General features: G+C 32.8%; 1 protein-coding gene across 1 annotated transcript; it reads left to right on the forward strand.

Annotated features, from left to right (window-relative positions):
* Window positions 1–910: 910 nt before the first annotated feature.
* Window positions 911–24,545, forward strand: LOC132728580 (uncharacterized). The gene is made up of 12 exons (XM_060714239.1): window positions 911–1,112; window positions 4,839–4,904; window positions 5,395–5,611; window positions 6,265–6,377; window positions 8,207–8,338; window positions 9,476–9,667; window positions 10,952–11,022; window positions 11,792–11,890; window positions 12,539–12,612; window positions 13,643–13,797; window positions 14,681–14,773; window positions 15,720–24,545. The coding sequence occupies exons 1-12, from the start codon at window positions 978–980 to the stop codon at window positions 15,819–15,821; spliced, it is 1,449 nt and encodes a 482-aa protein (XP_060570222.1). The 5' UTR covers window positions 911–977; the 3' UTR covers window positions 15,822–24,545.
* The last annotated feature ends 26,670 nt before the right edge of the window (window positions 24,546–51,215 follow it).

The raw sequence follows: 51,215 nt of genomic DNA on the forward strand, positions 1-51,215 counted from the left end.
CTGTTTTTTTTTTGTTATATCATAATATATATAACATTGATGAAATAATGTACGTTTTGGAAACGAAAATGATATTGGTTGATTTGGTTCCGATGGAATTGTGTCACACATCATGATAGTTTGCTATCTTAAGCTATTCATATTTAGATACTTGTATGTGAACAGAAGTAAATTTTTAAGGATTGTGATGTTATATTTTAAATAAACATATAATATATATATACTGTGATCTGTCTGAAGCCACGTCGATGTTAATTAATGCCAATTAAGATAACTTCACACTTGACTTAGTAGGACCCCTACATATACCTGGTCAATTAACAGTGTCCAGTTGTTTCTTCACGTCATGTTTGTATATTAACGCGCATATTGCATAAGAGGCCAGTCAAGTGTCAAATTGATTATCAGCGATGTGTGTTTTTTTGTTGTTGTTTTTTTTTACTCATTTTTTGGCCAAAATATTGGTCCGGCCTCGGATATATTAATTGTGCGTGACAGACAGGAGGCAGTGTCAGACCTGCGATACCTGTGATAGATGGCAGCATCTCTATAATTAATCTTACTTAAAAACTGTTCATGGAAACACTTTAGTGTGCTTTTGGTCATTTCTTTTTGATTACATACAATAAATTAAACATAGTAATGATTTGAACACATTAAGGCTTTTTTCCATGATATGTCAATAAAAAAGTTTAGTTTTTTCTTAATACTTCTATCGTATTTCTATCATTTCTTTTTAAGTGTTTATATTTTAAAGAAAATAAATAATAAAAAAAAATGGGGCCGGGTTGACCAGACATAACATTGGTTTGGGGCCGGGTTGACCAATTTGGGACCGGGCTGACTTGCGGCCGGGTTGATTTGGGACCGGGTTGACTTGTACCGGTTTCAAAGCTAATTGGTCATTAATTTGACCTTACCGGAAGTAACATGACAAACAATAACAACAACAACAATCTCATTCTCGACAAAAGTTTATGAAAATGGGACAACATCATTCGCACAGCTCTAATTCAAGTCCTGAAAACATTCCTGATATAGCTACACGTAGGAAATCATCCACAAAGATTCAAACATCAGCTTATGTTCCAGCTCTTGAGAAATTATTTCAGGTAGATCTAAGAAATGGTAGACAGACGTTTTACTCAAAATTTTATTACTGCCAAGACAGTTCACCGTCTTACACTTAACACCAAGACGTTGTTCTCCCTTTTTTATACAAATTTGATACTTTTGATTTAATAATATTTCTAAGAATAAAATTTTGATTGAAAAATTGCCATAATTTTTTCCAAGGAAGTGGCCAGCCAGGACACACTGTAGGCTTACAAGGATTTTAACCAAAAATTTGTCCTCCCATGTTTACTTTAATAAAGATTCTACGCCATTTTGTAAAAATAATTAATACAGAGGAAGTGATAGAAATGTCATTGTGATCATGACTCATTATGGTGCCTCATAGTCATATTTCCGTGGTACTTAACTGTTTAACACAGACAACATAATTTAAAAGAATAAAATTCTGGAAAACACATTGAATATTGTAGGATAGACATGTCAATTCCATCATAGTTTATTCCATTTAATGTTTGCATGTAAGCAATTATGTATACAACATTGTAATTAACACCCATCTGCTGCCTAGTGAGTAAAATTGTGTTCTCATATTTCCAAGGCAATTACATTTTAACAGTTTCAAAAGCAAAATAAATAGTAATTTTTATTTTTTTAGTACACCTATACCTAGACTCATCTGAAAGTGGGGATTTTCTCTTTGGCATTTATCAAATATGTCAATGGTTGTTTAACAAAGAAGATTTTCTTAAAAGGTATGAAATCTAAAAGTAAAATAAATTACTTTGCTCCTAATTTCAATAAAATTATTATTTTTGTTCAGTCGTATACATCACATTTCAATGAAAATACAATAAAATAGTTAAAGTTAAACTAATGGCAGGTTAAAGAAGTCTATGAGGCACTTTAGACTGTTTATACCTATTACCTTGGAAATATGGGTACCACGGAAATACGAGGCACCAGTATACATTGTTTATCACATGCCCGTGCCGCTTTTGCGACTCTGTAAACACGGTTTTTCAATGTGACGTCATATTTGTGTTATATAAACAAAGCTTTAAGACATGCTATTTAGTTTGCATTATACACTAGGTTTAAATCCTCGTCTAAAGACATAAAATAACATAATAAAATTGCATTTTTGACTTTCTTATAATTTTGAAAATTGCCGTATGGCTTGAAAATACATGTAGTACTGTGTCCTGGCTTGCTGCATGTGACTCACGTAGGGCTAGAACTTTTGGCTAGCCACTTTCTTTCATTAAATTGATTTTCAAAAGGGCATTTCAGGGGTATGACTAAGTACCGAATATGAATTTGCAAATATGAAGAGAATGTGGAATATGAATATCATTTCCATAAAATTTTGGCATAGAGTCAAAAAATCACACTATAATTAATATATTATATCATAGTGAGTATTGCTTTGTTAAAAAATAAAATATTATTTGATAAGTGCTGTTTAAAAAAAAACTGTCACATATATTAAAACAAGTCTGTATTTCCGACTTTTATTAGTGACCAAAATATCAGCAATAAGGCTATATTTCATGAAAACTCTCATGTTCATATTATGATTTTCAATTTAATTTTAAATTGTTATGGTTAATATTTATAAAGATACTGCTCAGTTTACCTGTCATAAAATCAGCTTTTGAGTAATTTTTGAGTGGGTAAATATTCTGCAGGAGCATGAATTGTTACTGACAAGAGTCAAGAATTAGGGCCGGGGGCATACAGTTTAGTCCTGGCTTTCAAATCTTTATAAGCTGCTTTTTAACATTTTTTTTTCATGTGATGCTGTATTAAAGTTTTGGATCAGACCCATTGATAGATCCCTACTCTGACCTTTTATTTGAATAATAATAGATTTAACCAGTGCTCTTTTGTTAACAAATATGTTGTGCTGAAGTTCTAATTGTATCCACTAATCTTAATATGAAATTAGGCAAAGCCTATGAACGGGGAAGTCGTTAAAAAATCCTTTCATTCTTTCCGTTGTAAAGGTGTCATTCGGTATTACATGCACCGCTTCCGTTTTCACTCGGAACACTCGACGATTATTATTAATCCAAAAAGTTGAGATTTGTTCCGTTATCGGAATACCCCGCCTATTGTCATTGAGTTACATTGTAAATGGCGACGCCCGACTAGAACTGACACTGAAAATTTCTTTGATAGGTATAGCATTCTATATATCTTTTAATTGTTTTTTATTTGATTTTCTTTTAAATATACACGTGTAGTCTATAGCCGGGCAAGCCAAAGCTTTGACTTCCCCGTAATATAATTGGAATCGGACAGGTCACGGATCTATGCATTACAAAACCTCACCAAAATAACATATGCTGATTTAACATAATTTTTTCTTTGCAAATTTGAACTCTTTTTAGTCCCCTACCGGTTTAACCGGAGGGGACTTTAGGTTTACCCTCCGTCCGTCTGTCCGTCTGTCTGTCTGTCTGTCTGTCCGTCTGTCAGTCCGTCAGTCCGTCCGTCCACCAAACTGGATCCCGCGATAACGCAAAAAGTACTGAAAATATTTTTATGAAACTTGATATATGGATAGATGGCAGTATGGAGATTATGCACGTCTTTTTTTTTTTCTTCCTATGTTGAAAATTCTGGTTGCTATGGCAACAAATAGTCTGAAAATATGGCAAATTTAACACATAAACTGGATCCAGTGATAACTCAAAAAGTACTGAAAATATTTTTATGAAACTTGAAATATGGGTAGATGGCAGTCTGGAGATTATGCACATCTTTTTCTTTTCTTCCTATGTTGAAAATTCTGGTTGCTATGGCAACAAATAGCCTGAATTTCAAGATTTCTGATTTAAATTTTTCAGCTTTTTCACTATAATTATGTTCTTTATTTCTTAAGGTGTTTACTTCAAACTTTAAATATAAGTTTCTGGTCATCAACCACATCATATGTGGCAAGGTTTATAACTCTAGCACAAAAAAAATCAGTATTACCTCCCTTGAACTTAGATTTTTTAGGGGAAAAAATGTTGTCTTTTTTAAATAACTTCTTTATTTCCTAATGTATCTACTTAAAACTTCATATATATGTTTCTTATTATCACTCGACATTTTTGAGAAGGTTAAATACTCTAGCAAGACTATTTCCAGAATTATGTCCCCCTTGAACTTAGATTTTTTTTGAGAAACTGGTATTTTCACTCCAACTTCTTCATTCCTTATAGGATTTACTTTAAAATCCCACATCGTAATAATATGACAAGGTTGTATAAACATAATTTCCTTACTAAGCATGGAAACTTAACACATTACTGTGATATAGACAAACTTATTTTATTATGTTTTGTGGTTGATAATTTCAAATACAGACTTCATCCTCAAATTCATTATAAATGGCAATACACAGGAGTGTATGACAATTAAAGAACTTTTTGAGGGACCGGTAGGGGACTACTGTATTGCCCGCAATACTATCAAATGCTTGTTCATATTAATTCATGTGCATTATTCGATATAACAATTATTTTGAAATTGTTCTAAAAGTATCAAAATATTAGTATTGTCAATAAAATTGCCTGTTTAACTGTCAAATGTCACACCTATTTGAGAAGGCCATGATACTAAGGAACTAAGCAAGATCTTGTATGACATAGTTTGCGGGAACCAGTTAGAGTTTCATATACTTCAATTTATAGTGTTCATTTTCAGATTAATGATTATATTAATTAATGTACATGTATTATATAAATGTATGTATTAACTTTGTTTTTCAGAAACTTGAATTGACTGCAGAGAGCGACAATGGACATCCAGGAGAACTGACAAGAGCAACATTTGAGGTAGGGTGTATAGTGTTCTTGCACAACAGGAAGTGACATCATACAGTTGTAAATGATGTTGTGAAATCAACTGTTTTTAGTGTTTTTACCCTTGTTAAAGATAGTATAATACTGTATTTTATCTATTATATAATAAACAAAGATATATATTTATTTTTTATATGTAAAATAATAACGCTGATTTATCCTATAAGAACAGATATTGTGAAACTCTCTGTAGTAATCTTTCAGAACATTATTAAAATCAATTACCATCCTGAAGAGATCATGATTTGAATTTAAGTGTTGTAAGACTGAACATTAAAGTGAACAGGTTGATAATTGGATGAATAGGGATAGCTATAATTGTACTCATGCAGGTATCTGCGTCACGCTTTGGTTAAATTTCTGCATTCAAGTTGGTATTTCCAAAACTGGGAATGGGAATAGTCAAGCGCACTGTCCCACCAACAGCTCTTCTAAACCAGTCTACTTTAATTCTGTATTGTAGAATGTGTTCCATGGTCCATTACAACTGTTTGGTAAGTTATTGTACAGACAGATGGTAACTGTTGGTCACCATAGCACTGACAAGATTAAAGAACGTATCACGTGTGAACAGTTTGTGAAGGCTGGGCGTGAAATACTGAAAATGTTTGATGAAACTGACCAGCATAAATACTACTTCAAATTGTTTGCCGAAGGAAAAGATCACCTCACTCAAGCAGGTATTCAATTGCTGTCTTTCATTTTTATACCTAAGTAGTATTTTGCAGGTAGTACATATGACATAGTTTCAAATAAAACATGTTTTGATACTTCTAGTTTTTAAAATATTATTTCAGTTGACAATTTGAAGTCACAGTATAAAGTAATGAAGGATGAAAAATACAGACTAAAACATTTTTGATATATACATTCTTTAATCTTATTTAATTTTTTAAAGCTATATATCTGCTGCAAAAAACTTTTTTTTAATGTTGGAAAGAATACAGTCATGTTCTTCTAAAATACCTGTAGGAAAGAAGTGCGTTTGAATTTTTCTTTTTGAGTGAACGGCACATGCACAAAATCATTACCAAACAGTTTAAACCCTACTTAAAATAGCAGTACATTCTATAATATTTTGTCCTTGAGCATTTTAGTGTTTTGTTTACATGATAATACAATATTCATGTTTGTTAAAGAACAGAGACATTTTTTGTTATTAATCTTTCGAGAATCAACCATAAATTGTGGGAACAACATGATTTTTTCTGTTTATAAAGTTTATAAAAATGTTCCATAAGATATAGCTTTATACAACCTTTAAAATAGTTAACTACATTTAACTAGAATATATTTTACTGCATTTCACTGTTGTTGTTTTTTGTCACTATAGATGCTTTGACAATGGTTAATATATCATATGCGTTAACACTTTCCTCGTCGATGATTCCCTACGTGAAAGGTGCTAAAGATGATAAAGTGTTTGAATCAGTTGTACAGAGTATGGTAGGTCATTAGTTTATCTACATGTTACGATCCTACAATGATTATAAATTCTGGAAATTTGATCATGTTGTTGTTATTTTGAACTTTTTTTACTCCATCAGTGATCACTTAATTGAGTTGTTTCTGTCTTACGACACAGTAACAATTGTATTATACTTACTAATATTACATACTCAATTTTTCCACTTTAACAAAAGGTCAGTAATATTGTGTGAGATAGTTTAAATAGTTTATAATATGTGTATATAATATGTGTTTATAATATATGTATTTAAGCCATACCCTGCTAGCAGCAACTGTTTCTACACATGTGACCAGTGCAGACTGAGATCTGCTGGCATATCTGTCATCTTATCGTGGTCTGCACTGTTCGCTGTTCAATCTATTCAAATGACAAAGTTGTTGCTAAGAAGGATGAATGGTTGTGTCCAAATTAAAAAGGTCAACAAATCTGCTTTTAGATATTTACCTTGGTTTTAGGTTAATATCTAAGTAGTAAAGCAATTTTGCAAAGTCTTTCATTATATTTGGAGTCTTTTTGATATTTATAATATTTGTAATATTTGTATACCTGTAGTATTATTGCCTTTTAGACAGGGTTTACATGTTATTAATAGATATTTTTCATGTTTAACATTTTGACTACTATATTTGTGTAATGAATTGGTCCTGCCTAGAATAAGGAGCTTACAATAATTTAGGGATTTCAATGTAAAAGTTGAGAGGACAGCAGACATTTTCACAAAAAATCTTACGACAATTTTTTGTCGTAAGAGAAATCTTACGATAAATCTCCTTTTCACAATAAATCTTAAGAAAATCTTAAGTGCAAAATCTGTCGTAACTTTACGATAGGTCTTCCCCGTTCGTAAGTGTAATTTTTTCTCTCTTAAGGGTAAAATATCATGTATCTCTTACCTAAACTGAATAAAAACAAACAAAAAGTTGGAGGAAAAATAAATATAAGCAAACAGTATGCTATGAATAACACAAATTGAGGTATAATTATTTTTCAACATAAACATTTGTGACGTCATGACTTGATGACGTCACGATGGAGAGGGTTATGAATAGTTTAAATGTGAACTATACTGTAGTATTATTGAAAACTTATAATTTGTACAATGGGTGAGTTCGCTTTCATTGCCAGCATGTACTAGTGGTACCTTTTTATTTATTAATAACATAGTATTCCTTCTTTCTGAATCTTTTAGATATATATAATTATCTTCAATCAAGATATAAATTATATCAGTTTGAATCATTTTTGTGTTCTTATTGAAATTTGATTGTGTTCAATAGATATTTCAAGCTCTTGATTACTTGATTTTAAAACCGGAATCAAATATAGAGCATGCACATCACTATCAAATGAACGTTGCTAAGGATGTTTTTGTCGTAAGATTTATCGTAAGTGAATTATTTATCTTAAGATAAAATTTTAACTTACGAGTGGCTTTGTGAAAATGACTTAAGATTTAACTTACCATTATCGTAAGTGAAAAACTTAAGATAAATCTTAAGATTTTTTGTGAAAATGTCTGCAGGTCTCTAAAGGCTTGTCAAACTGCACAAATGTGAAAACAGGTCAGTATAACTTGACCCTTGTCCCATTGCTTGATTTAAGTGTTCTGACATTTGAATCTCTTAAATTTAATGATAGTCTGTTCCAATATCAAGACATGACAAGTTTATTATACAAATTCAGTATATTTTATTGAAATCACTCAAATTTAATATTAAACAGCTCGAAAGTCGAGACTGGACATGTTCATCGCACAAATTCAGGACAGTACAGTCAATAATTTATAAATATTGGATTATTTCAGTTTGGAATGAAGACAGAGATAAACTTTCATGATATGGAGAAATGGATGGATCAACATTGTTCTAATATGTTCTGTGGTGTCCACAATTGGGTCCATACTATCCTGACTGGCTCAAAGATGCCGACAGAACTGGTATATCTTACTGTTATATATTGTACTTTCATGGTACACCAGTACAATACAGAACTGGTATAACATACTGATTTATATTGAACTTTCATTGTGTGCCTGTACTGTACAAAACTGGTATAACTCAATGTTATATATTGAACTTTCATGGTACACAAGTACGATACAGAACTGGGATAACTCAATGTTATATATTGCACTTTCATGGTACTCAAGTACGATACAGAACTGGTATAACTCATTGTTATATATTGAACTTTCATGTTACACCAGTACAATACAGAACTGGTATAACTTACTGATTTATATTGAACTTTCATTGTGTGCCTGAACTGTACAGAACTGGTATAACTCAATGTTATATATTGAATTTTCATGGTACACAAGTACTACATAGAACTGGTATAACTCAATGTTATATATTGAATTTTGATGGTACACAAGTACAATACAGAACTGGTATAACTCAATGTTATATATTGAACTTTCATGGTACACAAGTACAATACAGAACTAGTATAACTCAATGTTATATATTGAACTTTCATGGTACACAAGTATGATACAGAACTGGTATAACTCAATGATATATATTGAACTTTTATGGTACACAAGTACCATACAAAACTGGTATAACTCAATGTTATATATTGAACTTTTATGGTACTCAAGTACGATACAGAACTGGTATAACTCATTGTTATATATTGAACTTTCATGGTACACCAGTACAATACAGAACTGGTATTACTTACTGATTTATATTGAATTTTAATTGTGTGCCTGAACTGTACAGAACTGGTATAACTCACTGTTAAATATATATTGAACTTCCATTGTATAGAACTAGTATATCTTAATGGCTTGTATTGAACTTCATTGTATGGTACAGAGCTTGATAAGATATTTAATTTTGGTTATATGGTCTTTGTCATTGTAGAGAACAATTATATCAATTAAAAGTATAGGAATGTCATGGTATATTTCACTGTAGCAAATATAAATAATTTCTGTTTATAGTAAAAGATATATCAGTTGATGAAAAATGTTAGGGGATCATTCAATAAGAAAATAATATATCTGTCTATCAACATGTTACTTTTAAACAAATATTTCAAAATCTGTGTTTTTATTACGTAGGAAGCAGCTCCGGTACCAATGTTAGATAAATTCACAGAAGGAAAACACTGTATGACCATGGGTATGTTATGGTTACTAACGGCAACCCTACCGTACCGGTACACACACACCGAGAAAGATACAGATCCAAGTCTCCATGCTTCAACTACAAAAAATCCACTTCTCACATCATATCAATTCCTTATGAAACTTGTAAGTAAACATGAACAGTTTAATTTGATAATAAAAGAGTTAATTTATGTTAACTTATGTTTTATCAGTTATTTAGATATAGGCTATATCAGGTTTACTTTAATAATGCTCGAGCTACATGTATATTCATGTCAATGTTAATCAATATAACATCATGACTTTAACCTTAACCATTAACTTAGTGGAACTGAAAGTGTCTAGCCATTGCTGTAAGTACAAAGTCACACCAGCCTGCACATCCATACAATCTGGCTGAACTATAACAGTTGGTAGGTCAATTTAAGTATTTTAACATGGACATTCCTTGATCTTTGAATGGATTGTTTCAGATTCAAAGCAAAGATAAATCTGTTATACAAAGTCTATTTCACATACAAAATTACTACATTGTAGGTAAATTTAGATGGGAGTAAATTGTACCAACTATATATTCAGACATTCCGAAAAGTATTTTGACATTACTGGACATTTGTTCCAGCAATCTTGAAAGAATCACTGGACGGAATCAGTTTTCCCTGGACAGAATGGAAATCAGAATAAAGACACTTTAAATATTTTAAATTTCTATTTAGTTAGCACCTTCAAAATAGCGTAAAACACTCATTTCTTGTAATTGCGAAGAACTAATAATTTTCCAACTGGAAGTAAGTATTTGTTCAAGTGCCATACCGTAATAGGCCTATTACAACTAAATTACTTTGTAATGGCAAATTTATTTATGAAAATAATTGATTTGGAATACGTAATACTGATAATAACTGTGTTTATTTTAATTCTAAATATTATCTTGGAGATCGTGTATGTGAAATCTTGAGACAAAATTTTTCCCGGTCTGATCATAATTTTATGGGTCAGGTCCGTCGAACCGACACTTTTCGGAAAGTCTTTATATTGATGATAATAATTAGGTTAGGTTAATTTACAATGTTTTAAAATAAATATTGTTAAGGTCTTCATGGTTGTGTGATGAAGGTCTTTAAATCCAGTAAAATACTCACTTGTGGATAGTGTTTGCATGCTCATTTTTAAAAATTCTAACTATAAATAGACTGTTGTTTTTTAGTAAAATAAGTGACAGTGTACTTCATAATTATACAGTATGAAAAAGCATTATGGCAATATCATAAGGAACATTTGGCAGTTAAACTCGCATGTCTGGTTGTCACATCAAATGATGTAAAGATGATATTTAGAGGTCTTAGTCAGCGTGAAAGTTGATCATTTGCAGTATCATTGTGTTCTTGTTGCAGAACCTTCATAACAACATAACTTGTGTAATTTCAGGCTAGATTAAGTCGATGTCAGAGTTGGACCACACTGTATGACAGTGATGATCATGGTCTGTCTATGAACAGGTGAGTTAATATTATTGTTTCAAGTATTTTTGAGCATTATTTGCAAATTTATTATTATGAGATTATTATTACTAATGTGGACATCATAGTTTCTTTCAAATAATAAATCTGACTTTAGTTTAAGGGTGGATATCTTTTTTTTCTGACATTTTTGTGAGATATTGTAAAATATCTTTATGATGTGATATATAAAATACCAGTTTGATGTGATATATAATATCAGTGATATATACTGTGTCAGTGTGATTTAAGTGATATATAATGGATCAGCATAATGTATGATATATCAGCGTGGTGTATGATATATAAGTGTGGTGTAACTGATAAATAAAATATGAACATGATGTAAGTGACATTTAATATATCAGCCTGGTGTAAGTGATATATATAAGTGTGAGGAAAGTGATATATGATACTACACTCTTTGAAACTGGGTGAGATATAAAATTTTAGTTCCTGTCATATACAGTCAGTGATAATAAAGGATAAAGGTTTTCATGATAAAATTAGCAAGGCTATATGAATAAGTTTTATTTGTAGTGGCAAATTCTCTTATTGATGTGTTCCCATATGCTCCTACATATATTTTAAAGGAATCTGTTCTTGGTGAAATATAGTCCACATTCACTTCCAACAAATATTCTCTACATTTTTCAGGGAAGAGGTTGCCATTAAATTAATTCTTTTTATTTAGTGAAATTAGGACTCAAAACATAATGCTTTAATAAAGGCATGACTTGTTACACCATTTTGTTTCTGATTGTTACAGATTTACACACCACATATCATCATATAAAGATCCTACTATAACACTGTTGTCATTTGAAGGTAGAAATATATACTGTGTAGCTGAGGATGTTCCATGGAGGTATGTACATCATTCCAGTAGTTAACTATGTTTCTACACTTTCTAGTTAAATACATGATAAGTTTAAGTGTGTATTATTTAGCAATGTATACTTTATTTAAGAATAAACACTTACCCTACTGGTGAAAACTGTTTCTAGTCATGTGACCATTGAAGACCAAGATCCAACGGCACATTTGTTGTCATTTGATCATCAGCGTTTGCTATTCAGTCACTACATATTTTATCATTTTTCTAAAAATGATAAATGAGCCGCGTCATGACAAAACCAACATAGTGCGTTTGCGACCAGCATGGATCCAGACCAGCCTGCGCATCCGCAACATTATACCTCCTAATCACTCAGGCTCACAGTGCACGTGAATTTCAAAATAAGCTTTGACCCATTTGTGTAAATCATTTAAAATATTTCCAACATGTGTAATGTAAAATTGTACACAGAGAGAGTTTTTGACAATTAGATAATAAAAACAATGTTAAATGAATTTAATTCAAAGTGATATTTTGTATTTATTTATAATCATGCCTTTGTTCATATGTTGTTGTCTGTGTTTTCTTCTCAGAATTATATTTAATGTTGTAATGTATTTATTTATGATATGACAAAGTGTTTCTCTTGAATAAAAATGTTTGATGTATGTGTTTCAGGGAAGGCTCACAGAAGTTTGGTGGTGATGATACGCAGTTAATACAGATATCACCTGTATACAGGGTAGTTAAAGGTAATTGTTAGGTCTACCTGCTGGCAATTAGCTTATATTGAGTGTGTAAAGTCATAAAACACTGGTTATTCACCAGTTACAAGTATCTGTTGCTCAAAATGTTTATTGAGATTCATATCAAAGGCAATATCTTTGCGAAAGTGTCTACAAAAAAAAAATCTGACAGATTTTTAAATTAATTTACAGGTCACTCAAGATTTAATAGCAATTTATGAAATACTCTGTATTCAGGTTATCATATCTGTCTACCAGAGGATAACATTTGAGATACCTATTGATGACTTGCATAGAAGTTTAATTCATAACATAGCATGTTTTAGAAAACCAATTTTATATGCTTGATTATCTTTAAACATGGCTGCAGTTGTAAACTTATGAATATATTTTCATGTTTTAAGAAACTATACAGTATGGTAATATGAATTTGTTGTTAAGATTTTTGACAAAAGAAATTGATTGTTTTTTAAAGATTTTTGACAGATTATATGGCTGTGAAAATATGGTTGTTTGCCATATATCCCTTACATAGTAGTTTTGGTTATATAAGTTTTCATCCATTTATTCTGGGTAAAAAACCTTTCATGAAGGTTTATAAGAAATGATATGTTTTTGCCAAAACTGTGAACATTTTACCTAGTGAAATTATATTCTTAACTCAGAAAACCATCATGAAATATTAATATGTTAAAAAAAACTGCAAAAGTTTATTTTAAATACAAAAATGATCTTGTATTTTTTAGACACAACACACGTCTAGGCTAGAGCCTCACCTTAACATATTGAAATCAGAATGCCACCAATGTTGAATTTTCAGATTTTTCTCTTTGTTATGTATTATAAACAAGCTTGAACAGGTACATTAGACATATTGTTTTACCTTCTTGTAGTTATAAACTAAAGGAAAATGTTTCAAAATGCAAATTTGAAAAACATTGGTAGTTACAAGCAAAAAAGAAAATTTTTAAAATGCAAATTTGAAAAACTTTAGACTTTGCAATGATATGTGATTGTATTGTTGATATTTTTACAGCTAAGGGACCGATGGTGTTATGGAATATGTCAGACCGTAATTTACCTCAGGGTATTTATATAGGTCACACTGGAAAGAGTAATGTGATAGGTATACCTGCTGACTTTAGTACATTACAACATTATGGCGTTGACTGTGAACTACATAGAATAGAGGTTAGTTAGCATTTTGGTAATCTTTGATATATATTTATATATCACATACCCGTGCTGCTTTTAAAACCTGGTAAAAACAGTGTTGCACAGCTTATACATGTTTTGACATGACGTCATTTGCATTATATAAGTATTGCGTAAAGGCGCGCTAAATGTAAGTGTTATGCTATTAGCCCAACAATGTAAAAAGCCCTTAATTTGGATATGTGATTAATAGAATATTATGTTTGTGTAGCCTCATTACTTAATTTATTGAACTTGTTGTATATTTCAAAGTACTGAAATAGACTGATTTGTAATTTCAGTAACTTGTTACCATAGAAACAGAAACAATTAATAGCATTTTAATTGTAAACTAGTATCTTTGATTATTAGTAATGCAAATCTCTCATGTTAAGTGTAAACTGGGGTAATTTCCAGTATAATTGTAACTAAAAATAGCCTCTACTGGAAAAGAAAGGTGATTATTCCATGTAATGACGGCCATTTTAAAAAATGGCTGCCATGACAACCATCTTGGCATATAAAATGGGTCCCATGCCCAAAATGTTTCTTTTGCATTGATTAACATCTGTGCCAAGTTTCATGCTTTTCCCATTTTCTGAAGTATTTTAGCATATTTTGTTACAAATTGACTGGACTAATTATGCTTGCCACAGGCCCATTGAACATGCACTCATTTCAATATACTCTATAATTTCTTATTTGGACTTGTGCTTTAATATCAGGCAAAACTAAACTCTTATATATCATAAACTAAAGTCAGAAAAGAACTAAAGTGTCAACTCATCACTACCTAATACATGTAGGTAAAAATGATTTATTAATGTCCACTGGTTTTATATAACATGTATACAATATGATATTTTTTCACGATATGTAGATGTGGGGATGTGGGGGAGTAGAGTCATATCAGGCACAACAAAAACAGAAACACTGGGAGAGAAAAGAAGTGGAAAAACACCAGACAAGAAAGGTGAAGAGTTAATTATATAATATATAATACAATACCACTCCAATTCATATTTTGATAATCATATATGGAAAGCTTTTAGTACAAATACTGTTCATCAATGACTATATATGAGCCGCGTCATGACAAAACCAACATAGTGTGTTTGCGACCAGCATGGATCCAGACCAGCCTGCGCATCGGCGCAGTCTGATCAGGATCCATGCTGTTCGATTACCAACTCTATTACAAGTAGAGAAACTGATAGCTACCAGAATGGATCCTGATCAGACTGCGCAGGTGCGCAGGCTGGTCTGGATCCATGCTGGCGCAAACCCACTATGTTGGTTTTGTCGTGACACAGCTCAATTATATATAAAGAAACCCCCATCATAACTGTATAAATATTTAAGGGAAGCAGTTGCTCCTTGGTTCAGGTGTCAGACTCTCAGCCCAGGTCTCTGTGGGTACGAGCCCAACTGGGGTCACAACCATGTTTCCTTATATGATACAAGTGCTGGTTAATAATGAGAGTTCATATAAGCTTCAAGCTTTTATCATCATCAAACTAGAATAAATGAGCCGCGTCATGACAAAACCAACATGGCGCGGCTCAAATGTAGTTAAATACTGTAAAATCAGTATTATTCATGTGGAACTAATTTTCATGGTTTTCGTGGATAGGTCAATATCCAGGAAAATTTCATTTCATCTGCTGTAAGATTATTTTGCATCAAGCATTATCTACATTTTACCTTTTGGAAAAATATGCAGTCCCAGAATTTAAGAACCCACGAAATTTAAGAACCCACGAAGACCTCAGATGCCCTTCTTTTTGACAACACTACAAAATTTTAACGCCCACAAATTTAAGTGAATTCACTGTAAAACTAAATCTGAATGATTTATAATATTATATATTATAATTGTTAAACAACATATTTTTGTTATTTTATTTGTTTTATTTTAGTTGCATCTTGACACAAACTGGGATGAGAATCCTGACAAACAGCTATTATCTTGGGGAGGTATAGAGGTGAATCATCAATACAGTAGGAATGGTGGCATGTAAACACTACCACCCCCTGGTGGTATATCATCTGTCTTTTGTGAAACAAGGGGAGAGAAATTTATCTTTTCTTAAAAAAAAAGGGAGCCAACCTTCTGTCTGAAGTGAACAAAGGGAGTAAACTTATGTCTGAATCTTCAAAATATATATCAAGCTGTGATTTAGTTTCTTTACATGTCTTCCAAACTACACAAACATTGGAACTACAAAATGTGTGCTATAGATGGAAACATAAAATCAGGAATAATGGATGACTTGAAAGTTAAGTTTTAGAACAGAGAAGTTATAATTGAGCCGCGTCACAACAAAACCAACATAATGGGTTTGCGACCAGCATGAATCCAGACCAGCGAACAGCATGGCTCCTGATCAGACTGCGCAGATGCGCAGGCTGGTCTTGATCCATGCTGGTCGCAAACCCATTATGTTGGTTTTGTCATGGTGTGGCTCATATTATCTTCTTTAAATTTTGACATGGTTATATCATCACATTATTTATAAGTGTATTCAACTTTAATCCCATTCCTAGTATGATTGTCTTGTAAGATATAGGAAATGTCCATGGTCTTACCAAACAAGGTTAATATTAGACAATATATGAAATTAACCAATCAACAATACTAAATCTTATTAAAATACACAGATATGCCAGCTGGCCTGGCCCTCTTGTTTTACTATTCAGTCCCAATGTTACTGAAATGAAGATGGTTATTTACAACAGTTTACGATTGTAGTCAATTTACATGTGATATTTTAATGTTACCTTATTTGATTTGTATAATGAACTTGCTTTCAAACTGTACATTGTATTTTTAAGGATTTAAAGTATGTCCATGGAAGGGCATAATAGTGAGTGAAACAGGTGAAAGTCTTTAAAAGATTACATTTGACTATAATTCCTTTTACTTTTGTTGTTTAATTTGCATAAATAAGACGGAGAGATATTTAGAAAAAAATTGATAATATTACATTGTTAAAATATTTAGTCTTTTTTTCTCATAACATAAATAGGATTTTAACAAATTGATGTACATGTATGCTATTGTATTCGTTCTTATTCTTATTACTAAATCCAAATTTCTCCTAGACAAGCAGCCATTTTTTATTTGTATATTTTTTTTAATCAGATTAAAACCTTTGCTCATTATCCACAGTGAAATCCAGTTAGTGTAACAGATGTTATTGTTGTGTAAAATCTGATAGATCTGCTCTTTTGTTATTTATAGGGACTTAAATTTTAAAAGTTACGAGGGGATTGGGTTGGGGGGGCGCGGTTGGGTAAGACAGGTTTTCTAGCACAGGTATAAATAGTAGATAATCCTGTCTGATATGCAAGAATACATAGTATCAAAAAAAATCTTGTGGTTTATACATGAATTATCAGTTAATACTGAAAAAAAAATTGGTTCATTAATAGTTATACTTATTTTGATTTTGTAATGAATTTGTTAAGATATTAAATAAAAAAAGAGAAAGAGAATGCCCAGCAATAACAGTATGTATGACTATGAGATAGTGGTGTATAAACTTACTGTTGAAGTATAATATGAAAGATGTTCGTAATAATAGGAAATTATTGTAGAATTTTTTGTCTGATTATATTTGTGTTTTGTCCTTATACATGTTATTAACTCGATATTGGATATAAAAAAATTGTTTTAAACATCAGGGTATTAATCTACTACATGAATTTGTAACTTATGTACATGTATATATCCAGATTTAGTTTGTTTTTTTCTTTAGAAGTAGACCTTTATAGTGGGGAGGTTTAAGTTTTTCTATAGTTAGTTAAATGATTAGTCTTATCAACATTAAGGTATATTATGTAAAATATTTACCTATAAAGTATTTTTGTCCAATTTAACTACTTACATCAAATTAACCGCTAAATTGCTGGATTCTGAAAATTAGCCTTTGACGCCAGTATAAAACCAGGCTAGAGAGCACTTCAGTGCAATCTGACCAGGTTGGTTGATAATCTTAGAATTTCCATCTTGAGTTCCCCAAATTTGATAATGGTAAGTTAAAAAGATGAAGGCTGGGCAAGTACATTTGAGCCGCGTCACGACAAAACCAACATAATGGGTTTGCGACCAGCATGGATCCAGACCAGCCTGCGCATCCGCGCAGTCTGATCAGGATCCATGCTGTTCGCTATCAGTTTCTCTACTTGTTATAGAGTTTGTAAGCGAACAGCATGGATCCTGATCAGACTGCGCGGATGCGCAGGCTGGTCTGGATCCATGCTGGTCGCAAACCCATTACGTTGGTTTTGTCGTGACACGGCTCATTTTAAGAAATTCAGCAGGTTAAGGGTTATTTTGAGTGTAATAAATATATATGTTGATAATTTGTTTAACTTTTTAGTTATGTTTTTGTTTATTTGATTTCTTCAAACATTTATAATGATAGCTGTCTCACAAACCGAAGGTGTGCAGAATTTATTACAAGTAATGAAATATGTCATTTTAAATTGTATTGATGATTTTTGTAATATTTACTTCCAAACAATACATTTCAAAAGATTCTGAATTCTTTAAGAAAATATTTGTTTGAATTATGGGCTATTTTGTATGTATTTTCAAACATAATTTTTGTTAAAAAAACACACTTTTTTATGAGAGGAGAAATATTTCAGGTTTTGGAAATTACGGTGCTCAAAATATCTACATCAATTTTGATTTCTTTTTGTCTTGCTTTTCTTGTACATTTATTTAAACATTAATGTGCTACATTACAAAGTTTTAAAATAATGCATATATGTTATACAATAACAAGGGACTATATTTTTGAGTGAAATATTGAATGTATCTCATTGGGGAATGATTTAATATATCTAAATGGAAAGTGATACTGCAGAATTTTTAATGAGCATGTTGGGTTTAAAAGACAGATGCGCTACATTTTATCAATTTATTATATATTTAGTGCCATTAAATAATTAACTTGTCTTTGTTAGTTCTGGATTGAAGTCAATTTTGATCAGTTTTAGGTCTGTTTCACAGACTTGTATAATTTGTTTGTTTATAATATGAGCCGCGTCACAACAAATCCAACATAATGGGTTTGCAACCAGCATGGATCCAGACCAGGATCTGATCAGGATCCATGCTGTTTGCTTACAAACCCTATAACAAGTAGAGAAACTGATAGCGAACAGCATGGATCCTGATCAGACTGCGCAGATGCACAGGCTGGTCTGGATCCATGCTGGTCGCAAACCCATTATTTTGTATTTGTCATGACGCCGCTCATATATACCCTAGTCATTGTGTGATGTTGAAAAGACTTGTTGTTATACTGATATATAGTGCTACAACATATTTACTTTCTGGTCATATAACACTAATTAGGTACAATGTTTCGAGTGCCATATTCTTCATAAAAATGCATGATAATCAAAGTTTGTATAATCAAGCATTACATGTTTTAATGAAATAGTCAGTGGTAATATTTTATTTGGAAAGAAGCTTGGTCATTTGATTTATTTTCTGTAGTTGATGGTTATATTAATACCAGCCTGAAATGTGAAAATCTCATTACAGAAAGTAGCCAGGAAGCACATTACATTTTAGGTCATAATGAAATATTGTAGGTCTATTATTGTATGACATAATACATGTATTCACTAACATGGTAATATCAAGATTGAGGTAATGTCAGATTATGATTATTAAGGTATTGAATTTTTCCCCTGTATTTTTATGCCCCCACAATATGGGAGCATATAGTGTTGCACTTGTCCGTTCGGCTGTCCGGCCGTCCCGAAATCTTGTGAACGCAACTCCTCTTAAACCGGATGGCAGATTTTGCTTAAACTTACAGGGATGAACAACCTTAATGTGTAGATGGTAGTAAAGGAAGGAATTTTTGCTGCGACCAAATTTTACAGAATTATGGCCCTTTGTTGATTTTTTCACTAGATACTATGTAGAAATTTTGTGAACGCAACTCCTCTTAAACCGGATGGCAGATTTTGCTTAAACTTCAAGGGATTAACAACCTTAATGTGTAGATGGTAGTAAAGGAAGGAATTTTTGCTGCGACCAAATTTAACAGAATTATGGCCCTTTGTTGATTTTTAGTTTTCAACTTGTGGCACATGTAGTCCAAAAAATATTTGACCTAGAGTCATAAGATTGACAGAACAGTGGCGTGTGGGGGCATCCGTGTCCTATGGACAAATTTCTAGTTTTTGCTGTTACAGTTTAAAAAACTTTTACATTATTAGATGAAAAGGTTATTTCAAATATCTGTATGTAAATGATGTTGTTACTAAAAATATATTAAGTTACCTATTGTTATGTACGTTTTCTCCTACATTTTCTGCTCACTAAACTTCATTAAACATCATTTAACCATATGTAAAGGTTTTCATATACATGTACTATCACCTAAGTGTAGTAATTGGTTAACTCCTTATAGAATAGGAGCTAAAATGTTACTTCACAAATGTTACTTCAGGAACCAAAATTTTCTCTCTTTATAAAAATAAATTGTTCAGGATTGTTGCTCAGTATGAAATCTACACCATTAGCTCAAGTAAAAAAGTTCTGTAAGTGTAGACCATGATATGTTATTGGTCATCTGTCTGTCATACAAAGTAACATTCCAAAGATAGCATGAAAATAAATCAATACATGTATATGTACTGGGATAGGTGACAGTATAATATTATACATTAGTCTAATTAGTAGTTTGTCTGTTCCAAAGAAAAAAGGCTAGCTAATATGATCACTAATCCATTGTCGTCGTGCAAAATCTTAAAATTGTTCCATAAAAAGTTATAAGTAGCTGTTGTTTAACAAGGGGCATAATTCTAAAAGCTTTATTTTTGGAGTTATGTCCCTTTTAACAATGAATTTTGTCAAAAGTGGTTATTTTTACAGATGAGGGTCAACACTGTATGCGGTGCTCTTGTTATATCCCCAAAAACGAAGTTTGGGGGGGTATATAGGAGTCACCTGGTGGTCGGTCGGTCTGTCCAGACGTCCATTGCATTTTCCTTGTCGGGAGCATAAGGCCGTGTCTACACCTATTCAAGTTTCTTACATGTCACATTTAGATAAGCTAAATAAACGGCCCTTTCAACATTTTTTCAGGCACAATTTTTACTGAAATGTCTCATTAAGATAGCCCAGGATTTATACCTTTGTCTTTGCAAGACTATCATGTTTCTGTAAAATATGTGAACAAAAAGCGGGAAAATGATACAATTAGCTAAATCAGAATGGCGTTAATTGAAAAAATGTGACAAAAATTTATTTTGATGCAAATTCTTTATTTGATGAAAGTTATTCACTAAATGAACAAGATCATTTTAAATCCATTGTGACTCTACTTAAAAAAAGCGCTCTTTTTTATTTTTTTACAATGTATTTATTTTTTTTTTTTTTTTTGCTCTTCTGTGTAACAGCGTATTGATTCGTTCCTTTGACCAAGACATTGTAATCATTTACTGAAATTCAAAAGGCATGTACACTGAATCAACAACAAAATGTCGGACAATAATGAAAATGACAGCACTATCAAACCTTTGGGCACATGTTTTGTGTCAAACCAGTGTTATCAGTGTCTTGACAGCCAAAAACTTGTAGAAAAATAGAACATGTTCTAACTTTCTTGCAAGGAATTATCTTCTTGGATGTCACATAATTTCTCAATAAAACTCATTCAAGTAGGGTGTCTACACTATCCAATACAAGAGAATATGATACTTGCATTCAAGACTTGGATAGGTGTAGACGGGCTCTAACTGAAGACTAATGGCGGAATTCAATATAACTACATACAATGGTCAAGCACATTGAGAGGAAGTGCAGTGCACAAGAACCATTACTCTATCTTGACTAATTACAGAGTTATTGCCCTTTGTTACTTTTCCTTGTCCGGGGCATAACTTGAAAACTACTGGTTGGAATTAAAAACAACTTCATACAATTGTCAAACACAATAAGGGGAAGTGCAGTGCACAAGAACCATAACTCTATCTTAAGTAATTACAGAGTTATTGCCCTTTGTTACTTTTCCATTGCTTTCTTTTGTCCTGACCATAACTTGAAGACTAATAGTTGGAATTCATTATAACTTCATACAATGGTCAAGCACATTGAGAGGAAGTGCAGTGCACAAGAACCATAACTCTATTTTGACTAATTACAGAGTTATTGCCCTTTGTTACTTTTTCTTGCCCGGGGCATAACTTAAAACTACTGGTTGGAATTAAAAACAACTTCATACAATTGTCAAACACAAAAAGGGGAAGTGCAGTTCACAAGAACCATAACTCTATTTAAAGTAATTACCATTGCATTCTTTTGTCCGGACCTTAACTTGAAGACTAATTGTTGGAATTCATTATAACTTCATACAATTGTCAAGCACATTAAGAGGAAGTGCAGTGCCCAAGAACCATAACTTCATCTTGACTTATTACAGAGTTACTGCCCTTTGTTACTTTTCCTTGTCCAGAGCATGACATGAAAACTATTGGTTGGAATTCAAAACAACTTCATAAAATGGTCAAGCACAATAAGGGGAAGGGCAGTGCACAAGAACCATAACTCCATCTTGACTAATTAGAGAGTTATTGCCCTTTGTTACTTTTCCATTGCTTTGTTTTTACTAATTACAGAGTTATTGCCCTTTGTTACTTTTCCATTGCTTTTTTTGTCCGGATCATAACTTGAAGACTAACGGTTGGAATTCAATATTACTTCATACAATGGTCAAGCACATTGAGAGGAAGTGCAGTGCACAAGAACCATAACTCCATCTTCACTAATTACAGAGTTATTGCCCTTTGTTACTTTTCCTTGTCCAGAGCATAACTTGAAAACTTCTTTTTGGAATTCAAAACTACTTCATACAGTTGTCGAGGACATTAAAAGGAGGTGCAGTGCACAAGAGCCATAACTCTATTTTGACAAAATACAGAGTTACTGCCCTTTGATACTTTTCCTTTTCCGGAGCATAACTTAAAACGTACTGGTTGGAATTCAGGAAATGCAACATACAAGAACCACAACTATCTTTAATTGCCCACAACCATTACTCTTTATTTCAATTCTTTTACAAGGTATTCTGTTACTAGTAACATCCTCATTTCCGAAGCAGTCTTGTGGGGGTATTAATCACATTTAGTGATAGTTCTAGTTATATTTTGTTTTTATTGTAATTATTGTCAAACAAAGTGCAAAATCAATCAAATCTTACCCTTAACATGATGTTGTTTTGTTGTTGTTGTTAAACTTTTACAATAAAAAAAGCCTTTCAAAATGTACAATGTGCTTTATTGCTAATTTTACAAATGTTAAAAAAAGTTCAGTTGTCATGTTTCATGTATTATATACTGAGATAGTGGCAGTATTTATAATGTTAGGTCTGCTTATAGTCCTCAGATATACACTATATTTATACCCCCGCACAACAATGTTGTAAGGGGGGTATACTGGAATCAGCTTGTCCGGCCGTCCGTCCGGCTGTCCATCGGTTTTTTCTTGTCCGCCCAATAACTTAAGATTCCTTTGACCCTTAGTCTTCATATTTGGCATGGAGGTTAGTCATGATTAGTAGATGACCCCTATTGATTTTGAGGTCACTGGGTCAAAGGTCAAGGTCACAGGGACCTTGACTTCAAAAAGCTTGTCCGCCCAATAACTTAAGATTCCTTTGACCTACAGTCTTCATATTTAGCATGGAAGTTAGTCATGATTAGTAGATGACCCCTATTGATTTTGAGGTCACTAGGTCAAAGGTCAAGGTCACAGGGGCCTTGACTTCAAAAAGCTTGTCCGCCCAATAACTTAAGATTCCTTTGACCTACAGTCTTCATATTTGGCATGGAGGTTAGTCATGATTAGTAGATGACCCCTATTGATTTTGAGGTCACTGGGTCAAAGGTCAAGGTCACAGGGGCGTTGACTTCAAAAAGCTTGTCCGCCCAATAACTTAAGATTCCTTTGACCCACAGTCTTCATACTTGGAATGGAGGTTAGTCATGATTAGAAGATGACCCTATTGATTTTGAGGTCACCAGGTCAAAGGTCAAGGTCACAGGGACTTTGATTTTGAAAAGTTTGTCTGCCCAATAACTTTAGATTCTTTTGACCCACAGTCTTCATATTTGGCATGGATGTTGATCATGATTAGTAGATGACCCCTTTTGATTTTGAGGTCACTGGATCAAAGGTCAAGGTCATAGGGACTTTGACTTCAAAAAGTTTGTCCACCCATTTACTTAAGATTCCTTTGACCCACAGTCTTCATATTTGGCATGGATGTTGATCATGACTAAAAGGTGACCCCTATTTATTTTGAAGTCACTGGGTCAAAGGTCAATGTCACAGGGACCTTAACAAAAAAAATATTTTCTTCTCAATTGCTAAAGAATGTCCTGTCCGCAATGTATTGATTTTGACATTTTCACATTTGAAGCATGTAGAATACATAACTTAGCAATGCATTGGCTTAGTAACCTCAGACAGGGAGGTTGTCCTTGAGCTCTAAATGGCCATTGTTGATTCTGACAAAGTGGTATGCGGGGGTATTCACGCCATGATATTGGCAGTTCTAGTTTATGTTGATTATTTGTCTGACATTCCATGACATGTTTTATATCTGTTTATTATTTATGTACATGTTGAATTTGATCACAAGTAATCCACATGTTATACCTACAAATATCATTTCAGAAATGTATTATTAGTAAACATAAATCAATATATTCTTATGTTGTTTTTGTTTGTTTGCTGTTACATCTAAATATATTTTATTGCTGAAAAAAATATTTATATGACAGTTGCAGTAAAATGTTGGGTTGACCCAGTACTCCTCAGTTAAGCAGAGAAAGAAAAACAACATTTATTACATGCTTTTCGGTGGTTTATAGAAATATATCAGTGATATATAACTGGTAATTTCACTGTTTGAAACAGTGAAATTACCACTTTGATAATTTCACTGTTTTGAATTTAAGCCCCTTACGTTGTTTCAGTGAAATACCAGCGTGCACAGTACTAGGTACCAACTTAATGACGTGACGTCGTAAATGACGTCACGTTGTATTATTATTTGTCGTGCTTTTCATTCAGTATTAGGTTAAATGTCTTTTTAAAACGTTTCTTTGCATATAATAAAAAGAAAATTTGTTTAGTTTAGTGTAAGATTGAAATATATTTCACCTTGTGAACACCAAAAGTTCATATTTCACTCGTGGCTGCGCCACTAGTGAAATATACCTTTTGGTGCTCACTCGGTGAAATATATTCCGATCTTACACTGAACTAAACAAATATCCTCTATATCATTAGTTATGCCCCGCACTGTCCATCTGTCTGTCTGTATGTCCCAGACCCACTTCCACAACATTTGTGTCCGGATTGTAACTTTGTCAGCATTGAAGGATTTTAAAATAACTTGGCACAAATGTCTACCACATCATGATGATGTGTCATGTCTTAGACTTATATGTCCCTGCCTCAAAGGTCAAGGTCACACGTACAGTTTAAGGTGCACATTCACACAATTAGAGTTTAAAGATACACACATTCCTGTCCAACTGTAACTTTGTCATGCATGGAAGGATTTTTAGATAACCTAGCATATATGTCAAACTCATCACAAGACCCTTGTGACTACCTCAAATATCAAGGTCACACTTATAATTTGAAGGTACTCTACTCATTCTTTCCTGTCTATGCTGTATGTTTGTAATGCATGGAAAGATTTATGAATGACTTAGCATATATCTCTCCAAAGTCGAGGTTGTTAGTATGCTAGGAATAGCACTTTATCTCACAAGAACAATATTAAGCAATTTCTTTCATTATCTTTTCTTTTCATAATACCTTCCTGCAGTATTTACAAAACCTTTTCATAAGCATTTATCATTTGCATGACAGCTCTTCTTACAAATATTTTTAAAGGCTTGTATGGCTCTGTATAAACAGATGTTTGCTATTGAACCTGGGCCACTATCCAATGAAAAGCGATGTTACAAATATGCAGTATATAAACATGCATACACTTCCAATAAGACAAGTTCTGTCATAGTCTGTAATGACAAATTATTAAATAGTCATTTCCTTTAAATTTTATTTCACTAAGATGCTCTTTGTATGATCTTGTATGACCAAAAGGCAATCTCAATCTTGTATCCTAAAGTATGCTTAAATATAAATAAAAACAAGCAAATCCCAGATGCACACCTACACATGATGATCAACATTCCTGTAAAGTTTTTTGACAAGCACAAACACTTTAAGAGATACATGTGACATAACGTGATAACGCTCGGACGGATGGACAAGGTAAAATTTACACCCCCCCCCCTCCACACACACTACCCTTAGAGCGTAGGGAACAAAAAACTTGCAAGTTTAAATTGTAGAAAACTCGATTTAACAATACTGGAAGGATAAAGAAAAGTATGCTTAATATCCCATGATGTTTTTTTTACGGAATGGTAGGGGTATCTCTCATCTTGTGTTACCGCTCTTCTTTGTGCACGAGTAAAGCTGAAATATGCGGCATGTCATTGTATGACTTGAAGAGTTTTAATGTGTCTTCAAATAAGATCAGCATTGTTAGCTCGACTTTATAAAGTATATGGGGAGCTGTTCTACTCACCTCGGCGTCCGCGTCCTGATTTCATATTAAAGTTTATGTGCAGTAAAACACTTTTTACTGTAACTTCTTAATTTCTTTAGGTATCTTATTCAAACTTCAAATATATGTTCCTTATCATCAATCATATCATATATGACAAGATCAAGATCTATAGCACACATTTTTTTAGAATTATTCCCCTTGAACTTAGAATTTATCCGTGTTACAATAACTTTTTCATTTTCATAATGTTTATACTTCAAACTGAATTTTTGTGTCGCCTTGAAAAGGTGACATATAGGGGTTACTTTTTGTCGGCGGTGTCGGCGGCGGCGGCGTCTGTGTCGGCGTCGTTGTCGTTGTCGGCGTCGGCGTCCGGTAAAGCTTGTCCGGAGCATAACTCAGTCACTTTAAGTCTGATTGACTTCAAACTTGGTATGCATGCTTCTTTCAATAACCCGAAGTGCAGTGCACAAGGACCGGTACTCTGCAGTTCTAATTCTTTGAGTTATTGCCCTTTGTTAATTTTCATACTTTATTTTTTGTCCGGGCCATTTCTCCTAATGTATAAAAGCCATGGACTTGAAACTTCATAGGATGATAGGTCTCATTAAGAAGAAGTGCAGTGCATAAGAACTGGTACTTTGCATTTCTTATTTTTTGAGTTATTGCCCTTTGTTTATTTCCATACTTAACTTTTTGTCCAGGCATTTCTCTGAAAGTATAAAAATTATGGACTTGAAACTTCATAGGATGATAGATTTCATTAAAAAGAAGTGCAGTGCATAAAAACTGATTACTCAGCATTTCTTATTTTGAGTTATGCCCTTTGTTGCTTTTCTACCTTTATTTTTGTCCTGGTCATTCTCCTCAAGTATCCGAAAGGATGGACATGAAACATCATTGAAGATCTCTATTGGACAAGAAGTGCAGTGTCACAGAAACTGCTGCTCTGCCACTTATTACCTTTTTAGTTATTGCCCTTTTGTTCATTTTCATATTTCATTTTTGTCCTGGCCATTTCCCCTAAACTACATTGTTCACAAGGCACACTACGACTCCCGCGAGCTCTAGTGTTACACTATCACACCCACTATCATGGCATCAATCAATCGCAGCACCCTTGAATTCGTAACTCTAGCATCCGCACACTCACATCTCTCTAAACTTAACCCCACCCTACCAACTCCCCACTTTCAACCTCAGATTTTGTCTCTATCAACATAGTCTCATTACTTGCACACACACACCTTTTCTATACTCACTACTCTTTTACAGGATGAACATTAAACGTTTTTTAACCATGTACATTAAGCTCATTACTAATATCACCACCTCACATACTACATGATAATTGTGAAACACCACCAGCAGCTTACAAACAGAAAGAATACTACCATACTAACCCACACACCCAACACCTCCCTAAACTACAGGACTCATATACAACATCTTTTCGGCTATGCCGAAACCTCACCAACCATTCCTCTACACCACGCGTAACTGAAAACTACCACCACATCTCGTCATTCTCCTACACACACACACACTCATGTTCTCCCACACTACACCCCATTTGACTAGACAATAACCTACGATAAACTACATACCCGCGCAGCTTTCTAATACTTCGACTTCTCACAAACAGCACAACGCACACTCTACCACACAGCTCGACCTACACACTCCTCAACCCACGCCTACGTCACTCTCCGCTGAAAACCACTCGTCGCGCTCCAGCACCGCTTCCGTCTTCCGCGTTACAACTCTACTCCTCCCTCTGTCGAATGTTTTACACCGTTCCTGCCAGCCCACAACCCCGACTCACGCCCCGTGACTCCCCCCCCCCCCGAGCCGATTCTGAACCAACTCACACCAGCGCGCTCACGTCCATCATCACTCCCTCCGTGCGCCGCGCGTTTTCTCTTCTCTATTCCTACACACAATGACACATCCTACGCCACCATCACTCATCTTCACAAGTAACGTCGTTCGTTCACTCACTGGTACGCCACCGCGGCAATCTCGCACCTCATTCACTGTCGCGGTTTCTACTGTGGGTCTAGTTGAATTCGTCTGGTGTTTCAGCTAGGTATTTAGTGCGTGATTCTGGGCCACACCAACAAAGTCTTGATACAAATGAAGTTTTTGTGTCTGAACCTTTTTCTGTGTTGCGGGAACTTTCATTTGCTGTTGGTTTGCTATTAATAACTTTTTTCTTTTTACCCTTATTTGAATTGGAGACATTCTTTTTAAACTCTGTCTTTTTCTGTAAATCAGACACTTTTTCAACATACTTTTGTGTTGGAGAAGAATTTTCAATATCTGTCAACTCGTTCATATCTTGTTTTATTGGTGACTTTGACCACTGTGTATTTTTGATGTGTCTCCGCGTTCGTCGTCCTCGATGCCTACCTCTTGGCATTGCATACAATTGCAGAAAAAATCTGAAATAAAAATCACCTTATAGACTTATTAATGGAGTCATAAATGTACATATGTAACTGTTAGCAAATTAAAGGTAGATAGAGTTTTGTAAGCATTAATAACACAGAACTTCGGACCCCGCCCACGACTACAAGTTATCAGGTTGGAAAGTTTTCTTACAGTTTTGTTTATTATGATCACTTCAGAAAAATAAAATAGAAAAACACATAAAAAGGTAAGCAATTGTTTTTGATGTGACAAAGCTATATTCTGATTTTTGTTTGTTCTGGGTCAGAATCTGTATTGCCAATACAGAAAAAGCACAAGATCTCGGCTCGTAGTACAATGCATTAGTAAAGATAGACAAAAAAACCCTGTAAAGTTCTAGCATGCATAATATCAGCAACGGCTAATCATTTGCAAATTTTTAAGGCTTTTCATTTTTTTTATCATTCCATGGTTTATCTGCTCCCGAACTCCCGTTTTTCATCCAATCGATTCAGTAATATAAAATTGCCCGCCATTTTTCTATTTCAGGCATGTGCAATGAGCGATACCAGTTATAGACTACCGGAGGGGAGCAAATTCGCTCAACTTTACAAAATAAAACATTTTATTGAACGAATTGAATAGAATTATATTATGCGAGCAGTTTTTGTGGATTGGTGGATTTTTAGAAAAAAAATCTGTCTACAATGTCAAAAAATGTTGACCGTTGGATTTTCGTTGACCGCTGGAAGTTTACAAAAATAAAGATCTAATATCTAATAATAATAATTTTGTCCTACACAAATAGATCTAATTGAGCAAAATCTAAATTTTAAACACATATTTATATAGTGAAAATGATAGCGGCAGCTAAAATAAAAATGCCCAGTCTTTTATTCTATACAGCCATCGATTCATTTGAAAATAGATATATACCAAATGAATATTGCTAATATACAAAAAAATTTAACTTACCATTAAAACCTTGCTGGCAGCTAAGATGACGTCACTTCCGTATACACTAGCGCACATTTTGACGCCGTTTCATAAAATGGCGCCACAGAAATGTGAATGACGCCGTTATAATTAATAACGCTATATACTACTTTATTGCGGTCCCCCGCGACATCACAATGAAAATTGCTACATTTGCTAGTCTCTCGGATACGAATTTTTTACGGAGGCCCGTGTAATGCTGTGAATAAATCCTTTAATATTGCAATTTTCTCCAAAAATACAAAATGACGCGACCTAACATTATTCAACAGGAGTCCCATATAAGGTTTTATGTTGTATTGTTGTTGCTTTGGCGGCTATTATTTTAAGAATGCATAAGTATCATTCTGCTCGGGTTATTTCATAACATATTTTATTGTTTTATTGATAAATGTAGATTAGATCTATCAACAAATAATAACATTTAAATAAGCAAAATAAAATGTTGATGATTAAAATATTCAAACATTCTGAGCTATTTCTCGACATGTCAATGGACTTTGACGTGACTATATAGTTCAAATTACACCAAGATAAGCGCTATGGAGGGCGTTCGTTGCCAAAATTCCAGACATGTTAAGCGTTCCTCTTGAAAATGCGAACGTCATTCGTGAAAATTTTGCATCTGGTGTTCACTCAGTGAAATATATTTAAATCTTATATGAAAAAGAAATAAATTTTCTTTTATTTCATGCTTTTTAAGTGATTTTAAGTTTTTTACTGATTTTACCGCGTAACGTCGCGTATTCTCCTTTATGAAGTTATCACTTATCATGACGTCACATCATCAATTTTGAAATATAGTTCTGTTGAATTTCTCTAATTTTGTTACATTTGTAACATGATGTATGATGACATCAACTTTCTTTTCGTAAAGAAGCAACATTTACAAATGACGGCTTTTATTTTTGCCTGTTATTCCATTCAGTTACGATATTCTTTTCATCCGCATTCAGATCTAGTCCGGCTACAGTAATAGAGGATATTGAATGAGTGTAAGTTCAATACTGAATTTATTGCACGAGTTGAATAAAATTATATTATGCGAGCCTCTGGCGAGCATAATATTATTCAATTCAACGAGTGCTATAAATTCAGTAACGAACTTACACAAATTTAATATTATATTTATCACATACCCAAAATCAAGACTATTTAAGTGAAATAAGAGTCATTTTTCATTGACGCGCCTATATTCTTGCATCTCAGACAGGATTATCTACCGTTTACACCGGTGCTAGAAAACTCTGTCTTACACCCCCCATGTAAGACAAGTCGCGTGCTTTATATGACGTCATTGACGCGCGCCTTTTATGAATGAATCGCGTTTTTAGGATGACGTCATTTGTCCGTTATGAATGAAGTTGTAAGTTCATACGCTACTATAAGAAAAAAGTGCGTAATGAAAATATCAGTTTTCATAATTTCTGTTCCGAAAATAATTAACATGTAATATGCAAGAAAAAGAATCAAACACCGACTGTCGGTACAGACGGGAATATCTAGCTCTCGGGTAACTGTTTAGCGGAAACTCGGCAGAGCCTCGTTACCGCCGTAAACAGTTACCCTCGAGCTAGATATTCCGGTCTGTACCGGCAGCCAGTGTAAGATTCTTATAGTATAAGATTTAGCGCGTCTTTACACTATGTTTGTATAACGCTAATGACGTCACGTCAAAATATATGCACGGCCGTTTAAAACCATATTTACGGAGTCGCAAAATCGGCACGGGTGTGTGATAAAACATTATATTCTATAAATTTCACTAGTGGTTTATCAGTAAAACACTGGAAAGTATGAAATAAATAATTCAAATAACACAAAGATAAACGCTATGGAGAACGTTCGGTGCCAAAATTCCAGACATGTAAAGTGTTCCACGTGTCTAACATTTTTTTATTTTATTCGTGCACAGCAAATAATATGCCTCTTAATCCAATGTTTTAATTGAAGGCACTCACTTATAAAAAAACAAGGTTACATGTAGATCTTAACAACTGACTGAACTGACTTAAAATGGAAAACAACAACAAATAAACAAGCTTGATTTTAAGTCATGCATGACGTATATTAACGGGTACTACAACGCCAGAGGCGGTCAAAATATCATAAATTCTACTGTATTTGACGGAAATTATTTCTCCTTTATGCTGATATAAGATGTAATTCGTTTTACAACGAAAAATGTTTGAAAAAAATGAAAAGAAAATTGTAAATTTTGTGTAAAATATGACGTTCAGTTTAGCCACATTTTTCGGCATAAAGCGTCCTATTAAAAAAAATCCTGAAATAAATTTTGATTTGTTTTCTTTAATCTTCCTTTAAAATTTATACTTAGTCTAAATGACTAAAAAATAGGGGATCACCGGCTCAATTTTTTTCGGTACACATGATTTTATTTGCCCTACCACTTGGGTAATTTTGTAACGAAATTCCACGTATGCATGCAGATGTGTTTGAGACTTCATAGTGCGGCAATATTGTTCAGCTTATCAGCGGTATTGTTCAAGAGTTTAACTTGCCCGAAATGTATAAAACCATCAACAACAACAATGAACATCCGTTCCAAAGCAAAGCGCTCAAAATTAATAATTTATGTACGCTATTTTGTACGAGTACAAGACATATAGTCGATTGGCCAAACAGAAACACAAACTGGAACCTAGGCTAGTAAAATCTTAATACAGGCGCATTTTAATATAATATTAAACGTAACTGGAACCTAGGCTAGTAAAATCTAAATACAGGCGCATTTTAATATAATATTAAACGTATCTGGAACCTAGGCTAGTAAAATCTAAATACAGGCGCATTTTAATATAATATTAAACGTAACTGGAACCTAGGCTAGTAAAATCTAAATACAGGCGCATTTTAATATAATATTAAACGTAACTGGAACCTAGGCTAGTAAAATCTAAATACAGGCACATTTTAATATAATATTAAACGTATTCCTGGAGCACAAATGAGCTATCTGCAGTGTATAAAATTTACGAAAAACGAACAAACTTTCTTCTTGTATTGAAGCATGATAAATAGATAGACAGGCTTCAAGACGACAGGCAGTGCCTGCCTTGACGGCAGGTTATGCCTACTTTTTGGTAGGCGTTGGTAGGCGTTGGTTTAAACATATTTATCAAGTTACAAAACTACACAAGATACAGAAAATGTATATGTAAAGTGGATTGAACGGAGAAAAAGCTTATTGTTATTCTTTACTTTCCTAGCTAGACTGCGGTACAGCTTTTAGCGATACAGATGATATAAGAATTTGCTACAGACAAGATTAAATATGTTAACATTATTATAAGAAAATAAGACTGTCTGTTTCGTCTTTTGTTGTTGTTGTTGTTTTTTAATTCCAAAATAATATTCGATATCAGATTTTACTTCGAAAGTATATTTTGAAACTCCGCTTCAGCGTAACATTTATCAACTCAAACATGTATTAAACATGTTCCACATTTGATATGAACCCGTTAAAGCTGATCTACGAAACATGTAGAAATATTAATTAAACATATACTAAACATATGCATAATTTGAATTTAATGCTTTAACGATAATGAAATGTGTGTATGTAATGTTTTTTTTTGATATTAGGTTTTCCTAACATATGGATCGGGGCTCGTGATTTTCGTGCAAAAATGATCAGTAAATTAAGACAGTGACCAAACTAATCTATATAAGATAACAATGCTATTTTCTGATTAATCATCGTATTTCATATTATCGTATAAAAACAATACTTTATTTTATTATATACTTATAAATGAAATATTGAGAAATATTGATGAAATAAAATGCGTATTTTCATTTTCCGTACTTTCACTGTAAAAAATTATTTTTCACTGCAGTAAAACATTTTTCTGTATTTTCACTGGTGTCTTGCCGGACTACTTTCTTTTAAATTCTGCCAGTACACAAAATTTAAGGGGAAGTCTTTCAAATTGTAATGTCTAAAAAGAGAAAAATGTATATAACAAACAGAAAATTCAAGTTTTTTTCTATAAATACAGGATTTATTTTCATATATATACTGTGGTATGAAAATTACCATATTTCACTCGTGGCTACCGCCACTCATGAAATATTTATTTTCATACCACTCTATGAAAATAAATCATGTATTTATAGAAAAAACTTGAATATCCTCTATTTATCACATAATATGCGACGCAGAAGTGTAATAAAGCCATTTAATAAAAACGATATTACACTAGTGTAATAACACTTTGACATGACGTCATTTGCGCTATATATATACATAGCGTTAAAGTTACACTATAGGCGCGTCATTGAAAAAATACTCATTTTAACAGTTTACTGTTCTTATTTAATATATGTGATAAATAGAATATTATATTCGTGTAGATTCAATACTAAATTTAATAAACTCGTTAAAAAAAAACAATATTATGCTGGCCAGAGGCTCGCATAATATGATTTTATTCAACTCGTTTAATAAATTTAGTATTAAACTACACTCATTCAATATCCTCTATATTCTATTTTGTAAGTTGATAAACATGAAATAGCACAGATAATTTTGTAAAATTTCATTCACAACGAAATTCAGTTTAAAAAATTATAGCCTAAGAGCCAAGGGCAATTTAATCAAATTTTTTGTCCAAATCTGAAACTTACACCAGAGTTAGTATATAGTCTCTCCTTTACAAAAAATTAAATCTTACAAAATTTTGCTTTCACAACGCTTCAGAATCCAAGATTGCGTCCAATATGGCCGCCGATTTTATGCAAAACGGGTATACATGTATTTTAATCAACGGCATATATATGTTCATTACTAAAATACCTTAATTAATGTTGACTCTTTATGCCATTCAAAACCAGAAAATTCCATCATTCAGGCCTCTAATTAGTCTGATATTTTTCTTAAATAAGATCAGTTTTTTGTTTAATCATCATATTTAAACAATAACCTTTTTGCTCAAACTATTTTTTTTAAAAAGCGATGCATTTTGTTGGCCTGGTGTACCTTACATTTAGTGTTGTTATATTTGTATGGTTCTTTGGTTTTATTGATACTTTACATGTTGAAAGAAAAGTTAATGCCTTTTAGGCTTAGGCTATCAGAAATAAACTTATGTAAGGTATGTTTTGTTGATAAGTTAGTCTATTTTGAATATCTTTATAATAAATAACTTTCCATACAAAAGAATGTTGAAAATTTTCAAAAGTAATCACTATATTTGTATTCATTATTGCACTGTGATGCAAATTGTAAATATTACACCCTAAGCCTTAGAATATTATAACACAATCATGTATATTGTAATAAATGTTGTAAATCTATCAGCAAAAAGAAAAGCCATTACAAATTTACATACCTGTGCAGTTTTGTCTTTTTCTGTGAAACAACAAATGCTATTCAAGCCATTTTAATTATGTTTCAATTAAAATATATTCATGTACGAAGTTATACAAGTGAAAAACTTGCAATAATTTAGATTACCACTTTGAAACACAAGCAATCATGCTAATCATCTTATTGTAGTTTAGCAAAAGAGCGTATCAGGAAATATTAATTAAGGTCCAAATTTATGCAACAAAATATACCTACGTTTCTAAAAAAAAATTGGTTTATGATATTAATTTGCTGAAAATTACTAATTCATATTTCCTCTAACGTTAACTTAAGAGAATTTATGATAATAAGTATATTTCAATATTTGCGATAGATTTCTGTATTTCTACACACGTGCAGTTTTTTTTTATTATTTAACCTCACCCACCGTCCCTAAAAAAATAGAAAAAAGTACTTGAAAACAATATAAATACATGAAAAAAGAGAATTATTGCATTAAATGCCATGTAAAGTAAAATAAAAAAGCAGAGAAGTAAAATTAACATATTTCGGGGAATTTTGTATTTTTCCGATTTTGGGGTGAAATTACCCCACCCACTTTTATCAAGTATAAAACTTACAAATTATTCGATTTCTTGCATCTCTTTGTTATAACAATTTAAAACACACGTAGTATTTATGAAAAACAAAACAATATTAGAACTTTAGTGGCAACTTGGAATATTTTTCTTATTTTTAGGTAACCATATTAGAAAAATCTGCAAAAAATAGGTTTTTTTCTGATATTTTGAAAATTTTAAGACAAATACCTAAAAAGCTATATATTTCATTGTTATTTAATCATAACTTGGTTATTTTTGAAATGTTTGCACACCTTTTTACCCAAACACGTCATAATCTTTGCTGTAAAATTTACCATGATAAGATATACATGTACTTACTTACTTACTTACTTATTGCAGTTAAAGGTAATTAAAGGTACAAAAATACCCTTTTGTATGACAATTTTGCTTTATGTCATCTGCGTTTGATATAAAAGACTTATTTTTATATTTCCTGTTTCCAAGGCAACATAAGATAATTTGGGTTAAGTTTGGTATTTCCCGATAGCTTTCAGTATTTTGATACAAACATTTTGTATATTTAAATTCTTTTCTTCTTTTTGTTTTACATAGACCACTATAATTATGACTTTTAGAAAGACAAGAACTACTTAAGAATAAGAAAATGCCTACAAATGAGAATTTAAAGACAAAACACTTTTTTTTCAAATTGTATTTAATTATAAATACATGTACTCAAAACACATGCATGCATGCATACATGTTGACGAAGGAGTATGATCAGGAAATATTAGTTGAAAATTACGTAACAAAATATACCTTAATTTCACACAAAAACGTTTAGATAATTTTCATTGCTTTAGATAAATAAATAATTTATTTTTTTTATTATGTCAACATGTTAGTATATTCCGATATTTCAGGTAGCTTTCAGTACATTGTAACTCGATACACATAACTATATGTGCATATTTTTTATTTTACTCCCTTCAACGTAAAATAAGAGTTAAAAAAAACAACTTGAAAACATTAAAAATGCATGAAAATAGAGAATAATTGTATTAAATCACATATAAAGTAAAATAAAAAAGCAAAGAAATAAAATTAACATATTTCGGCAAATTTTGCGTTTTTTCCGATTTTGGGGTGAAATTACCCCACCCACTTTAACCATGTGTAAAACTTACAAAATTATGCAATTCCTTGCGTTTTTTATGATAAACACTTAAATTAACATAGAATTTATGAAAAACAAAACAATATTAGAATTTAAGTAGCTACTTGGAATAATTTTGTTACTTCTAGGTAACCATATTAGAAAAATCTGCAAAAAAATAGGCTTTTTCTTTGATATATTGAAAATTTTAAGACAAAAACCTGAAAAGCTATATATTTCATTGTTATTTAATCATAACTTGATTATTTCTGAAATGTTTGCACACCTTTTTACCAAAACACGTCATAATCTTTACTGTAAAATTAACCATAATAAGATATATACCCGTTTTGCAAAAAACGGCGGCCATATTGGACGCCATCTTGGATTCTGAAGCGTTGTGAAAGCAAAATTTTGTAAGATTTGAATTTCTGTAAAGGAGAGACTATATACTAACTCTGATGTAAGTTTCAGATTTGGACAATAATTTTGATTAAATTGCCCTTGGCTCTTAGGCTATTATGTTTATCAATAAAAAATATATTAAAGAATCCCGTTTATTGTACTTAATAATAAAGGATGAATTCTATTTATTTCCGTAGTATGCCATCATCAGGTCTGTTTGATCCGAAATCCATAAATTACCGAATGTATATCAATTAATTACCATAATCATCGTATAGATTAAGTCTTATCAATAAATCTGCATGCCTACCGAAAGACATCCTGTAAACCAACGAGCCGTACTTTTGAAATCGCAAAGAGGGTTGATAAAGGGCATCATAGATGGAAATGCAATTTAAAATGCTCTTGTCTGTTATTTCGGTGAGATTTATTGTGATTCGAGCCTCTTCGACACCCGATTAACTCAATTTTGATGTCGTCAATTAACAATAGTTTCTCGCACAGTACTTAACGTTTATTAACATTTGGTGACTTTACAAAATAAATCATGAGTAATGAGGTAAAAAAAGTTTCAATTATTATCAAAATTGTGTAACTTTAACTCCATCCATGGAAACACCATATTAAACAAATGTTTTTTACGCAAATTTACGAAATTTTTCAATAAATATTGATTTATATAAACATAATAAAAATAAGTTAATATTTTCATTGCCAGTTTTACCGAATTATTTAAAAGATTGAAAACGAACTTTTTTAATTACCTTATATTTCTTAAATTGATAATTAATGACATGCGTAATTCACAGAATATGTCGTTATTCTTATTTAGGGCCGATTATTTATTTGAACATAGTTGTATTTCCCTCTTTCTACAAAACGGAACTTTTTATTAATGTGTGTCAGTTATATTCAGTACTGTAAAACGGATATACAGTATAGTTCATCGTCCCTTTTTCAGGAGGCGCGCAACAGCGGGGTTCATTGTGAATCTCTATATACAGTAAAGATCAACGTTGTAGTGCTGTATGGCGCGGTAATTTATGACACTTCATACACACCGTAGGCAAAGAATGTGATGCAATTAATTAACTGTGTCGTTTCTCTATAGTTTACATTTAAGATTAGCGATAATGTTACTTAATGGTCTATGAAAAAGGGAGGTAATATATGATCGAAGCTACATAGAGACCAAAAGCAATAGTTTTTTTTGTGACTTTATGATTGTGTCACTATTGTATCTGTTTTCGGTGTTAGACAATTGTATTTTATTGTAAAATATGTTACAGGTCTTAATTTGTGTTCGGTATGAGTTTTTTTTTTTTCATTTATAAGAAAATTGGGAGTTTTATTTCTATAATCCTAAAAGGCCATTTTCCCATGATGTCATGCATACATGTAATATTTGTAACTAGCATGATGTAACTGTATAAGATAATTATACGTATCAAATACATGTATATAATGATTTTTGTGGCATAAAACACAAGTTTCATGCCTGTATGGTAATCACACATGTTTCTATTTCTTTTCTTCATGTATTGTTCATAAAGGTATTGTTCCGTCATTATGGTCTAAATGTATAATTAACCCTATTCCAAAACCGTCTACAACTGATAAAAGAGACCCAATGTCGTATAGAGGTATTTCTCTGGCGTCATCGATGTATAAACTGTATTGTCAAGTTTTAAATAGTAGACTCACCAAATGGGCAGAAGCTAATGATATCATTACAGATGAGCAAAATGGTTTTAGAAAAAACAGAAGCACGACAGATCATATCATGTCTTTACATACAATTCTCGATACCAGAAAAAAATCTCGTAAATCTACTTTTTGTGCTTTTATCGATTTTAGGAAAGCGTATGATACTATAAATAGAAATATCCTATGGAACAGACTGGCTGAATTGGGTATTAGGAGTAAAATGTTAATAGCTATTAAGTCCCTTTACAATTCTGTTTCTGCTTGTGTAAGGATAAATTCATGTAGAACAGACTGGTTTGATGTAGACTGTGGCTTAAGACAAGGCTGTATATTGTCTCCTCTGTTTTTTAATTTCTTCATTAACGATTTATCAATTTATCTAAAATCGTTTGGGATTGGAGTACCGATCGATGGTGAAAAAGTCTGTATAATGCTGTATGCTGATGATGTTGTATTGCTGGCTGAATCCGCAGACGACCTTCAGTTATTATTATCTGCCTTAAGTAATTGGTGTTGTACAAATGACATGCAAGTTAATGCCAACAAAAGCAATGTTGTCCATTTAAGACCAAATTCCGTATTACGCGCAACGTACCAATTCAAGTGCGGTTCCAGTAAATTAGCATATGTTGATAGATATATCTATCTGGGTGTTGCTTTTCATGAACATTTGGATCTTTTAGTAACTGTTAAAACTGTGGCCCAGAGTGCAAGTCGAGCGTTAGGTTTGCTTATTGCAAAATCAAAAAGTTTAGGTAGTCTTCCATACAATGTTTTCACGAAACTATATGATACAATAGTTTGGCCTGTTATAAGTTACAGTGCTCCTTTATGGGGGCATCGTGTATATTCATGTATTGACGCAATTTATAATAGGGCACAGCGATTCTTTCTTGGTGTTGGCAAGTACACACCAAATGTTGGGCTTGCTGGTGAAATGGGATGGAAGCCACCGATAGTCCGTCAATGGAAATTTACTGCTTTGTATTGGTTAAAGTTAGCAAATATGGAAGAGTCTAGATTTACAAAACGTATTGCACTCTGGGCGTATAATAAAGCTAATTGTACATGTAAGAACTGGTTTTTCCATATAAAATCATTTTTAATTAAGAATAATTTGAATGTATATTTATCTCTACACAATCCCATTGCTAGAACGTTTGTACATATTGTTGAGTCTGTGTCTCTCAATAATTTTATTAATGAATGGAAAACTAGCTTACACAATGATACTGGGCCGTCTGGCCGCGGTCGTAATAAGTTACGATTATATAAAACTATTAAGGCTGAGTATGAAAGCGAACAGTACTGTAAAATGATATTACCGCCCTCTCATCGGTCAGCATTTTGTAAGTTTAGATTAGGAGTTGCGCCGATTCGTATGGAGACCGGCCGTTATGAGGGTCTGAGCATAGAAGATGGAATTTGTCCTTTTTGTAACGATAATTCAGTTGAAAATGAATAACATGTTTTGTTCAATTGTAAAGTTTATGATGATTTAAGAGTAGATTTGTACTCTAGAGCAATAGAGCATGATAGTTTGTTCTCTGAAATGCAAGATTCTGATAAATATACTTACTTGTTTTCCAATAAAGAGCCAAAAATGATAAGATATTGTGCCAAAACCTGTAAAAATATTTTAGATAGACGTCGTTTTAAACTTTGTAAATAAAACATTACAATAGATGTGGAATGTTTCACACATTTTTTATTACCTTATATATTTTTATTATATGTCAGAAACCTCTTAAATGCATGTGTTTCTATGTTGATATTCGTGCTTTTTTATTATATGCTGATATATGTTTTACTAGAAATAATTGTTTTATGTCTTACTTGTATAGTATTTTAACTCCATGCTTAGTTTAGATAAACTGTTCGATTTTAATGTATTTTCTCACGACCATCTCTTATAATTCCATATGGAATGGCATTGCATTTATTTATTTTGTTTTTAAATATATATGTATGTTTTATCATGTATATGCAATGATGAGATGTAAATAAAGATACTACTACTACTACACTTTGTACAGGAAATATTAATTAAGTTTTTGTTTGTTTGTTTGTTTCATTTTACGCATTTTCAGTATTTCAGAACAAAGTCATCTTGACACGAACAAACAAGGTAATCTCGAATTCCTGTCTGTTGAAGGAGGCACTGCCTACACGAACAGACGAAGACATCTTGAGTTTAGGAATTGGTTAATTTTATGAATTGGTCTGAACAAAATCCGGATAGTCGGTAAATTTTCTAAAAACACGAACAGCACATCGTGTTAAATATTATTTTCTTAAAACATTCTCTAGAGATTTTTTTACATATTAAAATACATGCATTTAATTTCTTGTCTTGTTTTACAATTTCATATATAATTTTAAAACATTTGCCATTACGCATTTTTTTTTACATTTTATTTTTTACAAAAAATAGAGTTATGATAATAGAGGCATAAAATTGGCGATTTTCAACTGAAATTCCAAAATTGTATTCATCAAATAAATGTAGGGTGATTTCGTCTAAGAGCTGTCGTACATGTGGCAGGATTATCATTTTTACACAATAGACAAACGTGCATTCTGAGACTAATCTTAATGAAAACCGACGCGATTTGACAAATTCACACGTTAATTTCTATTATTGGATATATCTGGATAGGGGAAGAATTTTCTATATACACGAGCTGTAAACTTTAAAATAAATATTTGATAAAAAAGAAAATAATAAAATGCAATGTGCTATAAGTAATATGTAACGAATTACAAACCCTGTTAAAATGAAGCGTTTGTTTGTTTAATAGCATTGATACAATGGTGTTAATTACCGATATTTTAATCAACAATGACACACCACTTATATTTATTTGGCATGCGTATTCACACACTTTAGATAGAGGATCAAATCTTGACTTTAACATAATTCTATGTTTTGAGTACTATGTACTAAATTATTTTTTGACAAAACTTTTAGCATTATTTTCATAATACTAACATAACAGTGACTGTTGTGAACAACGAAGCGCATGTCGGTCAAAAACAACTTTAAGCTCTAGAGTCATAGGTTAGGATCATTATCATTTAAGAAACAAATATTATAATATACATGTTATATGGTATCTAAATAACTATGTTTCACAAGCTTGTTCGTTATCAGAGATTAATATGTACGTTTTGATTAAGAAAACAGTTATATTTGGTAGCTTAATATTAGAGAACGAGATTTAATGACAGAAATATTTGGTTTGATAGCATTTTCATAGTTCCATAACTTAGAAAAGTTTCCAGTGCCTGCAAAGATTTACAAGTATACCTATCTTTCTTTTTAGTAACACGAGTATTATATATATACATGTATAAATGTAACGAGGTCCAAGGTTTTATCTGTCAAAGCATTTATCTGTGATACAGAGTAATTCTTTGACCAATACTGTTTCAAAAGCCCCCCTTTGTAATTATAAACACATTGGAAGAAGGACGTACAGAGCCGACATTTGCTTTTAGGCAATTTATCGGGTATTTTGGCAGGTGTGACAGCATTTATCAATTGGCAGTACGCTTTAAGCAGTCGCCTGTAAGCATTTGACAGTAAGCAGTTGACAGTAGGCAGTTGACAGTAAACAGTAGGCTGTCGTTTATGGAATTCCGTAATTTGATGATTTTATTCCAAAAAAGTTTGGTTTCTTTGCAAATAAGCATTTTTTACATTTTGAATATTTACCATTTAATTCTAGCAAAACACGTCTAATTTAAGTAACATCAAACAATGAAAATAAAATCAGGATCACTTTATCCTGATCTTTTCTTAGTGAACACAGGGCCAGTTACTCCGAATTAAGAGGCATTGGCATACAGTCATGTCAAAGCTGTAATATTCTTGTGAGTTGTTGTCCTTTATCTTTGACTTCATTATGTGTAAATACATCAATTATATTTGTACATGTATAAAAACAATATGTGTGGTAAAAGTGGTGTTGTTAGTTTATCAATGCGGAAAGGCAGTAAGCTACATTGATTTACCAGAGCACAGTCCAGCCACTGCCTGGGCCCTGAGGTTAATAACCTGTACTAGTGACATCTTCTTTCACAAGAACTTATGAATTATGTACATACCAGAGCAGTGGTACAGTTGAATGACTGTAGAAAGGTTTTCATGATCAATCAAAACAAAAATAACATGCACTGTCCATGAATCGAACCCGAGTCGCCCGGTTCACAGTTCAAAACTTTACATATATAGTTAACCTTACGACTCGCGTAACAGAGTCAAAACATGGTATGTATGTAAGACCTTAAATCTGGATCCGGGGCCCACAGTCAACTATGCTCTTTTGTCCAATTCTTTTTTCGCGAATTGGCTGAATGATAAATTCAAACCACTTGATGCTAGTCTAATCAATAATGTGATCAGAACCTCGTGCAGAAGGCTGCAAGTTCAAATAAGTGCCATTTCAGTGTAACAAGATAAATGCTGGTATTTGAAACGTTGAAAATTGGCCTATTTATGAACATGATTGTTAGAACAAACCTTGCTTTTTTAACTTATCTTCTTGCGGATCATGATGAGATGTAGACTGTTTGGTAGTATAATTTCCTTATAAAATATCGGATTGTGAATATTGTCTTTTTATTTGAAAGAATTTGCCGCAATACCATATCCTTTCTGTGTTGTTTCTTTAGATAATGAGTTCATATGATAATATGACATGGGTAGGGGATTGATGTATTGCCTGTGACTTTTTTCAACGTCTGCCATCGTGATTGTGAGTTAACTGCTTTACAAAGTGAGATATTGTCCAATCAATTTTTTTTGTAATGCACAATGTCTTGAACTTTTACCCTAACAGTAGCAAAACAATCTACCTAATATATTGATATCAGAACAGACCAAACCCAGCCCCTAAAAGGTGCCAATTGAAATGGTATGAGCAAATTCAAATGTTGCTGTCTGTGTCACAAAGATATACAACCATTTTGGACGGAGTATCCCCTTTGATAGTAATAGCTCACCCTGAACCTTTGGCTCTGTTCAGCTATTAAAGATTAAGAAGGTGGAGCAATAGATTTGTAATAAACATACATTTATCTAGCATGCTTAAACTGCTTGAGTTTTATTCAGGTTAAAACATACATTTACACAATAATAAAAGTAAATATTAAATAGATTTGTTTAAAGGTAATTTGGTAGTTTGTCACAAATATCTTTCTCTCATGACGTTCTTTTAAAAACACAAATTTACAACTTAAATAAACCAGGCTAAAGGTTTATTTCATTTGTGATTTACTAGATTAATAATAATATCTTCATAATTATGTCACTGCTCGGACCGGAATATCCGTCCCGAACCGCAAACATGTCAGATATTTTTTCTTGCATATTCTACAATATTCCATTACAATTTAAATTCTTAATCTTTATTTTCAACGGAAATTTATATCATTACAGCCGTAACTAATTTCTTACAATTCAGCGTATGAAATTGCAACTTCGTTCATAACGGTAAAATGACGTCACCCTAAGCGTGCCATTGTACAGCACGCGACTCATCTGGTACCCCTCCCCATGCAAGATGAAATGGGTACAACACAAGGAAACGCCAGTCTGCTATGCAAGAAATTAAAGACCTATATTGGAACATATATTATGTAAGCAAATGTATATGTATAGTGTAGTGCGAAATAATCTTAGATTGCATATGAAAGCTTGAAAATTTACTTAATAGAACATATATAATTAAAGTGACATTGTGTATAATCAAGATTATATGGTTAGTTGTACGTTAAGTCAAAATAACATTACATTTTACCAAAATTGTTGTTCAATTTTATACTCAACTATGCGAAAAAAAGTTATTAATCCACATGACCAATGGAAATTTCTATAAATATTGTTTGTTATGTATACTGTGCTCCTCTTAGTCTATGGTACTGAACGAAAAACAAGAACTAAAACAATGAATTTACGTTTGGGTATTTTTTGCTGTATGACACAAGGAATCAATTTCAGATTTAATTGGCCAGACATTGACCATAGGTCTGTCAACTCCTTTTGCAAACAGTATGTGCCAATAATTGTGTTACACTCTAGTTTTGTCAAGTTTCAATTAAAATTTTAAATGTAATCTTGTTCAATTTCAAACATTAAAACTATCTTTACTTTTTAACTCAAAGTTTATTTTTTCAGCAAAACAGAACATAAGGAAAATTGTTTCAGATGTATGAACACATTGGAATGGACTCATAATTGTGGCTTTTTGCAGAAATGCATGAAATGTTGTTCTCTTTTACATAAAATCTACCGATTTATAAAATATTTTGCACAAAAATTTTATTGTTCAGGTGCATGACTAAACTTTGTCAATTTCGACCAATTTTAACACAAGTCACATGGAAATATGAAATTACTGTGAAATAAGTGATGACGCAGAGTTAATGATGTTAAGTATATCAGTTAGGTTTAATTTTTAAAGAGTAGCACACAGTCTTTTATGATAAAGGTAGTTTTTTACATATTATCTTACACATTCTTCAATATCAATTCTTGGTGAATCACTATTATAATAAACATTTTTTTGAAATAATTTTATTACTGATTCAGGAAACTATAACTCCGCGAGTCGGATGTGTGGCCTTGTGAACAATATAGTTTAGGAGAAATGGCCAGGACAAAAATGAAATTTTAAAATCAACAAAGGGCAATAACTCAAAAAATAAGCAGCAGTTTCTGTGCACTGCACTTCTTTTCAATAAGATCTATCATCCTATTAAGTTTCAAGTTTAAAGCTGTTATAATTTATGAGAAATGGCCTGGTTAAAATTAAGTATGAAAATTAACAAAGGGCAATAACTCAAAAAATAAGAAATTTAGAGTACCAGTTATTATGCACTGCACTTCTTCTTAATGAGATCTATCATCCTATGAAGTTTCAAGACAATAGCTTTTATACTTTAGGAGAAATGGCTTGGACAAAAATAAAGTATGAACATTAACAAAGGGCAATAACTCAAAAAATAAGAAATGCAGAGTACCAGTTCTTGTGCACTGCACTTTTTCTTAATGAGAGCTATCATCCTATGAAGTTTCAAGCCCATAGAGTTTATACTTGAAAAAAAATGGCCCGGACAAAAATAAAGTATGAAAATTAACAAAGGGCAATAACTCAATAAATAAGAGGTGCAGAGTACCGGTTCTTGTGCACTGCACTTCGGGTCATTATAAGAAGCATGTATACCAAGTTTGAAGTCAATCCAACTTATAATGACTGACTTATGCTCTGGACAAGCTTAAGGGGATGCCGACAACGACGCCGACGACGACAATGACACCAACACCGCCGACAAAAGTAATCCCTACTTTTTCAAGGCGACACAAAAATGAGCATAATGTCAATTTAAACAAACATAAATACAATGAAAGAAATAACGAAGATTTTTGAAATTGGAAATTGTTATGAGATTATACTAAAATATATAATACATATATCAATCTTCTATTATTTTTTACAGAAGTTTAACAAAAACAAACAAGAGGGCCATGATGGCCCTGAGGTCGCTCACCTGTATATAGCCCCCCCCCCCGGGCCAATGTTTACCCAAGGGCTTTTATTTGTTTATTTGAACAGACTTGGTAGACACCCATAAAAAGATGTTTCATCCTAAACATCTAAGTTCTAGCTCATTGGGTTTTTTAAAAGAAGATTTTTTAAAGTTTTTACTATACACATATAGTTAAAAACAATGACACCCCTGGGGCAGGGCCAGTTTTGACCCCCGGGCTTTTATTTGAACAAACTTTGTAGATATTTACTTAAAGATGTTTCATGCTTAATATCTAAACTCTAGCTATTTGGGTTTTTTCAAAGAAGATTTTTAAGTTTTGCTATACACATATAAGGAAAATCAATGACCCCCGGGGCGGGGCCAGTTTTGACCCCAGGGCTTTTATTTGAACATACTTGGTAGACACCCATTAGAACATGTTTCATGCTAAATATCTTAGCTCTAGCTCTTTGGGTTCTTTAAAAGAAGATTTTTTAAGTTTTTACTATATGCATATAGGGAAAATCAATGACCCCCTGGGGCAGAGCCAATTTTGACCCCAGGGCTTTTATTTGAACAAACTTGGTAGACATTCACTAGAAGATGTTTCATGTCAAATATCTAAGCTCTAGCTCTTACGGTTCTTTATAAGAAGATTTTTTAAGTTTTTACTATATGCATATAGGGAAAATCAATGACCCCCTGGGGCGGGGCCAATTTTGATCCCAGGGCTTTCATTTGAACAAACTTGGTAGACACTCATTAGAAGATGTTTCATGCCTAATATCTAAGCTCTAGCTCTTAGGGTTGTTTAAAAGAAGATATTAAAATATTTTTCTTTCGGTTGCCATGGCAACCAGAGTTCTGCATGGAATTAAATTCTTTAAACAATTTTTAAAGGTGACCACAAAAGGAACATTCCTGTGAAGTTTGGATGAAATTGGCTCAGTGGTTTATGAGGAGATGTCATTTAAAGCAAAAGTTTACGGACGGACGACGGACGGACGCCGGACGAAAAGCGATCACAAAAGCTCACCTTGTCACTTTGTGACAGGTGAGCTAAAAAACACAAGTTTTATAGCTTGACCGAGTCATGGCATTCTGTAATTGTGAAAAATATAAGTTGCCAAGTCATTGCTCTGACTTGTGAAGTTGAAAAATATTTAACTTTATGCAAGTTAGATTTCTACCAAATATGAAATACATCTGTCATTAAATAAAGGCTGTATGGGCAAAAGTGTAAAAATCTATTTTTAGCACTTGTGACCTTGAACCAACTGACCCCTTACTCCATCCAAAGGAAGAATACCATGCAAGTTATCTTCCCACCAAATATTAAATACAACTGTCAATAAATAAAAGCTGTATGGGCAAAAGTGTAAAAATCTATTTTTAGCACAAGTGACCTTGACCCACTGATCCCTACCCCAATCAAAAGGATGAATACCATGCAAGTTATCTTCCTACCAAATATAAAATAAATCGGTCACTTAATAAAGGCTGTATGAGCAAATGTGTAAAAATCTATTTTTAGCACTGGTGACCTTGACCCAACTGACCACTATCTTCATCAAAGTTTATGTTTCTATCAATTATAAATAACATCTGTCTATAGAATAAGGTCAATACACCTGTAAAAATCTATTTTTAACATTGGTGACCTTGACATTGGTAACATTGGCCATGGCCCCTTGCTGTAAAATGGCCCTTTATTATTCTTTACACAACTAAAAGGCCCTCAATTTCGTTTCGGTCGCACAGACGGTTCAATTACTATATGCCCGGGGCATAAAAAGACATACATGTAATTTGTATATAAAAAAACAACAAGGAAATTACAAGGACTATCACATAATGTAAATAAAAAGTAACATTAAACATTTATAGGTATAACTTTGCAACATCTAAAGCACATATATATATATAAAACATGTTAATCACATACAAACACATGTTAGACACACATGTGTTTAACAAAAGGCTATAAAATAAATAAAGTTGCTTTAATGAAAACTTATGGCTGAAGTGATTACAGGTTTGAAACCTATGTGAATACTGATGTCTGAAAATAACAAAGGGCAATAACTGAAAAATAATGCAGGGTATCATGAAGTTTCATGTTGATATCTGAAAGGCTTTTTGAATTATGCTCTGGACAAAAATTAATTTTCAAAAATAACAACGGGCAATAACTCAAAAATTATGCAGGGTAGAGTTATCATTCTTGTGCACTGCACTCTTCCTAAATAAGATCCATCCACCTATGAAGTTTCAAGTTGATACCTCAAATACTATTTGAGATAAGCTTCGGACAAAATAGTATGAAACTTGAACAAATACAACGGAATGCGGCAAGATTCGTCATGAATAAACCATATAATCGTAACAATCCATCTAGCGTAACATCAATGCTACACGACCTAAAATGGCCAACACTTGAACAAAGTCGTCAGTGTGCGGACTTAATTCTCATGTATAAAGTGTTTAATAACCTGGTGGCTGTACCAGTTGAATACCACCCACAACTATCAACAAGATACACAAACTCGGTAAAGTTCGTCACTTATCACTGCAGACTTAATGCGTACAAACATTCATTCTTTCCAAGAACTGTACCTTATTGGAACAACCTACCAGCTAACATCACAACTGTGGACAACCTGGACAGTTTTAAAACTGCTGTCCAGTCATACGTATTTGTGTAAATTATTAAACATCGTGTATAGTGTACAAACATGTTGGATTTTACTTCACACTACGTTTTCACATTATTTTAACTCGAACGCCTGGTGCCGCACATGGGGGACAGGTTTTTAGCCCACGTTTTATGGAGCACAATTCACATCACCACTCGTCGCTGATGTCTGCACAGCGGATTTACAGACGAGTTCATCATAGAAGTAGAAGTAGAAAAAGAAGAAAGGGCAATAATTCAAAAATAATATAGCGAAGAGTTATCATTCTTGTGCACAGCATTCCTCCTCAATAAGATCTATCCACCTATATGTCATTTCATGTTGATATCTCAAATACTTTTTGAGTTATGACAAAAATTAAGCTTGAAAAATAACAAAGGGCAATTACTCAAAAATTATGAAAGGTAGAGTAATAATTCTTGTGCATTGCACACCTCCTGAGTTAGATCTATGCACCTATGAAGTTTCATGTTGAAAAAGACTGATTAGTAATTTTAGTTGGCCAGCCCGGGAATCGAACCCACAATGTCGAGATTACAAGTCTCGCGCTCTAACCGATTGAGCTATGCGGGCTGGCTGAAACACTTTCCATGTACGGATGACTATTTATATCTCTCAGATTCTTCGGATTTATCTTGCCGTTCTAATTAGGCAGCACACCACACTAAATGAAGCCACAGCTTCGAAAGGCCAGGGTTTCATGGATATAGTGACTATTGTGGATTAAATGACTGGTTGACTTTAAAATGCATTTTCAGCATGAAATTTGTTTTTGTAACATGTAATATGATCATTGGCAAATTCGAAAACATGGTTAGAAATAACATGCTGTTTATTATAGATGTCAAGGCCGCCATTTTTTGTAAACATTGCTTTTAAACAGCATGCTCGGTGAAAACAAGTGATTTTACAGGGGGGTACAAACTTTCAGCAATAGCAAAAAATCTACAAGGCCAAGCACCTATTTCTTTGTGATAGTTTGCATGCATAGGGAGTTGCTAAAGCAGTGACAGAGTTTCTATAGTCCGTATATTTGCAGGTATTTTTTGCCGGAGGGACGAAAAATGTTGTTTTGGGTCTCGGAACACTATAGATTTTTTGCTTTTACGGAATGAATTGGAAATTTTTTAACTGCCTGACTGTTGCACATGGGATGATTTCATTACAGATTTGCAATGTTATGACATATATGTTCTTAACAAAATGTGTGTTCTTTTTCCAGATTGTGTAGTTTGGGATCAGATTTATTAGACATATTGCTTGTAGGACATTGACGGCAGAAACTTGAAACTTAGTGTGGAGTGCTACCTTAAGGTAAAATGAATTTTTTTCAATGCTTGTTTTTCTCATTAAACTTTGTGTAAATACTCTAGAATACACACTGACTACAATGATGATGAAATTTCATAATAATATTAAGCACTGTGCCAGAAAGTGAGCTTTAAAAAGGGGAGGTAACTCAAATACCAGAAATTCTTTGTGAAATGTATTAAAGGTGCTGTGTCTGCTGTGTTGATAACACCTACTTATTCTAGGAGAAACAGCTTTAGAAGAATGCTAATTTTAACATATAGACCTATGAAGGTTGAATTAGATGTTGTTTTCCTGCTTTTAATGACTTTTAATTTAGGAAAAAGGCATGCATTTAATGAATTTCAGCTGTAAGTGTGAAATATGGCCATCCGAAGTGTTTCGAGTGATGCAAAATCATAATGTATGGAGGTAATTTTTGCTGGAAATCATTTTCAAGGGCAAGTGGATATATAATCTAGGTTTTCTGGTGAGATTGTGACCATTTTAAAGCTGGGCGAGCAAGATCGAGTAGTCGGAAAATTTGGCTTTTGCACTGTCACTTGGGGAATTTCGATTCGCTAGGAGACCCACATTGTGATGTCTATAATGCTGTAAAGGCCCTGACAAATGCTTTGTCTCTTTGATTGTGCCGGCCTTGTATTTGGGCTACGGCCATGAAACTTGGTGGCG

The sequence above is a fragment of the Ruditapes philippinarum genome, unplaced genomic scaffold (genome assembly GCF_026571515.1).
Source record: "Ruditapes philippinarum isolate M1 unplaced genomic scaffold, ASM2657151v2 ctg3867_1_1_1_1, whole genome shotgun sequence".
Classification (NCBI taxonomy): Eukaryota; Metazoa; Mollusca; class Bivalvia; order Venerida; family Veneridae; genus Ruditapes; species Ruditapes philippinarum.

What these genes read in the sequence shown, in the direction of transcription:
- LOC132728580 (XM_060714239.1), top strand. Translation starts at nt 978, where the DNA reads ATGAAAATGGGACAACATCATTCGCACAGCTCTAATTCAAGTCCTGAA. An exon ending in CATGGTCTGTCTATGAACAG is followed by an intron (nt 11,023 to 11,791) that starts GTGAGTTAATAT and finishes TGATTGTTACAG; the next exon opens with ATTTACACACCACATATCAT. An exon ending in AAAAACACCAGACAAGAAAG is followed by an intron (nt 14,774 to 15,719) that starts GTGAAGAGTTAA and finishes GTTTTATTTTAG; the next exon opens with TTGCATCTTGACACAAACTG.